This window comes from Pinus tabuliformis, chromosome 6, assembly GCF_031772625.1.
Source record: "Pinus tabuliformis cultivar Carrire ecotype Pingquan chromosome 6, CPIR1, whole genome shotgun sequence".
Taxonomy (NCBI): Eukaryota; Viridiplantae; Streptophyta; class Pinopsida; order Pinales; family Pinaceae; genus Pinus; species Pinus tabuliformis.
In genome coordinates, this window is record NC_142292.1 from 158906707 (window position 1) to 158978795 (window position 72089).

Below are 72089 nucleotides of genomic sequence, written 5' to 3' on the forward strand. Positions count from 1 at the left end.
AACATTGAACTCTTATGAGGTAATTGACAAACAAAAATAGATGAAATGACAAGTGCTCTTTCCATAGATCATGGTCAACATGAGGAAAGATTAAAATAAAAGTATATAAATGGAAACTATATAAATATTTCGGAAAAAAGTTCATGACATATAGTCAACATTAATAAAATTTGATGGATTCCATCCTAGAATAATTCTGAAGATTGTACTCATGAAAGGCAGGTCCTTGTAAGAAGTATGAGACTATGTAATTTTATTATTGTCTTTCGATTTAATATTGTTTTGTTTATTGGTACAATTACATGTAATGATGTAATTCATTTTTTATATGGTTTTTCCAATGGATGAATCATTTAATTCACCCTTAGTAGGAAAATGCTCCAAATATACACTATTGAAGGAAACTATACCTTACCACGGTATTATTCAGATGTTTTGTAACAATATGCATATTTAATTGGACATGCATAGTTTGGAACCTACACGTTTCTATGACTAAAGAAATATCTCAATAATTATAATTAAAGTAGATAAGAGGCAAAAATTACATTCCAATCTAGATGGAACCAGGGTCAGAGTTGTGAAAGAAATGCACAAATGCAATACAACAAATTGTATGCATGTTGAAGAAGACATAATACAATAATAAATTATGACTATAAAAAGAAGGTCAATGGGACTGACACCAAAAGTACATCTAGATTAAATACATAATGGGAGTGTGAAAGAAGCTCCTAGTTCTTTTCAGTTAATAGAAGAAAGAAAATATTAAGTTTAAGAGCACCTTCCCAACAGCTCATTCAAATTCCAATGGGTGAAATTTTGCAACGTAAGGTGTACCTAATGTACATATCCATCCATATATAGATGGGGTTATGTTAATACCTCACAAATAAGAACCTTTCAAATCTGCAAAAGGATTGTAGATCTTGAAAATATACTTCTTGTGGGAAGTGATAAGATTAAAATGATCTATGTGTTTCTACTATATAGAAACAAAGTACACATGCTTTATGGAATGATAAAAAGACTTTTTGTAGTGGTTTTGAATGCACTTGAAGTAGAAATAGATAAATTCAGAGCAGCCTAATGGATAACAGTAATTATACACTAGATTTGGAACATGATTTTATGAATTAATAGAAAAAATCTTGATAAACCCAAAAGCTTTTGTATTAATACAGCTTATGATGATCTAAGGATCTTATGCTAGTAATAAAATAATACATGCACTAGATAATGTGTGACATACAAAAGGTTCTAGAAGAGAGAGAATAATAAACCATGCAACAACTCGTTGTTAAATCATTAGGATGCTTTAACCATATTGGATGGCTAAGTGGTACTGGTAAACAAGAATGTGGTGTACAAAGATAATTGGTTTGATAAAATGATATCTAGCAATCTATTCAAATCAATTGACAATTGTACAATTTGAGATGCATATTTCCTATCAAGAGAAGTCTAACTGTCATATTGCATTAATAGTGTTGTTTGGTTTTGAATAAGACAACATAAAAAGTATTGCATAAACTATTTTGATAATAGATAAATAGGTTATATTCTCTTGTCTTCCAGGGGTCATTTAATGCATAAGGTGAGGTATAAACATGTAAATGACCTATGTTCACAACCTGGTACACATAATACCTAAAACCTTGGAGGGCGTGGAATGGATAACATTGTAACCTTCACTTATGATTTATGCATAGATGTGGGTACATACATGCTGATTGTTTGATTAGCTTTGGATAAAAAAGAGAAACCAGGAAAGCAGATGGCATAACTAGGTTATGTGTGGAGTACTTTTGAGTACCAAACAATTGTTTTCTTGGCTAAAGAAAAGGTTAAGATGGTTATTAAACTTTAAAAAATAACATTGGAGTCCATACTAGACTAACTATCATAGTCAATAGTTTGCTTTATGATTAAGCAGAGGTCATATTTCATTGTTATTAAAACCTTGTCTATGGGATAGATTCAATCCCAAAACTCAAAGTTATGGGTTTTGTAAAGTTGTATTATGCATCTATGTTATCATTTGTTGAAAATTCCCTGCAACCACAAGATACATGAAAAATATTAGCTAAATAAAAGAATTTGAATACTTTGACATAAAATAATTTCAGTTATGCTCTCGTTGTAGAATTCGAATAGGTCCATGAATTCCTTATTCTCCAATTGAAAAACCAAACATGGTTTGATTGGACTTACCTAAAAGTAGTGTGAATGAAAAATTTCATAAATTTTTGGCATAATACTAACATGGTTGAAAACATGTGGATGAAGTATATGTCATGCAGGTGATGCTATGGGCATTTGGTATTGGGTACATGTGTACAGGTGGTACTGTGTACAAATGGTACATATGGTACTAGTATGGATGCATGAAGTGTAGGATGATATATGACATGTATAGTGGTATGTGTGACATGCACACCATGAGTAGCTGCATGTGGTTGACGAGGAGTCACTGGATGATTGCCTAGTGTGGCAACCGATCTAGAGTGCATACAAAGGCAAGACAAAGGTGGAAACTAAGGATACGTATCAGTATCTTATTTCATTTTTAGTGTAAATATGGCATACAAACCTGATTTATGATGGTTACATATGGGTTATGTTTTTGATGGTTATGTGTGAGCTAACCTATTATGATATTTTATACATGTTGATTTGTCAAATGTGCTAGTTTTACTTGTTGTGACTAATGGAGGGAAACTGCAGGAAGCATGTGTTCTGCAAGACAATAAATGCATTGGAGGAACATGCATTTCTTCCTATTATTTAAATAAGATGGAAACTAAGGAATCATAGCTAAAGGGTGGGCAAAATTAACTCGTGGTTGCTTATGTAACAAACAAAATTGAGTTTTTGCATCTAAAAATCTCTCACCAAATTGATTGAAACAAATGTATAGGTAGCGATGGAAGGATATTGTTAGTAGAACTCCTTTGTAACTGATGTATTGGAAGATCTGATTCAGGTGGCAAGGCCATGAGAACCTGAAAATTCAGAAACAACTACTTGTGAATGAGGAAATAAATGATAAGATGGAGTAATACACCGATGATGGTGTAAATTTAAGTGGGGGCATATGTAACTCCCCTCCATTGTATGTAACACTCTATTGACCTAAGTTAAGAAAATCTAGGTCTCATATGTAACAATGGAGGTAAATAAATTATTATTAAATAAAATAGTTTAATCACTTGGAAAAGCGAGACACCTAGAGATGAGATTCTTTCTAAATCTCGATGGTGAATGGGAGTGGATAATTCTTTCATGATAAGACTTATAGATCCAAATCTAGATAAGCTTAATGGATTTGGAGATAAACATCCATTAAGATAATTAGCTGAATAAAGATGCTAAGTTAATAAAAAACATAAAAGCATTGTGGGAGATAAAGGCAAGCTTTTATGAGGAAAAGTCTCATGGGAGATAAAGGCAATCTTTTTTGGGAAAATCCTAGGAAAATGGATAAAAAAAGATCTGTAAAAGTGAGACGCTGCTAATGGAAACCATATCTTGAAAGAGGATATTAAATACCCATTGCAGAGGTCAACATGGGTATTTGATTCATGGAAACAACTCTCATCTCGGGGGTGAACTGGAAGTAGTTCTAAGTTGGGTGGTGGTGCTCGGTTTTCCAAGTGAATTTGTTCAGCTAATCTAGTTGGTTTCAATTGCTTGGGATGATCTATATGTGGTTCCTTACTCTTTATGTGTCACATTTTTAAACTTAGGAGTATAATAACATTGTTCTATCTTATGGTTCATTAAATTTGATGTTGTTTAACTTTTAAGCATATGAGTATAGTTGCATGAATAATAATTGTTCATGAAAAGGATGTAATAATTATACTCGTGATGACTATTGAATCTAACTTTAATCGAAGTGTGAATTGAGGAATGGGAGCCTAGTAGGTATTTGTAAAATTACGCCACGGGGGTAGGTGACAGCCTAGGGGCCCTCGAAACCCAAGGTTTAACTATGGAGAAAATAAAAAAATTCCCAAAAAGAGTTGTATGGTCAGATTAATAGGCTAGCATGATCAGTATATGTCACTTACGAGTTACATAATAATGAAATATATAATGTGTAAAAAAATATTGTCTAATATTGAATAAGAAAAATTATAAAATATAATGGGTATAATCATATAAATTATATATTAAATGATTGATACGTGTTGATAATAAAAAATGGTATTGTCTATAGGTTTTCACTAAGATCAATCTCGATCAAATTTATGACCTCACTCTACATACCCTCCATCTTTCTCTCTTTATAGCCATGAATTTTGTTTCCCCATCATACTTTTTGGTAGCCCAATGGCTGACATTCAAACTTGAACCTATCCCAACCCTTCCTCAAGCTTTTGGCCCATATTAGAAGGGCTAAAATAAAATTTCCCTTGAAAAAAAAATAAAATATCAAAATCACTTCTCAATCATGAAGATTAGATTAAATTTCTATATTTCAAAAGAAGGGGAATAATTTTAATATCTCGTCAATATTTTTTAAAGTTCTTTAAATTTACTCCTATTTATGTACTGATAGTAAATAATAGAGGGGCAATAAATCCATGTATTTATTTTCTATTGATCTCACACATTTGTTCTTAACACAATTCCATTGACCCAATTCCCAATCAACACAAGTAAATCCATACGAATTACAAACTTTTAGGTTCCTTATGTACTAGATTGAAAAGATATGAAATTTTTTTTATTGGTGAGGACAATGATAGTAACTCATTTCATTCATTTACGTAAGTAACAACACTAATTCATAATATAATGTTGCAGTCATCACAATGGGATGGATTGGTTCCATTTACATTTTAAAGGAAACCATTTTAAAAATAGGGGCACATACGTCTTAAAGGAAACTATTGTAAAAATAGGGGCCAGGGAATCATATCATTCAGCTAAAATAATTGTTTTCTATCAACGTATCCCACTGCACACACTCTCTAAAAATAATAACAAGTTTTGTCCATTAATTTAAATTTTCAGAAGCAGCCAAACTAATTTCTCCAATGTCGACTTTACTTTTGGAATTTGTTGAATGAAAAGATAGTGATGCTGTATTAAAATACACTCAGTTAATTTACTTATGAACCCAATCTTGATTAATTATTCACCCATATGCAATGAAACACATGGATTACTGGAAACTTTGTGATTTTCTATCCACATCTGATAAAATAATCCGGCCAACTTCCTAAATATCAAAAGATTCCTTACATTTTAAATAAATTATAAAATCAAAGATGAAATCAATTACAAAAAAAATGTATGGGTCATTTCATATCTAGATGACTGCTCCATTGACACGTGAAGTCTTTATGTCTCATTTTCTCCTTAATATTAATCTTTATCCATACTTTGTTGTTTGATAGTACATGATTTGATGGACTTATCATTCATTTGGTGTGATAGTGAGACCAATGTAGTCACTACGTATTCTACAAAGAAGTTTCAGAGAATAGAAGTTCTATGAATTATTGTAAAGCAATAAATTCAAGGCGAACCAAGACATGGGAAAGGATAGAGGATGGGTGATAGTACCCACCTACCAATGATAGTAGGGCACATGAGGAAACCACAGATAGAGACTCAAACATAAGCATGGCTGCAGGGGACTAATATTGTGCAGACGAATGACGATATGATGTGGGATTAATGAAATCATGAATGATGATATGTTAATGCTATTTTGGGTACCAAACATTAAATCTTGTATAGCTAGATGACAAAGATTGAGTCTCATACAATAAACCACGCTGGACCATACATTGGATTGCAATACACAAATATATATATATATATATATATATATATATATAGATATAGATATATATATATATATATATATATATATATATATATATATATATATATAGATATATATATATATATATATATATATATATATATATATATATATATATATATCTATATCTATATATATATATATATATATATATCAAAAACATCATTTTGAGCTTCACCATCTCAATGTGCCGCCTACATTCTTCTTTTAATAATTATTCTTTGACATAAGAATAATGTGGTTAGCAAATTAATACCCCAAGGTGGCACTATTATACCCGTCAAATGGTGGCAGAGTGCATTGAATAACCATTGACCCATTAAACAATTTCAAACATGCTCTCAAATCTCGTTCATCCCTGCTTATCCTCGAGTTATCTTTCCTCGCAGGCTACATCTATTTTTCCATTTTCATTTGAATTTCAAGTTTACAACCCATCATCCCTGGAGGGCACAACCCAACATCCATATAAGGAACTTTGATCATCCATATTTCGACACTAGAATATCGTTGGTGTTTAATCAACAACAAAAGAAAAGATAGGGTCAATTGATCCAGTTTTTGAATCCGTTGATTGAGATCGAGATGGAAATATTGCAGCATAGGAGGCGGGAGCAATACACATTTCAATATCATCACCAGTAACTTTTGTCTAGTTTATATCCGTTAAGATACATGAGGTGTCGAAACAAGAGCTCTGAATTAATCCAACGAGTTTATTAGACCTTGTGGATTCAATACCTTTTTGAAGTCTTCTCATTACTCCTCCATAATGAAGGTCTTTATTTAGATGGTGTTCTTCATTATCCTCAAGTTAAGAAAAGAAATTCTAGTTCATTTTTCATTGGTAGGTTTAGCTTGGGTTGTAAATGCGAATGTGATGAATGTTTTGATTTCTTTCAAGTGCTCAAAAATATCCACTTACTTTGATGTTAGCATTTCCTTGTCCCAAGCAACATGCATTGTGCATCTTATTTGGCTTCTAATGAATAGCCAAAATAAATGTAACTTATCTATTACTCCATGAATTATTTGGTGGGATGACAATTTTCTGGCTTTTCAAGAAATCTATGTGTCCACCACTATAGAGATCTGTAACATCCTTGGTTAAAAACTCATGTAAAAACATATAAGACCACTGTTAATGAGACATGTATTCCAAGCTGAATGGTGGGAAAAAGATCCTAGTGGGAGTTCATTTCAGTTATTATGGCTAAAGGAAATTGGCAAAGGTAATGAAAAAGGCTTTGGAAAGGAAAAATGACATTTTTGCACATTTATTTATGAAAATAATGGAAACTAGGAGAAAAGGAAGCTAAAAGGTCATAGGTTGCATGTGAAGATGGAAAACGAAGAAAATAGAGGCCTCATTGATAAAAATGCTTCTAAGGATCAGTTGGAAATATTTTCCTCAATTTTTCTTTGGAGCGAGAACGTGAAGGAAGGAAGGGGCAAGGAAGGAAGAGTAGGATCAAGCAACAACAATAGGATGCTTTGCAGGTATCAATTTGCATGTGTATTTTCCTTGCTAGATTTTGCATGCATGGTATTGCATGTGGTTCATTTTCTGTATGGAATGGGTTTTACCAGGTGTAACACTATTTTCAGCCTAGCCATGCCATTCCGGATAGCCATGGTGTGATGGGGTTCTCATGTTTTGTTTGAGCTAGATTGCTAGATGGATTCGAAACTGAGTGAGGTGGATCTACAAATGATAGAGCACATGGCCCACTGGTCCCTGAATCAGACTATGTATCATGGTAGAGCCACTAGCCTAGTAACCCTTGAGCCATACTGTGGGTTGCGATAAAGACAAGATTGTGTTGCCTTGGTGGGCCTAGGAATCCTTGCCATTGAATGGCAAGATATATGGTAAAGCCAAGAGGTGGATTTCTCTTTGTTGGGCCTGGTAATCCCAGTTTGGGATATGCAGTGAACCCTAGAGAGTGGGTCTCATTTTAGGGCCTAGTGATCCCTGGATTAGACTATGGATTGCGTAAAGCCTGAGAGACTAGGAGACAGGAAAATTCCTCACAGTGTAGGTGGAGAAATTTGGTGGCATCCATGCTTGTTTGGCCTAGTGATTTGGTGGAGATCATGGTAAATCTTGTTATCACAAGTTTATTGTGTTGGCCTAGTCATCCGGGATGGATTACGGTAAAGCCTAGTTTCTATTGATGAGGGGGAGTTGGTTTAGCCTTGGAATGCCCTGGTTGGTTCATTTGGTGTGAGTTCCACATTCATGGTTAGAATATGGCATGGGGGTGAATGGATGAAGAAAGATTTGGCTAAGCCATTCTATGGTCGAGTGGAATGTGGTAGTCCCATCCCGGGTTTGGATTTTTCATCATCAATATGAGGTTATTTCTCCTTGTATTTCTATGAGTATTATATTGGTTTATATGTGGATCATATGGTGGGGATTTTATTGGTATTTCTATTGCAATTATGTTGGTTATGTATGTGTTTTATGGTAGTGGATATGTATGGATCTCATCATGTTTTTACTTGTAAATGAATGGACAATGTACCTACGACATAATAGATGATAATGCAACAAATGATATGAGGGAACAATAGTTCCTAGCGATTCTTAGATAAGTATGAGATCTCTATGCTTAAATATGTTGTTTACACCTGTAGATTCATATTTATGATATGTTTGAAGAAATGACTATCATGTCTAGTAGGGGTATAGTTAAGGGCTTGTTCAAATATTACTTTTGTATCATTGTTTCCTTGTTATCTTACTATTATGAAGGTGTCATTCAAATTTGGGTAGTGACCTATGCTCTGGGCCTAAAAAAGTGGCTCACATCCTAGGGACGCTGGCACAACACTAAGCAAAATAGTCCCTGGACATTGGCATGCCTTGTCATGAGAGTGTCCAGAGCCTTCTAGACACTGGAAAGCCTATATCATGGGAGCGTTGAGAGGTCAAGTGGTAAAAAACTTCAGTGGGACCTAGGAGCTAGCTACTTGAGTGGTTGGGATGGTTCCTAGGAGTCCTGTAGCTGATGTGGAAGGTGTCTATGTTGTGTTTCCATCGATTCCACTTCCTTAAGGTCACATAGGAGGTTGAATCCAATCATAGTAGCATCTCGTCACATGTTTACCCCAGTTGGATGGTTACTTGGGTAGATGTGGGAGGAGGGTGTTATAGAGTGGTATTAGAGAATGGTTCACCCTTTGGACTAGATGGGTTGTATGTTGGTCATGCATTCACGTCAGTTCCATATGTGTTTCTTATGCTTGTATTCCATGTGTTTGTTGAGTTTCCATGGTGTTGATCGTGGTTGTAGTGATGTCTCTATGTGAATGGTGATGGTGTTGTTGTGGGATCTAACATCATGAGTGTATTGTTGTATATGAATTTGTTATGCATGTCGGTGTTTATATGCATGCATTGTCATGGTGAAGGTTGTTGTGCATGAGGCCATTGTATGGAACTAGGTCATCATGATGTTGTTGGTTGTTATGATGGTGATGTGTTGGATGAGATAGAGAAGGAGATGTAAATCATTAAAGTGAAGTTGTAGCATTGGACCTCGAGGGAAGGGCATGTCATCATACAAGTTTGTATGATTGGGCATGTAGGCAGGTAGGTTAAGGTTTGTTATATGTATTATGGTTATGTGTATTCCTTTCATTCTATTGATGCTATAGTTACATACATGATAGATGCTAGTTGATTAGTATAGTCATATGCACATGTGTCAAATAGTCGTGAATGATACTTACATGTGGTGGTATGAATTGTTGTTGTTGTTTTATGTTAGGATAGCTTGATGATTATTTTATATGTGGTTGATGAGCATGATATATAAATTGCTGTTGTTTTATGCTAGTAACTTGATGATTAGGGCTATTACATTAATATCTTCATGTTATATGTATCATACTAGGTTGGATTGGTCTATGAAAATGGTTAGATTTATGACATTCAGGTATGAGTTAATATGTTGTGATATTATGTCATACTAATCTAGAATGATCATACATACATGATTGCTATGCATGAAAGATAAATGTTTATGATCTTATGATGTGAACATGTTAGTAAGTTATTGTTATGGATATCATGATCTTATTTGTGCTTGAGGTGATGAATTCTAAAGTTATATCATGCTAACTATATTGGTTGTGCAGACAAGAGAACCTACCCCGAGATACATTAAGGTTTGAGCCTTCTTATGTCATCTAATTTGTGCTTGAATGTTTGATTATGTCGTCTACTAGGTGTTTCAGTGTTGGTGTCTATTATGTCATCTATATTTTGTTGAATGTTTTATTAGTCACATGATATGAGTGTATGTATATAATATTTCATCAAGAAATGATATTTTTTTAAGATGGTTTTACTTACACGTGTTGAGATAATTGACATGTACTTGAGTGTAGTAGGTGAGATTTGTAGCATTATATCTGATGTCTATGAGTTGACTATGGATTATGACATGATTATTAGTCTTGGTAAAGGTTCATTTCAAATTAGTAAATATGATGCCTTGATTTATGGAACATGTGACTGACATGTGTGAGTAGTTGCACGGCAACATGCTTGGTATTAGCATGGCAAGGTAATAGTTAATGTGTGATATAACTAATAGTTGGGTGATGTGACAGTACATAGTAAGCCTCGATTGCAATAAGGTAAAAAGTAAAAGGAAAGGAATTGGGAAAGAATTTATTGGTTATGTTTTGAAACCTTAATTCCAAACGAATAGGAAGTCTTCTTAACCTAAATTGATCCGAGTTGACTCAACTCCCGGATTTAACCAAGATCTTTTGCTTTCAGGATGTGATTAGAATTGCATTTAAAATAGCATAAAGGAACATAAACACATGCTGTAAAGAATAATGAACATGACAATCATCAGCAACATAAAATAACATGACGTTGACAATGGAATTCGTCCAGGAGGGACTATGTCTCTGGGCCTCGGTGTCAAGATGGTGTAGGCCGCTGCATTAAGTGTTGTCAATAGTGATGATGTACATAGATGGTGATGTTGCTATCATACAAGGACAATGCCCTCACACAATAGTGGCTCCACGAGATGTTCCGCTACAGGAACTCTCAGTCAAAAAAGGACTCCTATCAGTATGACATAAACTCATGCATGATGATAATGAGCATCTCGCCAACATGGCATAAAAGGGATCTCAATGCTAACATACATGGCGACACATGAGTATCCCATCAACATAACAATAAAGGGATCTTAAACAAAACATGACGAATCATGACAACAAGTACATCCGACAAATGATTCCATGGCACATCAAGCAGGAATCATGAAACAAGTAAGAAACAAGGTCCCACATCAAACATCAAACAGGGATTTGTGCATCACAATGCATCTCATAGCAAAAAGAAGTACATGAACATGTTGCATATACCTCACAACCTGGGCCATCTGAAGAAAAGGATGTCAAACTGCTGAAGCTGGATGTACCATCAATCTCGCGGCATCGAATCTCATGGAAGTGACTACTCACACGTTGAATACTGACACCTGCACTCCACCTTGAAAAGTGGCCGAACAATGAAATGATCAAATGGAAAATATGAATGCACCATCAGATTTGTGGCATCGAATAGTGGAAAATCGACTGTCAAATTTCTGAATTCTGAGAAAGTGAAAATCTGGGGCTTAAGGAATCTTTTATATTCTCCCTAGATTCCTTAAAGATTCCCTTCTCTAGGTCATTTGAAGATCTGCTTCTCAGATCAGGAAACTTACTATGCCATCAGGTTGGTGTCACTCAAAGGTGTAAGATCAACATAAAATTTGTCCAATTTGGACACTGCAAAAATTTCACCCTTCTGAGAATTTCGCCAAATCATGGTTCCGTCTGTGTTTTTCTAAGGTTCATGGTTCCACCTTGCAAATTAATTAATTAAAAAAAATCACCTCAATTCACGTACGCTCTCCTCCACTGCTCCATGCTAGTGCACTAAGCAAATGCTAGGTTTATATGGTGTTTGTGGGCAGAGATTTCCAAAGGAGGTGTCAATGGCGTTTTGGTTAAGGTTGTGGCATCAATGGTGGCAGGTTGGGGGATCAAATCCCAAACCTCCAAAAATACATATTATGCATTTTTTAGTTTTCAAAACACAGATTGTTTGTTAACCATTGTATTACCATGCGAGTTGGCACACTGTGGGTTTTTGGTGCGACCGTTTTGAGTGGGTGGTTAACGTGGCGTGCACTGTTATATAACATAAGTTTGGGTTGGTGTAATGTGCCACATGGGGTTTCCGTGTGGGCAGGGTTGGCCCTCCCACTAGCCATGGGTTCAACTCCCACTGGCCTCATTTTAATGCGATGGCATATATTGGTTAAGTGGGTTGGGGTGTGGGCTGGGTCCACCAGAGGTTGCTCGCCCACCCCTTTGTAACATTGTTTAAAGTATGCGGTGGCTAAGGGAGGGCTGGCGGGGGTCATGGCCTATCGGCCCATAAAAATTTTAATTTTATTGTAACATAGTTTGGGGTGGCAGGGGTGGTGGCTCACCACCTCATTTATATATATATATATACTATTACAAATAGGGCTATTTTTTTATTTTGTGTAACATAAGGTATTAGACAAATTAAAGAGGCAACAATTTCGCCCACTCTAGGGAGCTAGGTTTCATGCCCTGGGGTCCGTCAAATTGTAGGACACTTAAACCTGGCCCATAGTCCAACTTTGACCAAAACTTTGACTGGCTCGTTCTCCCTCATACAAGCTCAGATTTGAGTGATGTTTGCATTGTTGAAATTAGGGTGATGAGCACTTCGATTTGGTGCTAGTTCAGGAACAATTTGGCCACTTTTAATTTTTCCCCTTTCTAAGTCCTTTGGGTCTTCTGCCTGTGTTTGGAGCCACCTGGATCAATCCTCCCCACTAAGGAGCTTTTGGTCCTCCAAAAGCATGAAAAATAATCTGCAACTTCTCTATACCTTGTTTGCATCACAAGTGTCCTTGAAAAGGTCTCGCTTCCATCTCCTTCACCTTTGTTCTTCAGAGCCTTAAGCGATGAGCTGAAACCTACAACCATTGCAACCTATAGTACATTGTTTTTGCAAATGACATGCTTGCCATTCATGACCAACTAATGACCCAAGCATCCGACACTTGCCATGAGTTTATAACACATACTCGGTGGTCAAGTTTACATTGAAATGGAAACAATACCCTAGCTACGAAAACAAGGCCAACATATCATTGTTGCTTCAAAAAGTGATGGAAAACACATCATCACTGCAACACATGATTTACAAAGACAAGGCCAAACACTATTTTTTCTTTGACAAGTGATGGAAACACAACATTACTTTCAGAGTGTAAAATGCAACACAAAATAAGACGAGACATCATTGTTTCTTAATAAGTGATGGAAAACACATCATCACTTTTACATTTTGAAATGCAACAAATGATTTACAAAAGCATGACCATGACAAGCCAACATATATAGAAACCATTTTTCACTTATCACTGTGAATGGGTTGCCTCCTTGTGGTGGTTTTCCCTGTCGAACAATCGTTTCATCTAGTTCATGCACCAACACTTTGTCTTTAAAGTGCTACTCTGGATGGAGCCTCCAACAAGTGGCTCTTTGATGGCCACTTCTGTCACAATGACTGCAATAGGTCTTCTTCCTCCAGATCTTCTTAACATATTTGTTTACCTGCTGTTGAGAGGCTCTTTCACACCTCATCCTTTTGTGTGCTGCTATTCTTTTCCAACACATAAAAAATGTATCCATGTTATGTAATCCACAAAAGGTATATGTATTTCGATTCCATGATTTATGTCCATAATTAACAACATGATTTTAATTGAAATGAACATTCGAATATCGATATTGGTTATACCTTTCCTTTCCTCTCTAGTGTAAGTATGGTGATGGGAGCTTGCCTCATCTCTTTCCCTGCAATGGGCACTGGCATGGGATGATGGGGATGTGTTCCCATCATTCTCTTTCCTCAATGATTTCAACGATATCTCAGAAGAATCTGACACCTTTGAGCATTCTCCTTTGGTGTATCCCAAGCCTGCAAAATGAGGTCTCTGCAAAACCTCCAATGGTTGAGTTATGTCTTGGTTATTAATACCAAGTTTTTCTTCCTCCTCATGCCTTGTTCTTGTAAGGAGCGTCATGTTTGTCCCTGTAATTTGGATCTCCAATCTCCAACATAAATCATACTATGTGAAGATGAAACCGAAAGGAAATCAACATCTTTTACCCTCTCTGTTGATTTGGAAAGAACTGATAAGGGCATCTCATCATCTGTTTTTGGTGGTTCACTAGCTATCTTGATGCATTCCCCAACTTCCTTTTTGACATACCTAATTCCTGCGTAACGGGTAATTCTTGTACTTTTATGGGGTTGACAATGCCTTAGCCATTAATGCCCAAGCCTTTTCCTTCATAACCCATTTCCTTCAACAATTTGGAGCCAATTCCTGTGGTATGATTTTCAAAAACAGTGAAATCATCATTAGGACACATACATGAATTCATAGAATTACATTTTACCTCACATGGGTCACACTGCAGTGTTCCCAAGGCCTTGTCCTTAGCTTGCAACGGTTGTAGCAAACTTTGTTTCTCCTCTTTCTCTTCTTGTAGAAGCATCTTCAATTCAACCTTCTTTGTTTGAACATTTTGGTTGTTGTTCTTCAGTTTTTCCAAGGCCTCTTCCATGGCTCACAATTGAAGCTGCAATCACTCCTTTTCCTCTATCTCTTTGTGTAGAGCTTCATATATTATTTCCACCCTTCGGGAAATTTTGAGCATGGTCTCATACATTGCTTTTACATCCTCTGTCGCTGCACATTCCATTGTTCACGCTTGCAATTCACATCCACGCAAAGATCGCTCTGATACCAAACTTGATCTGAGTTGACTCAAATCCCAGATTTAACCAAGATCTTTTGCTTTCATGATGTGATTAGAATTGCATTTAAAATAGCATAAAGGAACATAAACACACACTGTAAAGAGGAAGGAACATGACAATCATCAACAACATAAAATAACAAGACATTGATAACGGAGTTCGTTTAGGAGGGACTACGTCTTCAGGCCCCGGTGTCAAGATGGTGTAGGCCACTGGATTAAGTGCTTTCAATAGTGATGATGTACATAGGTGGTGACATTGCTATCATACAAGGACAATGCCCTCATGCAAGAGTGGCTCCACGAGATGTTCCGCTACAGGAACTCTCAGTCAAAAAAGGAGTCCTATTAGTATGACATAAACTCATGGATGATGATAATGAGCATCCCACCAACATGGCATAAGAGGGATCTCAATGCAAACATACATGATGACATATGAGTATCCGATCAACATAACAACAAAGGGATCTCAAACAAAACATGATGAATCATGACAACAAGTACATCCCACAAATGATTCTGTGTCACATCAAGCAGGAATCATGAAACAAGTAAGAAACAAGATCCCACATCAAACATCAAACAGGGATCTGTGCAACACAATGCATCTCATAGCAAAATGAAGTACATGAACATATTGCATATACCTCACATCCTAGGCCATCTGAAGAAAAGGATGTCAAAATGCTGAAGATGGCCGTACCATCAGTCTCGCGGCGTCGAATCTCATGGAAGTGACTACTTGCACGTTGAATGCTGACATCTGCACTCCACTTTGAAAAGTGGCCAAACAATGAAATGATCAAATGGAAAATATGAATGCACCATCCGATTTGTGGCATCGAATAGTGCAAAATCGACTATCAAATTTCTGAATTTTGAGAAAGTGAAAATTTGGGGCTTAAGGAATCCTTTAGATTCCCCTTAGATTCGTTAAAGATTCCCTCCTCCAGGTCATCTGAAGATCTACTGCTCAGATCAGGAAACTGACTGCACCATCAGGTTCGTGTCACTGAGAAATGTAAGATTGACATAAAATTTGTCCAATTTGGACACTGCAAAAATTTCACCCTCTTGAGAATTTCGCCCAATCATGGTTCCACCTGTGTTTTTCTCAGGCTCATGGTTCCGCCCTGCAAATTAATTAATTTAAAAAAATCACCTCGATCCACTTGCATGCTCCTCCACTCCTCCATGTTGGCACACTAAGCAAATGCTAGGTTTATATGGTGTTTGTGGGTAGAGATTTCCAAAGGAGGCGTCAATGGCACATTGGTTAAGGCGGAGGCACCAATGGCGAGAGGTTGGGGGATCAAATCCCGACCCTTGAAAAATACACATTATGCATTTTTTAATTTTAAACACATGGTTTGTTTGTTAACCATTGTATTACCATGCGAGTTGGCATGCTGTGGGTTTTTGGTGTGATCGTTTTGAGTGGGCAGTTAACGTGGCGCACACTATTATATAACATAAGTTTGGGTTCGCGTAATGTGCCACATGGGGCCGCCGTGTGGGTGGAGCCAACCCTCCCACTGGCCGTGGGTTCAACTCCCACTGGCGTCATTTTAATGTGATGGCATATATTTGTTAAGTGGGTTGGGGTGTGGGCCGGGTCCACTGGAGGTGGCACGCCCACCCCTTTTTAACATTGTTTAAAGTATGCAGTGGTTGAGGGAGGGCTGGCGGGGGTCATGGCCTATCAGCCCATAAAATTTTTAATTTTATTGTAATATAGTTTGGGGTGGCGAGGGTGGTGGCCTGCCACCTCATATATATATATATATATATATATATATATATATATATATATAGAGAGAGAGAGAGAGAGAGAGAGAGAGAGAGAGAGAGAGAGAGAGAGAGATATATATTTATTTATTTATTTATTACAAATAGGGCCATTTTTTGATTTTGTCTAACATAAGGGTTATTAGAAAAATTAAAGAGGCAACAATTTCCCCCTCTTTTGGGAGCTAGGTTTCATGCCCTGGGGTCAGTCAAATTGTAGGACACTTAAACCTGGCCCACAGTCCAACTTTGACCAAAAATTTGACTGGCTCGTTCTCCCTCATACAAGCTTGGATTTGAGTGTCATTCGCACCGTTGGAATCAAGGAGATGAGCACTTCAATCTAGTGCTAGTTCAGGAACAATCTAGCCCCTGTGAAGTTTTCTCCTTTCTGAGTCCTTTGTGACTTCTGCCTATGTCTGGAGCCACCTGGATCATAAATCTTGTCTGAAATTATGTGGATATGTGATAGATTCATGAACATGTACTTGACAGGTATATTAGCTAGTCTCTAGTTATAGGTGGATATGTCAAAGGAATTTGAGTCCCTTGAGAGATGGCGTGGATGTGTTTAGTTGCAAGGAATCATGCTTGGCACAATAAGTTAAGGTAACCAGTGTATTGTTATGTTTTTTTATGCACTAATAGTTATGCGTTCTTGGCAATATGATACAGGGGATTGCATGGAAAAGAGACTGCCATGACATCTTGAAGAAGGCTCAAGTTCAACTTTCCTTTGGAAGCACTGGGAACCATGGGGATTTAATCATGACATCTGTTGCTAGTCTTGTGGTTTTGTTTGTGTCTTGTGTATGGCCATACCACTTTGTTTATGAGTCATTTTGTTATTTGTTTTTAGGGTTTTCTTCTTGTTTGTTTCTTGTTCTTACCCTTTATGTTTTGAATATTGGGAATTGGTTTGGGAAAGAGGAAAGTTAATGGAGCTCAGGGAGAGGTGTGTGGTACATGACATGTGATGTAAGGCCTAGGAAGCTCAGTGCATGTATAAGGGCAGCTAAAGGAAAATGTCTGACAAGTAGTGGGACTATTTGGGACCATTGGTGTAAATGGAGGATAGCAGGACACGCATGGGAAAGGTAATCCAGAAAGGTGAGGTGAATGGATTTGAGGCGTCATATGCCTTGGCTATGTTGGGAACTATTGTTCTTGATGTTGCACATGCGTTGCACACATAAAGGGAGTTCTCTTAACCTCAACCTTATGATACCTGGTTTATGTTGATGTCTATATATGTATACATGTATGTATGTATGTATGTCATTGTTTGACTATATAATTATTGTTTTATGTTGATGTTTATATGTATATATGTGTATGCATGCATATTATTATTTGATAGGATCATGATTGTTTATCATAATATTTATATATATGTATGTATCTATTTATCTATGTCTGTGTTTGACAAGGTCATCAGGCATCATTCCTATGGAAGAATGATTACTTATGTAGGTGAATGACATGAAAAGGTTCCTAGTCTTACGAGTAATCAATTAGGAAGAGTAGCCCTTACAAATCTATGAGGTCAGTAAAATGTGGTTATGAGTTGATATTATGTGATTATATTATGTCTATGTTATGGGCAGACTATACCGAGGGACACATCAGTGAAATGAAAGTAGTGTGGTATATGGCAAGCTGGGATAAGCATGGATAAGACACTGAAAGCAAGGTTGCTTGGTAGATCCAATGTGGTTTTGGATGTTTGGTACTACTATTGTGTATATGTGATATATGTTGTACATGTTTCATCTATGATGTTATGCGCATGTGGTGTTGTGTATATAGAGTGTGTGTACATGTTCTTTATGTAATGTTATGTACATGGTGGTACAAATAATGTTGTGTGAATATTTCATATGTAGTGTATAGATGGTGCTATGTACATGTTGGATATGTCCTGATGTGTATATATTATACAATGCACATGATGGATATGTGGCGTTGTGTGCATATGGTGTTGTTTGCATGTTGGATTTGCAGTGCTGTGTACAGATGATGCCATGTACATGTTGGATATACAATGTTATGGACATGTGGTGTTGTGTGCATGTTGTACATATGCTGCTATGTACATATGGTGTAACGAACCTAATTCAGACCATAAAATATATATATATATATATATATATATATATATATATATATATATATATATATATATATATATTCTTTCCCTACTTATGTGATTTTTTACTATTAACATATCTTGATAATCTTCCCTACATTTTTCTTAGTTAATGGTCATGAATCATGAGATCCTTAACATGCTTTGGGGATGCACAAGCTCACCTCTTAGATAAGGTGAAAGGGGTTTCAACATTGTTTTCTATATATATATTTATATATGCATGTTATTATATGCCACATGGTGTAAGGTTGAACTATGCTTTACCCCACACCCCTCTGCATTCATCTTTCCCCACTTAGTGGCAACTCATTTTCCACATGTCATATGGTTATGGATTTTCGTTTATGTGTAGTTGTACCCTTCCACCCCTTCTGATGCTAGCATGGACAATTCACCATTACTTTGCATTGGCAAGTGTGAACCTTTTCAATTCACCATGGTTGGAATCCATCCATCCATCCTAAGGGTATGTGTCTCCAAAGTTGAGTTTTCCGAGGTGCGTTCAAGGGCCAAGATCCTACACTGGTTGATCTACAGTCCAGATCCTCCATCCTAACCCTAGCTTCATTTTGACTACCCGCCTTTGTTGTTTTTTCCATTTTCTCTTTGCGACGAGAAGAGCTAAGTGAGGAGTAAGGGTTTCCTCTCTCCACTACAATGTTGTGACCACTTTATGCTTTCAGATTTCATATTCCCATAGTTCTACACCCTACCCTCAGCCGTTTCATCAAGGGATTCTGGTTTCCACTGCAACTATGCAGCTTGGCTACCATTACCTGCGAGATAGGGTATTTTTCATTCCTCTGTTCTATACTTCACTATCCTTAAACTTTATTTTACAATTGTAGCAATTCCTTGTTAATTTCAATTTGGGTGATTTTCTTTTTCTGACAGAAAGGACTCCAAGTTTTCATGGCTGCTAATCTCCTCAACACAATGGCGCTTCTTGTGGTCTTACGTAAGATTCTTCCTCATATTCCATGAGCAGCACCCACTTCTGGGTTTAATTTATTTTCTTCATAGTTTTATCCTATTATTTTTAACTCGTGTCATGTGGTTTCCTTGCAGGATTGGAGTATTATTCTGGGTTCTTATGGGTTGACAGGTGTTGATTCTTGAAAATGCCATTCATTTCCATTACACTTTCACTATTATGTCCATTATATCACCTCCATTTCACCTCCATTTCACTACTATGTCACCACATTCATCCCACTTTCATTATCATTGGGCCACCTTTATGTTTTTCCAATCTTTATTATTTCTAAGCCTTTTAAGTGAATTTGTGGTTAAACAATAGAAAGTAATGTGCATATTCTTATACCTAACAAATGGGTTGAGATTGTTGACATGTGTAGGTTGAAAGGAGACTTCTAGAAGACCCTTATGTGGCACTCTAAGGCCAAATTCGAATTTGAGTGGAAAGAATCATGGGATCATGAGGATATGTGTCACATATCCTAATCGTATTGTAACTCTAAGAAGACATGTGTCTTATCAGTTCCTATTTTGATTAGAACTCTAGAGGTAGAGGGAGAAATTCATGGATTCTCATTAATGAGATGGCTCTCATCTTTTTGTATAAATAGGAGATCTCTCTCCTTCATTTGTTAGTCCTTTTTAGCTTAGAGTTTGGAGTTCTTAAGTCTTCTTATCTTGTGAGTTTGTAGTTCTTCCTTGATGGCTTTTGAAAGCTTTGGAGAGCTTTGTTGTACTTTGTAATTTTGAAGAATTTGAATAAAGCTTTGATGTTCTCAACATGGAAGGAGATGTGAAGTAGATCTCATGGAGCATATTAGAATGTAAGGTAGAGTAGATTTCATTTTGTAAATTTTGCTTTGATTTCATTATGTCATTTGATTGCTTTCAAGTTGATAGATTAGATTTTTCATTCATGCAATTTTAATTCATGCAAGTGTGTTCAACCGATTGATTGTAGGTTAGTAATGCACATAGCTTTTTAATGACTAATGACATGACGGAATCATCTTGTCCTTCTGCTGATTTATTTTTTTTGAGTTCTAATTCCAGCATTGTTATTTCTTTCAGTTTTTTTTTGCTCATTTAATTTCTTGCAATTTAGATATCATATTGCTTAACTTGTTCATGATTGCTTCCCATAAGGTAGATTGAGCTGAAGGGTAAAGGATCAGAAGATTTGGAGTAGTGTGATTAGTTTCCTTTATGCAATTTAATTTCTTGCAATTTAGATATCATATTGCTTAACTTGTTCATGATTGCTTCCCATAAGGTAGATTGAGCTGAAGGGTAAAGGATCAGAAGAGTTGAAGTAGTGTGATGAATTAGTTGCTTTGCTTTCAGTCTTTGAGTTGCTTTAAGTTCAGTTTTTACCTTCTTTTTGATACAACAGCAAGGATACTGGGTTTCATAGTCACTAGCTCATTGATTGGTTGTAGCATTCCATTTTGATTGAAGTAGCTGCATATTTACACTTTTGTTCAAGTACTAATTCCACCAATAACATGTTTTGAGATCTTTTGAAGTGTTAAAGTTTTGGAAGTTACCATTAGGGACTTAGGCCTTGTCTTGAAATCTCTATCCATACTTGTCCTTTAAAAGTATTCTTAAGACCTTAGAATAGGATTTCCATTTGCATTAAACACTTTAGAAAACCAACAAAAACAAAACCCCAAAACAAAATAAAATCTATAAAACAACAAAGTAAGAAAAATGTTAACTAAGCACATATGGTGCACCACACTTCATCAGTTTACGATACCCGGATTGATAATTTATGTAGAGCAATTTAAGACGTTAAATTGACTAGACATTTTGGCGCCGTTGCCGGGGAAGTGTAATTAGGAGACCTTATTTCTTACATCTAAAAAAAAATTAACAATTCTTGAGTATGCTCTCCTCCTGCACTTTGTGTGATCTGGAGGATCAGAAAAAGGATTGTTATGTAAAAAAATAAAATAAAAAAATTAAATAATTCTTGAGTATGCTCTCCTCTTGCACTTTGTGTGATCTGGAGGATCAGAAAAAGAATTGTTATGTAAAAAAAAAGAAAAAAGAAAAAAAAGAGGAGACAAAATAAATTTCATCATTTCAATTGATTCAATAAAAAAAAAAAATGAAAAAATAAAAAAATGAAACTCAACTGCTTTGATAGGTTCAAATTGTCCAAAATTGTCTGGTTATGGTTTGTAGTGGTCTTCAAAACACTGTATCCTGTTCTAATAAGGTTTTGCAGTTTAGCTGCGGAAAGTGCCCTGATTCCGCAGCTAGTTGAGAATTTCGTAGCTGTTTCAAGGTTTAGCAGGTTACAAGCGTCCAATGGAGAAATCAACCACATGGGCATCTCCAGAATCGTCCCGACATGGATCCTATCCTAGTCACCCAGCTTAGATCAATGAAAAAGCAGCCTAAGACCTTAGTCAAAGTCCTGTTTTTAACATGTTTTTTTTGAAGTATTTGCTGCCTGAAATTGAAAATCATTAATCATTTTTATAAAAATTTACAATTTTAGAGAAAAAAAGAAGAAGAAAAACAATCTATGCCTATCTTGAATCCTAGCTTTCCATTGTGGCTTCAACAAGAAAATCTGCCTCCCTGTTCAAGCTTTGGCCTGAAATAAACCTGCAACATAAAAAATGCACTGTATATGTGAGAGGAAAAAAGAAGGGGATCGAATGTTAAAACGATTAGGTAACAATGAGGAGGTGAATGCAAATTTGAAGAATCCATGATAACTCCATCAAGGGGCCTCGGCATTTCTTTTTAGAGACTGAAATTTATTATTGTTCAGATGGATTGAGCTCCTTGTTTGAGAACCGAATCGTGCATTTTTGGAGGTTGATTCCTGTAGGAGGCATTCATCATTTAGTGGCAGATTTCTGAGTTGATTTCACCTTTGGATAGCTACATTATCAGTTAGAAACAAAGGGTTGAATTCTTGAAGGTAGCTTCTGGTGATCCATTAAATTATTGAGGGCAGAGTAGTCATTTTTCTCCAAGGGCGAGAGCATGTAAGCTGATTACATTTGCTGACAAAAGGACAAATTTGTTAGCTGAATTTTATCTTATTTCAGGGGTCAAATCCTCTTACTGTTGGAGCCAAGTTCCTCTGCCATTATATCCATCAGATTGCAGATCTACTTCAGGGGATGAGTTCAGCATTCACCATAATTATTTGGAGATTGATCTGAGTTAGAATGAATCAATAAGCTCAATACAATTATTGCTGCCACTTAGATTTCCACCACCTACAAAACCTGTGATATAAACGATCTAATCTGCAAGCTTCAACAAAATTATTTAGTCGTTGTTTTAAAAATCCAAGGTACCATTATTAAAAACAACCACTACAACAATTGTTTGGCAACCTGTGGGTTGGGCGTCATCGTTTGACATTTCTAAATATTGAATAAACATGATGATAATAGATCAACGATTGGCTCATTATTCTGTTTTCAGATAACAAACCTGTGACTATCAGTCACCCCAATTCTTCAACTCTGACATTGTACATGTGTAATACACCTGCAGAACAGTAAAACTCAGGAAAAACGCAAAATAGTAGAAAAACGTCAAATTTAAAACGCTCAATTTGCCCAAACAGAGATGAATTTGAAAAAACTAAAACATGGGTTTTTTCGCCAACTGGGTTAATTAGATAACCCAGAAACCGTTTGAAGAAATTTGTGGCGGTCTGGGAGAAATCCTCAGTTCTTTGGAGCCTCTTTTTTGCCGCCGCGTGAAGAAAAACGGAATTTGAGTTAATTAACTGATAGTTTGATGTGTGATTCAATTCCGCGTGCCTGAGGAAGAGAAATCCAAATAGGAATCAACTATGTGCTATTATTCAAGCTTAATTACATGTCTTTAATAACTAACAGTCCCATGCAACGTGTGACTGTGTTTCAGTTTCACGACCAGCAACAAAGACGTGTTTAAAACTCATACGGCTCCTCTCCACCGTACTTTGCACAACCATTTCATCAATGTGTAACGTCTCTCACGTAGCCGTTCAGTTCAAAAATTCCAACTCCACTTCACTACCCTACCATTGTGTTAAAGCTGCACCTCGTTCGCATACGTCTCCATTTCATTTTGTGAATTCATCTCGGCTGCTCATCCTCTGTTTCTGCTTACAGCTCCTGAACACTCCCGTTACCCGTATCCATCTTCCATTTTCAGCCATTATTCTTCCATAAACCTTCACCCCATTTTGTTCTCTATTCTGCCTCATTCCATGTACCTATTCTCTGATATCCACTTACAGTTGCTGGTTTCCTTCATAAACCCTGACCATTTCTGCTAATTCAAATGAGTTTTAAAGAACAAAAGGAAAGATGGGAGGACTGTTGAGGGCAGAAACTTGAGTTAAATTGAGTTACATCCTCCATATATTTTTTTCCCTCTTCCACGCACACAGCCACTCCATTTCACAGTACTTTCTACACTCTGTTTTCATTAGCTGCGAAAACAAACCACTTTCCGCAGCCGATTCAACTTTCCGCAACTGCCTCAACTTTCCGCAGCTGGCTTAACTTTCCGCAGCTGTTTTGTTAAACTCTAGGTTGCAGGTGTCATCAAGCAAAACAAGCCACATGGGTAGTTGGGGGAATGTTAGTACATGGATGGTGTCCTATTCATTCGATCAAATTTGATGAAAAAGACCCCGGTCAAAGGGAAGTCAAGTTGAGTGTTTTCACTAAGTCGCCACACTGAGTCGCTGCATGTCAAGAAAAAATAATAATTTTGAATCAATGAAATGAATAAGTTATTTGCTCACTTTTCTGAAGGTATTGATTAATTTTGGATTGATGATGAAAAATGAATGGCTAACTTTTTATTCAAGATTTTTAGCTACAGAAACTGTGCACATTCCGCAGCTAAAGTCCAATTCCGCAGCTGTTCTCCAATTCCGCAGCCAGAAAAACCTCATTGTTCAAATCAGCCTAACTTTTTCATACAAAATCAGATTTTGATGATTTAAGTACCATTGGAAAGATCTCAACAAGATATACACAATGAAAAATCCATCATTTGAGTTTGAAATGGCAAATAATGAAATAAATTGTTGAAAAGAAGAAACATCAACTTGAGGCACTAATTCTAAAGTAGGTATAAATTCTTTTGATTTTTCCTTTGAGAACTTGTTTCATTAATACAAATTCTTAGTTTTGTGTGTAAATACCATAACTAGAGAGATTGATCACTTCTCTCCTTTGATAATCTTACATTCCATTGCATAAGAAGTATTAGGTTTTTTGCAGGTTCCCGGAGGAAGGACAAATGACTACAAGAGAATGGTGTCTCTCTAAGAGACCAATTTGTTTCATAAGAGGATGATCAACAACAAAGAGGAAATATGCTGACGCAAAATCAGATCCAAACAATTGAAAAACTTTCAGATAGTATTGTCTCCATCACATCCATACTTCATAATAAACCATTCATCTCATTTTCCTCCATATTTTCCATTTACATTCACATTCACTTTCCATCTCTTTTTGTCCATTCATAATCCACAAATAAAAGCAAGAGGCTCATTCATAAGCTTATTGCCCATTACCATTTCTACTCTCCATTGCCATCTTCCATTTTCATCTTCCATTCCTTGTCATTTTCATTCTGCAAATAAGCCCTGCTTCAATGCAAATTATTGAATCCATAGTCCTTTGAGTCTAAGTTCTTTGTAAAAACACCTTGAGGCTTGCATGCCTTAATGGCAAGTCCTCATGCTGACAAACAATGGGAATACATTAATGTCCCTTATTCGTTAGATCTTCTAGGTGACTCGACATCGACAAATTCATTCGTGCAAGATGTGTTTGGGCATCTTGACTCTCATTGTCATCAATGGTGAGAGTTCTCGTGTTGACTAGTGGCATCCATTAATGGCCACTGAGCCAACAATTTCCTACCATGTTCGACATCAGAACATCTTTTCACATAGTAGGAATTGTGCCAATGAGTTTTGAAGACATGAAGACTATTATTTTTAGCATTTTGGAGCAAATTCAGCAAGTTTTAGTAGAAGCAATAAAAAGTCATCTTATCTCTCTATCCATGACTCCTCTTGTTCAGCCACTTGAAGAAGAATATGATCAGAAATTTTCAGCCACTACACATACAACTCATCCATTCCAAAGGGTAAGTGAAGGTACGACATTTTCTAACTTTTGACCATAGAATTCCATAAAAAGTTAGAATGATAATTGTTGGAAAAACATTTCTCTTCCTCATTTCATAAAATTGCCAATACCATCAGTTGGGGGGGGGAATACATTCATATTCATATCTTGCCATGTCCATATCATATTCAGGAGCTCACATACTTCCAACATATATTAAATATTACATTGCTATTATGAGCATACAATGGCTTTTGAAAAGGTGCTTAAAGGATAAATTGGATACAAACAAAATCATGGTTGTCACACAAGAACCAACCATCATGCAATCCAATAAAGATATACTTTGCAACAATAATCAAAATATCATTATGCAAATTTCAAAGATCAAAATAGAAGGCAACAAAAAAAAAAAAAATGGTTGTAACACAAGAACCAACCATGTTGCAATTCAAGTGAAACACTTTGCAGAAATATGAAGTTATCAAATGATATCATGCAAAGTTAAGCCAAAGCTCAAGGATCAAAAGAGTTAATGTAATATATATTGCATGAGGACATGCAATAGCTTTAGTTGGGGGGTATTTTGAGTCTTGAAAATGTCATTCATTTCCATTACACTTTCACTATTATGTCCATTATATCACCTCCATTTCACTACTATGTCACCACATTCATCCCACTTTCATTATCATTGGGCCACCTTTATGCTTTTCCAATATTTATTATTTCTAAGTCTTTTAAGTGAATTTGTGGTTAAACATTAGAAAATAATGTGCATATGCTTATACCTAACAAATGGGTTGAGATTGTTGACATGTGTAGGTTGAAAGGAGACTTCTAGAAGACCCTTATGTGGCACTCTAAGGCCAAATTCGAATTTGAGTGGAAAGAATCATGAGATCATGAGGATATGTGTCACATCTCCTAATTGTATTGTAACTCTAAGAAGACATGTGTCTTATCAGTTCCTATTTTGATTAGAACTCTAGAGGTAGAGAGAGAGATTCATGGATTCTCATTAATGAGATGGCTCTCATCTTTTTGTATAAATAGGAGATCTCTCTCCTTCATTTGTTAGTCCTTTTTAGCTTGGAGTATGGAGTTCTTAAGTCTTTTTATCTTGTGAGTTTGTAGTTCTTCCTTGATGGCTTTTGAAAGCTTTGGAGAGCTTTGTTGTACTTTGTAATTTTGAAGAATTTGAATAAAGCTTTGATGTTCTCAACATGGAAGGAAATGTGAAGTAGATCTCATGGAGCATATTAGAATGTAAGGTAGAGTAGATTTCATTTTGTAAATTTTTCTTTGATTTCATTATGTCATTTGATTTCTTTCAAGTTGATAGATTATATTTTTCATTCATGCAATTTTAATTCATGCAAGTGTGTTCAACCGGTTGATTGTAGGTTAGTAATGCACATAGCTTTTTAATGACTAATGACATGACGGAATCATCTTGTCCTTATGTTGATTTATTTTTTTTGAGTTCTAATTCCAGCATTGTTATTTCTTTCAGTTTTGTTTTGCTCATTTAATTTCTTGCAATTTAGATATCATATTGCTTAACTTGTTCATAATTGCTTCCCATAAGGTAGATTGAGCTAAAGGGTAAAGTACCAGAATAGTTGAAGTAGTGTGATTAGTTTCCTTTATGGAATTTAATTTCTTGCAATTTAGATATCATATTGCTTAACTTGTTCATGATTGCTTCCCATAAGGTAGATTGAGCTGAAGGGTAAAGGATCAGAAGAGTTGAAGTAGTGTGATTAGTTTCCTTTATGCAATTTAATTTCTTGCAATTTAGATATCATATTGCTTAACTTGTTCATGATTGCTTCCCATAAGGTAGATTGAGCTGAAGGGTAAAGGATCAGAAGAGTTGAAGTAGTGTGATGAATTAGTTGCTTTGCTTTCAATCTTTGAGTTTCTTTAAGTTCAGTTTTTACTTTTTTTTTTGATACAGCAGCAAGGATACTGGGTTTCATAGTCACTAGCTCATTGATTGGTTGTTGCATTCCATTTTGATTGAAGTAGCTGCATATTTACACTTTTGTTCAAGTACTAATTCCACCAATAACATATTTTGAGATCTTTTGAAGTGTTAAAGTTTTGGAAGTTACCATTAGGGACTTAGGCCTTGTCTTGAAATATCTATCCATACTTGTCCTTTAAAAGTATTCTTAAGACCTTAGAATAGGATTTCCATTTGCATTAAACACTTTAGAAAACCAACAAAAACAAAACCCCAAAACAAAATAAAATCTATAAAACAACGAAGTAAGAAAAAGGTTAACTAAGCACATATGGTGCACCACACTTCATCAGTTTACGATACCCAGATTGATAATTTATGTAGAGCAATTTAAGACGTTAAATTGACTAGACAATAGGTAACCCTTAAATCTCTTCCCTTCGGAAAGGGTTGTGCTAAGTATCATGTATATTTTTTTTCTTTTTCTTCAATGATTGGTATGTTCACTGTTGTTTCAGGTAATCACCCAAATGACTGGTTTGATTCAGCAATCCATGGAACTAAATGTGTTTTATTAATTGTTCTTGTCCACTTGATAGGTTTGTGGCCTTCAGTCCTCTTGTTGTTTTCCATGGGCCTGTCTCTTACAACTCCATCCTAATTGCTCTTGTTTCGTTGTGTGGATATTTCTCTAGTTCTAGGTCTCAGCAAAGCTGGGATATGCCCTCAGCTTTCTTGAGAATTTGGGTTTCCAACCCATGACCTTTGGTTTCCACAAGCCTTGGTTGGAATACTATGGTTATGTATAATTACACCTTCATGAAGGTTATGGGCTCATCATAACTAGTGTCACTCCCTGTGACCAAAATGGTTATTATGTTCTTTAAATCGACGTGGAGTTCCCCAAATCTTTTTATTCATAGGGGCACACATTTCTTCATGCATCCTACTAGTTTTTAATTGACAAGGGGTTCTAACAGTTGTACTTTGAATTGAGCTATACCACTCAATCAGGGTTAAATTTAGACTACCACTCTCATTCCTTCCGTTGCATGATTATAAAATTTATCCTATTGTTAAAAAAAAGCACACTTTCTCTACTGAATGAATACCATAGTCCTCCTACTTATTTAACAAAACACGGAATACAGAGTAATTTTTTATCACATGCCTACAACAACTATCTACCTCTTGCATGCTTCCATTCCCTATTTAATTTTCTTGTTTGATTTACCTTCACAACAACAAGCTAGAATTTCACCCATACAACATGATATGGAATGAAAAATCATAACTCTGTGTTGTACATCGCATATTCTTAATCTATAATTAACAAACATCTAATATAAGTAGTGTAATAATTCTATTCTAGCTACAACACCTTTTCTTAACTAATTGTTATTTACCAGCTACCTCATTAAGATTAGTATCAACACAGAATTTACACATTTTTCTAATCTGTAACAGAATTCCTTTTATACTTTATCAAAATATGGCCATCGAATTTCCTAGTAGAGTTTAGAATTTCTGACCAATGCACTCCAGAATGGGGAACAATAGATGACTGCACCAGACTTCCCAACCTTGACTCCTATGATTCCCCCCGAGATATGATAACTTGCCAAGCATGAGTAACCACTACCTAGGCTTGATAATGTTTTTTTAACATTATCATGTTCACATTTTTTCCTTGGCAGTGTCTTGCCTTCAGGGGTTCTGTTTCCCCTTAGCCTAGGCTTTTCCACTTTTTTTCCTTAAAGCCAAAAGCCTACCTTTTCCTTGCAACACTTTCATTCCCAGTCTTTATCTCTCACCGAGATGACATATATATATATATATGATGTAGGAGCATTCAGCCCAAGGAAAATCATTGTAAATAGTAGACATAGGGGGTCATGCATTTTAGGAATTAGTTTCCTAAGTAGTAATTAAGTGTGATTTAATTAAACGCTCTCAAAATAAATAAATAAGAACATGAGTAGTCCCATGATTCTAGGAGCAAGGGAGAGATTTTAGGCATAAAAGAAATAGATGTGGATAAGGAGGCTTTCTTGTTTTAAAAAAGGAAAGATGGAATAAAGCCTCAAGAGGCTTTTTGCATATATGCATGCATGTAGAAGCTTTAGGCTTTTGATATCAATGTTTATTATATATATGAATGTAAGCCTACGGGCAAGAGGAGCCACCAGAGTGGAGAATCTGGCTTGTGAGAGAGGAGGCCATTAGTGAGGGAAATCTGGCCTGTGTGTGTGTGTGCATGAGACCGAAGTCTCTCAATGTAAATTCATGCCTTCATATTAATATATGCAGTGTTTTCTGACTATGTCAGAACAGAGGAAGTGTATGTTTAGTGATTAGAGCCAGAGGAGGACCGAGTGGAAGCATTGTTCTTGAAATTTTTTCCATCTGTGTATCAGAATTAATGATGTTCTGTTAGTATATATATGCATGTATCAGACAACTTATTTTAATGTGTATTGAAAGTGTTGAATCCGCTTTGATTTCCTGTATAATGGTTGATTGAAGCCTTTATGGCGTTTCCCTCTCATGACTGCGTCCGCAGGCTCCTTAAGTCATTTTACAAAGCTCGTGGTTAAGTATGTTTACACAGAGAATTTACGATATTTTCCTTAAGCAGGAGCATTGTGGCGGACATGAAATCCTATTAAGATTGGTTCTTACCCTTATCGGGTCCAAAACCAATATCGCATCGGAGAGGAGCCTTTAATATTATAGAGTGGGAGAGCTCCGATTTCTCGGAGCCGAAACATTACAAAGTTAAGGATATAAAGGGCGTCGGGTCCGCATGGGCCTTTAGAACTGTGCGTTCCAATAGCCGAAGCTGAAATATTATAGAGAATAGCTAAAAGGGGCATCGGGTCCGCAGACCCATTATATTACAAGACTCGCCGATAAGGACCGCCGATATTACAGATCCGAAATCCATATAGGGAGGAGTTGTAAGAGGCGTCGAGTCTGCGACTATCACACATATAATATATGCGACTTTCGCATCGGAGGAAGGAAGGGCTTAAGTGTTGTTGCAATGGCCGATAGGCGGAACCGCCGATAATTATAAAGGCGGGCGTATAAGATTTGAATTCCGCGAATGTTCATTGGAGTGGGATTACATGGGTTTCCCATGTATTAATGTATATGTGACCACGGGTTCGAAAGGGGTGATTCACGGTGTTACCGTGTATTAAAATATTGTAATGCTTGCGGGCTTTTAAAGTTCTACCCTATAGTTAATACATGGGTGGTGGCTTCCGATAGTTATACATAGTTAATACATGGGTGGTGGCTTCCGATATATGCAAAGGCGCCGATAGTATATTGGGGAAGATGTAAATGTAAGTCCATGGTTAATAAAGGCTTAAAGCCTAGAATGCTTCCGATAGGGCTTTGTGGGTCTTAACCACAGGTCCAAGGTATTGAGATTTTTTTAAGAAAAGGGATTTTGGCTTATAACCAGGATCTCTTTTCATCAAGATATATATATAGGAAAAATCAAGATGAATCTAATTCCTCTCAAATTCTAGCAAGTTTCATCCTCTACTTTGGTGTTAGACAATGAAATTCCCAGAATAAAATCAATAGCTTTATTAATAAAAACTTAAACATCTAATCATACATGTTTGTGTCATCCTAGCATATTCACTAGATTATTCATTACACAACTAATTAAGTTCTTAAAATGGGGGTGTTACATCAGCCCCTCCTTCAAACTTAACACTGTCCTCAGTGTTATTATTTAGAAGAAAATAATTCAGTGTAGGTTGCCTTCACGACCTCCACTTTTTCCTAGGTTACTTCCTCAGCAGTAAAGTGCCGCCATTGCACCTTAACCTAAGAAATGACCCAATTCTGCAGTATAGTTTCTCTCTATTCTAGAATGTAGAGTGGTTCGGGTAAGAAATCTCCTTCAAGCTCCACCTATAAAAGATGCAATCAATTTTATGAGAGCTATCATGCACATATTTTTTTAATAGCGACACATGAAATATGTTATGTACTTTAATATGAGCAAGCAGAGCTAATTGATATGCTACTCGACCTATTCGATCTAGTACTTCAAACAACGCACAATATCATGGTGCCAGTTTAGCACAACTTCCAGTACTCAAATTACTCTTGCGAGGCTTGATTCTGAAATACACATGTTCCCTGATTTGAAATTCCTTAAGAGTCCTTTTCTTATTTGCATAACTTTTTTGACGATCTTGAGCGGTTTTAATATTTTGCTCAATTTTTTGCATTGTTATCCATTTCACCCAAGAGCTTGGGTCCAAGGATCAACCTATCCTCTATTTGACTCAAACTGAGAGGGGTATGGCATTTTTTGCCATAGAGAGCCTCAAATGGGCTCATTTTAATGGAAGCATGATAACTATTGTTATAGGCAAACTCGGCTAAATGCAGATAGTCTTCCCATTTTGTGGGCCTGTCCATTACATACATTCAAAGCAGGGCTTCCAAGATCTGATTCATACTTTTAGTTTTCCCATCCATCCATGGATGGTATGTTGTACTAAAGTTTAGTTTGGTACCAAATTTTCCAAACAATGATTTCCATAATTTTGAGGTAAACTTTGCATCCTGATCTGATATGATCATTTTTGGTATACGATGTAATTTGAAAATATCTTTCATGAAGATATTTGTAATTTGTGATGTTCCAAAGGTGGATTGTACAGGGATAAGGTGGGCTTCTTTCATCAGTACATCTATTACCACCATAATGGAATCGTGGTTTTATCGAGTGCTTAGTAATCAAGTTATGAAATCCATAGAAATCATTTCCCACTTCCATTCTAGAATGGGTAATAAATTCAACAGGCATGCCAGATGCTGATGCTATAATTTCACTTGTTGGCATTGCAGGCACCTTCCCAAGTAATCAACCACCTCCTTTTAAATTCCGACCTAGATAAATTGTTTTCGTAGAGAAATTATCATTTTCTAGTATCTCGGGTGGCCTGCATATGGCTTCTTATGTTGCTCATCCAAAATTATCTGTTTTAGAGAGGTACTATTGGGAATGACCCATCTACCTTGGTAGGTGATCAATCCTTGAGGATTAATGACATACTTTGTTGTTTTACCTTGTTGTATATATTTCTGTAATTCTTGGTACTATGGGTCCTATTGACTAGCTAACCTTACCTGTTCCTCAAAAACGTTCTTACACTTACTCCCATATTTTTGATTGAAGCATGAGCATGCCAACTTAATGCATCAACAATCTTGTTCTCATTTCCTTTAATATGCTTGATTTCAAATTCAAATTCACTAAGGAAGGCTAACCACCTTGCTTGTCTCACATTCAGGTCAGATTGGATAAAGAAATATTTAAGACTGATGTGCTGAGTCATCAAAAAAAAACTTTTTACTTAGTAAATAATGCCTCCACATTCTTAATGCATGAACTATTGTTGCTATTTTCAGGTCATACACAACATAATTTTGCTCGTGTCTCTTCAGTTTCCAGGATTCATAGGATACTACAACATTGTTTTGTGGCAACACCCCTCCTAAACCTTCAAGGCACACATCTGTGGATACTACAAACTCCTGATCTGGATATGATATCCATAATACAGGAGCCGTGGTCAATTTTTTTTTATGTTTATTGAAGCTTTCCTCGAATTTTTCTATCCACTCAAAATTTTCTCTTTTTCTTGTAACAAGGTTGTTGGGAGTTAAACTTGGATGTTTTTACTTACCTTCTTATCATATTTTCCTTCACATTTTCATTCCTAACTAAGTTATTTCATATTGTAAATTGCACAAGTATACCTCTAATCATGTCTTTATGAATTAATTAGTCATTGAAGCACAGTCTAGGGGATTCTTACTAAAATTAGTTGCTAAACTTTATCTTATGTGCAAATTTCCAAGTCAAATGGCTAAGTTTAATCATCAAGCTGGTAGCACTATTGTTAAACAACAGTTGTAACAGTGGAACTGATCTAGACTTACTCTTTCTATCTTTTGTATTCAGTTTTGGCTTATTACAACCATTGTGTAATCACAGGCAACAATTACCTTAATCTCAGGAACTGTTTTGTATAAGAGAGGATAGAGAGTTTGAAACATGGAGTTGGCATATGAGAGAGTTGAGCTTTGTAATAGTGACTTTGTATTAATGAAATTTATAGCTTTCTGATCTTTTTTTGAGTTTGTGAGTTTATCACAGCCTTGATTAGGGAGTTGGGCCCACTCTCCTGATTAGGTGTTGCTGAGATAGTGTGTGCTTAGTTTTCTTTTTCATGAATGTATTTCTTCTTTTCACTCTGATGGTTTGATGTAAATGCTATGAATTGAATTTCTATTACAAGTTAATTATCGTTGTCATTTCCATTTGTTGTAACAATTCTTTATTGTTTGTTAATGAATCCTTGGCCAATTGTGGGTTGTACAATTGTTCCTACATATATATTGCGCGTTAGCCTTGCAATAACCAGTAGATCCTAGATTGATATTTAATGTGGGAAAGGTTTGAATAGTATCATTCACACTTGGACACCAACAAAGGTGATGGGGTATGCCAACTTGGAAAATTCCTTCACAAATCTACGATAGTATCCTAGAATTCCCATAAAGGAATGAGCTACAGATACATCCTTTGGTACTAGCCATATCAAAATGAGTGAAATCTTCTCAGGGTCTACTCCCAACCCTTCTTTAGATATGACATGTCCCAAGTATTGTATTTTGTTTTTAAAAAAATCACACTTACTACCTTTTTCATACAATTTATGTTCTCTTAATGTCTGCAATACAAGAATGTCATCTATAAAAACTAACACAAAGTGGTCCAGGTACCAGTGTGGCATGCTATTCATGAGTCACATGAATGTTGAAGGAGCATTGGTTGGACCAAATGGTAGCACCACGAACTCAAAGTACCCGTACCGTGTTCTAAAAGTTGTCTTTTGAATATCTTCCTCTTTAATGCATAATTGATGATAGCCCATTCTCAAATCAATTTTCGAAAATACTGAGGCCCCTCTGACTTGATCAAATAGATAATCTATTCTTGGTAGGGGTTATCTATTTTTCACTGTTAATTTGTTCAATTGTCAGTAGTCTATACACATTCTGTACGTACTGTCCTTCTTTTTCACAAACAGGACCTGTGTCCCCCAAGGAGAAATGTTGGGTCTGATGTAATCTTTATGTAGTAATTCCTGTAACTGCATTTTTAACACCAATAATTCTGGAGTACTCATTCGGTATGGAGTCCTAGACACAGGAACATCCCCAGGCACTAGATTTATCGTGAAGTCTATATCTCGGGATGGGGGTAATCCTAGAATTTCCTCTTGAAAAACATCCAAGAATTCCTTGATGATTGGAATTGTTTCCAATCTCTCTCCTTTAGACAGCTGGGTGCTAGCTTGAACCTGCGCCAAATAAAATTAAAAGCCCTTTTTGGTGCTTCTTTTCAGTTGTAAGGCTAAAATTTTTCGAACTGATACTAGTTTCACTTTTCCCTTAATTACTCTAAGGACCCCATCCGTTCCTACACATGTTACTATTTTTCTCCAAACAATTTATAATAGCAACTTGTTGTTCTAACCAGTCCATTCCTACTAATATGTCATATGACCCGAGTGGAAGAATATTCAATTCTACCTTTGAGGGATATCCATTAAAATCAACAGGGCACTATTTCACATATTGAGTTATTCTCCACTTGGTTTCTATGGCTAGCTGCACTAACCATGCATTTCTGTTTTTTTTTTTTTTCAAATTGCATTTTTCTATAGTTTGGGGGCTAATATAACTTAGAGTATCCACCGGATCTATTAAAATAGACATAGACTGGTTTAATATTTTACCTTCTATTTCCAGCATAGTGGCCTGATGTTCAGCTTGTCGGTTTTCCAGGGCAGAAGCTGATCCTCGGTATGTTCCTTGCAACATCATTAACTATAGTGGCCTCACGAACTTCCTGTATGTTTTGCATAGAACAAGATTTGTGTGGGAAATCCCTTAACATATGTGGCTCCATGCATCCCCAATACCTTAATGATTCTTTAGCGGTGCCATTCTTTTTGTTGTTTTGCTCTATCACTCTTGAACCCATGCTGGACTAAGCTGGCAAGGGTACTTCTCCTCTAACCCATTTCCTTTTTTGATGATCTCTACCAAAATTCTTCAAGTAGACTGGTTTTTGCTTCTTCACTCCCCCACCAGTTCTATTGCCTTCTTTGATCCTCCACATTTGCCACCTTCATTATTAATTTTAAATTGTTGATAACATAGCCTAGCCTTTCTGACCACCTCATCGATGATCTTTGGGTTATCAAATTCAATTCTCTCCTTGTAAGAGACTATAAAGAAATTCAGAAACTGTTGAAGTTTAGCTTTCTCCTCTTTCAAATATGGTACATATCGGAACAAGTCTATGAATTTGTTTAAAAATTCATTGATAGTCATTTGCCCCAAATTCAGCTCATGGAATTCTTTAGCCTTGTCATCGTAATACCTCTCACTCGGGAATCTTGCCTTGAATTTCTTCTGAAATTCCTCCCATGAAAGTGTTTTTTCTCCAAGCGTTTGAAGACTCTTTCTCTCTTCCCACCACAGTGTGGATTTACCCTACAACTGATAAATTTCCAATCGTGCTTTTATATTTCTTTCATATTCATATACTTGAAAATATTTAGCCATATTCAATAGCCATGCCACTGCATCCTCCTCCTTCTCTCCATCAAATACTTGTGGTTTGATATTTCTAAATTCACCTTGTAATTGAGCTTCCTTCGATTCTTATAAACCTTTGGTGACTCAGGATAAGATTCCCCTCCACTTCTTGAGTTATCAAATCCTATCTTCCTCATGCCTTCCATGTATACACTTTTGTGACTAGACTTCTCTGTCCATTCTCTGATTAACTTCTCCTATTCTTCACTGGCTTTCAACAACTTTTCATTACTGCTACAGAGTTGAACCAACTCCAGTTGCAGGGTCTTTACCATTTCCACCAACTGACAAGATACGGTGGTACTGCCCTCTTCCCCTAGTTCCACGTATAATTCTTCTCCTCTCATACTAGGCGACAGTTGTCCTTCCATAGTTGTTCAAACTTCCATTTTTTCCTACATCACAATTCAGAATCGATAAGAACAACTGTAATATATATATATATATATATATATATATATATATATATATATATATATATATATATATATATATATATATATATATAGATATATATATATATTTATATATATATATATATATATATATATATATATATATATATATATATATATATAGATATATATATTCCTTTCTTTGTGCACAATCTTCTCTAGCGTAGATGCCCCTTTACAGGCTCTAGAGTAGAAACCGTGCTCTGATATCATTTGTAATGAACCTAATTCACACCATAAAAAAAATTATTTTCTTTCCCTTTACTTATGTGATTCTTCACTATACACATATCTTAATAATCTTCTGTATGTTTTTCTTAGTTAATGGTCATGAATCATGAGATCCTTGACATGTTTTGGGGATGCGCAAGCTCACCTCTTGGATAAGGTGAAAGGGGTTTCAACATTGTTATATCTATGTGTATGCATGTTATTATATGCTACATGGTGTAAGGTTGAACTATTCTTTACACCATGCCCCTCTACATTCATCTTTTCCCACTTAGTGGCAACTCACTTTCCACATGTCACATGATTATGGATTTTCATTTATGCATAGCTATACGCTTCTGCCCCTATAGACGCTGTCTCGGACAATACGCCATTACTTTGCATTGGCAGGTGTGAACCTTTTCAAGTCACCATGGCTGGAATCCATGCATCTGTCCTATGGGAATGCGTATCCAAAGTTGAGTTTTCCGAGGTGGGTTCAAGGGCCAAGATTCTTCACTGGTTGATCTATGGTCTAGATCCTCCATCCTAACCCTAGCTTCGTTTTGACTACCCACCTTCATTGTTTTTTCCATTTTCTCCTTACGGTAAGCAGATCTGAGGGAGGAGTAAGGGTTTCCTCTCTCCACTATAGTGTTGCAACCGCTTTCTTCTTTCAGAGTTTGTACTCCCACAATTTTGCAACATGCCCTCAGCCATTTGATGAAGGGATTCTGGTTTCCACTAGAACTATTCAGCTTGGTTACCATTACCTGCGAGATAGGGTATTTTTTGTTCCTCTGTTTTGTAATTCACTATCCTTGAACTTTATTTGACAATTGTAGAAATTCCTTGTTAATTTCGATTTGGGTGATTTCTTTTTTTTTTTACATAAAGGACTCCAGGGTTTCATGGTTTCTAATCTCCTCAAAGCAATGGAACCTCCCATGATCTTAGGTAAGCTTCTTCCTAAGATTCCATGAGCAGCACCCACTTCTCAGTTTAATTTATTTTCTTCATATTTTTGTCCTATTATTTTTAAATCATGTCATGTGGTTTCCTTGCAAGATTGGAGTACTATTCTGGGTTTTTATGGCTCAATAGGTAACCCTTAAATCTCTTCCCTTCAAGAGGGGTTGTGCTAAGTATCATGTATATTTTTTTTTTTTCTTCACTGATTGGTATGTTCATTTTTTTTTCAAGTAAGCACCCGGACGACTAGTTTGATGCACCAATCCATGGAACTAAATGCGTTTTATTAATCATTGTCATCTGCTTAATAGGTTGGTGGCCTTCGGTCCTCCTGTTTTTTTCCTTGGGTCTGCCGCTTATAGCTCCATACTAATCACTCTTGTTTCATTGAGTGTGGATATTTGTATAGTTCAATGTCTCGGAAAAGCTGGGATATTCCTTGAGCTTTCGTGAGCATTTGGGTTTCTTACCCGTGACCTTTGGTTTCCACAAGCCTTGGTTGATGAATAATTTCATAGCTGCCTTGCAACAGTGATGTCCTTGTTTTAAGGCTTAATATAGCTTGTAGTTCTAATCTCAGTTTAACTTATGGATTGACAGGTAACCCTTAAATCTCTTCCCTTCGACAGGGGTTGCGCTAAGTATGATGTATATTTTTTTCTTTTTCTTCACTAATTGGTATGTTCGCTGTTGTTTCAGGTAAGAAACCAGATGACTGGTTTGATGCACCAATCCGTGGAACTAAATGCGTTTTATTAATCATTGTCATCTGCTTGACATGTTGGTGGCCTTTAGCCCTCCTGTTGTTTTCCTTGGGTATGTTGCTTAAAGCTTGATCCTAATCGCTCTCATTTCACTGAGTGTGGATATTTGTATAGTTCAAGGTCTCGGAAAAGCTGGGATATGTCCTCATCTTGCTTGAGCATTTGGGTTTCTGACCCATGACCTCTGGTTTCCACAAGCCTTGGTTGATGAAGAATTTCATAGCTGCCTTACAGTAGTGATGTCCTTGTTTTAAGGCTTAAGAGAACTTGTAGTTCTAATCTTAGTTTAATTTATGGCTCAATAATTTTCATCCATGATGGTTATGTTTTGAGCTAACCTAATTTTATATATTTTTGATGATTTGGTCAAGGATACTAGTTTGACTTGTTGCGACAGGAAGTGAACAGGATTGCAAAAAGTTATGATATGAATTTATTTCAATTGATTTTGAGTCTAAAGGAGATTATGTCCTTCACATAGGAAGCATGGAAATTCCCAGTTGGATTAGAACTACAAGTTGTCTTAAGCCTTAAACAAGGACATCACTGCCGCACGGTAGCTATGAAATTCTTCATCAACCAAGGCTTGTGGAAACCATAGGTCACGAGTTAGAAACCCAAATGCTCAAGCAAGCTGAGGGCATATCCCGGCTTTTTTGAGACCTCGAACTATACAAATATCCACACTTAGCAAAACAAGTGTGATTAGGATGGAGCTGTAAGAGGCATACCCAAGGAAAACCAAGTAGATGACAATGATTAATAAAAAACATTTAGTTCCATGGATTGATCCATCAATCCAATCGTCTGGGTGCTTACCTGAAAAACACAACGAACATACCAATCAGTGAAGCAAAAGAAAACTATACATGATACTTAGCACAACCCTTATCAAAGGGAAGAGATTTAAGGGTTACCTATCAAGCCATAAGAACCCAGAACAATACTCCAATCCTGCAAGGAAACCACATTGCACAAGTTAAAAATAATAGGACAAGAATATGAAGAAAATAAATTAAACACAGAAGTGGGTGCTACTCATGGAATCTCAGGAAGAAGCTTACCTAAGACCACAGGAGGCACCATTGCACTGAGGAGATTAGAAACCACGAAACCCTAGAGTCCTTTCTATAAAAAAAAGAAATCATGCAAATCGAAATTAACAAGGAATTGCTACAGTTGTCAAATAAAGTTTAAGGATAGTGAAGTATAGAACAGAGGAACTAGAAATGCCCTATCTCATAGGTAATGGCAGCCAAGCTGAATGATTGTAGGGGAAACCAAAATCCCTTCATTAAATGGCTAAGGGCAAGGTGTAGAACTGTGGGAATACGAACTCTAAAAGTAGAAAGTAGTTGGAGAACTACAATGGAGAGAGGAAACCCTTACTCCTCCCTCGGCTCTACTCGCCGCAAGGAGAAAATGGAAAAAAAATGAAGGCAGGTAGTCAAAATGAAGATAGGGTTAGGATGGAGGATTTGGACTGTAGATCAACCAATGAAGGATCTTGGCCCTTGAGCCTACCTTGGAAAACTAAAATCTGGAAACGTGTGCCCATAGGATGGATACATGGATTCCATCCATGGTGAATTGAAAAGGTTCACACCTCCCAACGCAAAGTAATGGCATATTGTGTGGGTCGCCATCACAGGGGGCAGAAGGGTACAACCACACATAAATGAAAATCCATAACCATGTGACATGTGGAAAGTGTGTTTCCACTAAGTGGGAAAAGACGAATGCAGAGGGGCATGGGGTAAAGCATAGTTTAACCTTACACCATGTACCATATAATAACATGCATATACAAATAGATATAAAAATGTTGAAACCCATTTCACCTTGTCCAAGAGGTGAGCTTGCACATCCCCAAAACATGTCAAGGATCTCATGGTTCATGACCATTAACTAAGAAAAATGTAAGGAAGATTATCAAGATATGTGTATAGTGAAGAATCACATAAGTAAAGGGAAATTTATTTATTTATTTATTTTATGTTTTATGGTGTGAATTAGGTTTGTTACATTTTAATACTTGGTTTGTAGCTTTTGATTTTCTGATTATTAGACAACCATATTCAACTTTTGGAATTGTAGGCAATACATTTCTTTTGTTTGAATTTATCATTGTATACAAAGTTTTCATTGTAAAGTAAGTTTAATGAGGATTTTATTTTAAAAAGTATTCATTTTGTTATTGTCTAGCTTTTTTACATGTAAAATCTAATCCTTGGCTGAAGAGGGACCATGCTAGTTAGGCTAAGTAGTTATCTAGTTGTCGAGTTCAAATTTTGTAGTAGTCATAATGAGGAATTCTATTCCTCATGTAATGAGATGGACATCGAGGAAACATATTTATTGGTTAATTTGAACTTCAATTTGTAATTCATTGAAAGCTACAAGCATATATCTAAAGACTAATATGGATATTTCGAATAATACATAACATTTGGATAGATTCATAATAATAGTACTAACATTGACATATTAACCCTATTTGTGATTGAGACAACATGAGTTATATATTTTCAGGACCACTTTCTCACATTTCACCCGTTTCATTGTTTTCTAGAAAAAAATGTAAATCAAATTTTGAAAGAAACCCCCCTAAAACAAGAGGTAATTTTTTTTTTAAGTCATCTTTCCTGCAATTTGCAAATGCTAAGGAAACAGAGCACACTCCAATGTGTAAATTGAGACTAAACCTGGATTGTGAGGCTCAACGTGTACTTCATACATAAAATTTATAGATTTAAAACTTGAATGTGAGACTATCCCTATACTCTATGGATAAAATTTTAGATTGTCAACTTGAAGGTGCTTATAATCTTGTACTTGATAGATAAAATTATGGTTTGAAGAATGTGAAAGTTGTGCACAATTTAAATACAAGATTTAAATGTATAGCATAATTCTTACATTCTGTTCAATTTTATGGATCTGAAAGTCATTAGATTTAATGCTTTTAATACTATTTTCTTGATTATAATTTAAGTGTAATTTTCCAATTCCAATAAAAAACATGAAAGAGGGTGATGGAGGTTGCCATTTGTTGTGTTTTAACTCACAAAATAGAACATTTTCACATTAATGTTGTTAACATTTTTAGGCCCCTTGACTAATTTAAAATTTAAATTTGGACATAATTGCCTCAATCCATTAGAAATTTCAAATCACTAACATGGTAGAATAACACAAAAGAAAATATTTTAACCTCAACAATATTCAATTATTTATTCACAAACCATGCAAATATTACATTTCTCCATATACATGGAATATATCACAATTGTCCATATACTTGTAACCCATACAAGAGAACCCAGTCTTTTCAAGTTAGGGAAAATTGTACATTAATGGTTTCTTCTTTAATGAAAGAACCATGCCATGAGCGCCCCAAAAAAATGACAACAAACACACATTCTCATAATAGTGACCTATCTTGCTGCTACTCAATGACTTGTGGTGTAACAAATGATGATCCTATGTCATCATTGACAACTTCACATAGTAGATGAGTGGCCATTCTTTGTATATCTACAAGGTAATCTATGTTAAAATATTGAAATTCATAACTCCAAATTTTGGCTTCCTTGTATAGGGGTTTCAGATTGTTCTTTAGAACTTGATACGTGTCATTAATATCGTTGAAGATTAACTCTGAATTTGTGTGTATGGTGATATCATTAACACCAATATATTTTGCCTCTTTCAGCCCTTCGACAAGGGCAATATAGTATGCCTCATCATTTGAAGTTCTTCCTTGCACTTCTCTCTTTCTACGCAACACTTATTTTTTTGCACGATTGTAAAGCACAAATTGAATGATTGCTCGTCCCAGATTAGGATAATAGGAGAACTCAATGCACATGATCACTTTTGCACCATTTTTATGCTTACAATAGATGGAAAATAAGATAACAATAAAATGATATTAGAATTATGCATTAAATTTTAACATTAAGCAACTAGTATTGCCAATAATAAATGAGGATATAGAAGAGAAAAACATACAAAAAGATTGCTAGTCATTTAGAAGTGGCACTAAGGCTAAGGTAATAACATAAGAGAATTATTTTGAAAAGCATACAAATTCAAGAGACTCTACTACATAAGCATAGAAAACTGCCATTAAAGGATCAAGAAGACACATTACTATACATGCTTTCCAATACAAACCAAACAGATTCTAGAGAGAAAATGGTTTGGTTCATTAAATTTTCCCAACAAGTTCTTTGGATCCTTTTTAAGAAAACAATATACAACACAATCTTCTTCTTTCTATGGTTAAATTAATGCAAATGACGAAATAATAAGGAAGATAGATAGAATATCTATGATTTACATTTTGTTCTTTACATTTGTGATGATATAGTTGGATGAACCTTTGGCACCTAGATTCTTTAAATACATGCACACATTCCAATAGAAAATACCCCGACTCTTTTCTATTTGCTACTAGCTACTGGAAAGGTAGTGATTAATGTTTTGACAATGGAGGTCATGGCTTTAGATTAAACATCGAGCTGAGCAAAATCAACAGCCAGAGGCATGTTCTCTTTATTAGGGCTACGTTTAGAATGATTGCTACTATACATTATAGGTCTCAATGCTACAAAAACTGTTGGAATGTATGAGGTTTTGTTCTTGCCGATTAACCAAGTGAGACCCATAATTTCACAATCCCTAATGTACATCTTTCTAGTTCTCTGTGTCACATCGGTTTCTTCCATTTTCATCATGTTAAGCTACAATAACAGAGGAAAACTTTAAATATCCATAGTTATTTAACAAACCTAGATATTTTTGTAATATTAATCATTTTGAAGATATCAATGACAAGATTCCAAGTACCTAAATTGGATACCGAAATGCAATTTTAAATTATGAGATTCAAGGTTCAAATTTCTTGGTTAAATTGGTTATCCTTATCTAGATTACAATTTTTTTTTCAAAATTATGTGAGAATATGATGAACATCAGTGAGATCAATGATTTGACCTCGCCACTGTCCATAAAATTCTGGGATATTCTCTATAATACTGATAAGTTCAACCGGTTAAACTATCATATAAACTATGAGATTCAAAAGGCAAACCTCCTAATTCAAAACTATCACTCACAAAATTTTGAATTAAGATTGCTGAAAATTTAACTTCTATTTTCTTTTTCAAATAATCACCTTATGAAGAGCATTCAAACACACTGATAAGTTCAACTAGTTAAACTATCATATAAACTATGAGATTCAAAAGTCTAACCTCCTAATTCAAAACTATCACTCACAAAATTTTAAATTAAAATTGCTGAAAATTTAACCCCTATTTTCTTTCAAATAATCCACTTATGAAGAGCATTCAAACACATTGAGCACCCTGCATAAGAACGATTCTTACAACTTCTCTCCAAAGTCCTGAAACCAGACACTCTGAAAGAGTTGTTATGCATTTTGAGCTGCTAAAGTCACTCTATGGACAATTCAAATTGCTCATCTTATGCAACCTAATACCACAGACACACAATATAGGATCGGAGGAAGCATTCGGCTAAGGAATATTGATTCCCGTGTTCTTGAAATCATTCTGTAAAGTGTTTGCACACATCAGAGATATCAAATAGCGGAGGCGCACAACTTATGAACACAACACACAGTTTAGAACTTCACACAACATGCTTTCATTAATCAATTGAATGGGTATTTATACAAGATGGAGAAACTTCTGGATATCAATTCAGGCGGTGGCTTCCTGAAGAAGCTTGCCCCTTTGTCAACCGTTTCTAGAAACCGCATTTAAATCTCTGTTGAAAATTAGTTCTGGGTAGTTGGAATTACTTCTGGTTCCTTCTAACACTCCCCCTTAATTCCAACTATATAACAAACATCTGATATGCCTGCTGGTCTAAGTCTCAGCTAGGCTTACAACATAATTTGGATTTTCTACAATGCACAACTTACTTCTACACATTTCAAATTTAGCCTTTCCAAGAGGCTTGGTGAATATGTCAGCCACATTTTCATTTGTATTACAATATGATAAGTCAATTTCTTTTGATTGCAATTTTTCTCTTACAAAATGATGTTGTGTCTCAATGTGTTTTGTCCTTGCATGATATATAGGATTGTTTGCCAATTTGATAGTGCTTTGATTGTCACATCTGATTATTGTAGGTGCTTGTTGTGTTTCTCCAACATCTTCAAGTATCCTCCTAAGCCATATTGCTTCACAGGTAGCACTGCATAATGCTTTATACTCAGCTTCAGTGGATGACAATAAAACAATTGGTTGTTTCTTACTGCTCCATGATATTGGTCCTGAACCAATATTGAACATGTATCCAGTAGTAGATTTCTTATCATCTGAATTTCCTGCCCAGTCAGAATTAGAATAACCTGCCAATTCAACATCAAATTCATCAGTATACATAATACCAAAATTAAGTGTTCCTTTCAGATATCAAAGGACTTTCTTTGCTAATTTCCAATGGCTTTCACAGGGCTTAGCCATCAACTGACTAAGTATGCTGACAGAATATGCTATATCTGGCCTGGTAGTGGTGAGATAGTTCAGACTTCCCACCGATTGACGGTACATAGTTCCATTCACCTCTTTGGTTCTATCATCACTACACAATTTGACATTTTGTTCTAAAGGAATAGATGTTGCCTTGCATTCAATCATATTGTATCTTTTAAGGATTTCCCTTGTATATTTTCTTTGTGTGATTAGTGTCTTACCAGGTTCCCTCCAAACTTCAAGACCTAAACAATAATGTAATTCACCAAGATCCTTCATCTCAAATACATGTGACAACTGATTTTTAACTTCTTCAATCACCTTGCATGCATTTCCTGTTATGATAAGATCATCAACATATACAGATATTAAAGCAACATTCTTGTCTTCATCTTCCTTGATGTATAAGTTAGGATCTTTCTTGCTTCTCATAAAACCTTTCTCATAAAAGAAAGAATCAATTTTCACATACCATGATCTTGGTGCTTGTTTCAAGCCATATAAAGCTTTCTTGAACCTGCAAACCAGATGCTCCTGTCCCTGTTTTACAAATCCTTTAGGCTGAACTAACTAAACTTCTTTTAACTCATCATTCAAAAATGCAGATTTGACATCTAACTGATGCATTTTCCAATTATATTTTGTAGCTAATGCAATCATAATTCTAATTGTGTTCAACTTAGCTATAGGTGCAAAAGTATCTTCATAATCAATTCCCTCGTTTTGTGAATATCCTTTAGCAACCAATCTAGCTTTATGTTTATCAATACTTCCATCAGCATTAAATTTAGATTTATAAAGCCATTTGCATCCTATGGGAACTTTATTTTTAGGCAATTTTGTTAATTCCCATGTGTCATTCTTCATTATAGAGTTATATTCTTCATTCATTGCATTTCTCCATTCTTCATATTCTTTAGCTTCATCATAGCTTGAAGGTTCTACAACATTCATAACATAAGACATTAATGCATAATCTTTATACCTTACAGGTACCTGACTATGATGTGATGACCTTCTTGGAGTTTCACTGCTTTCATCTTTCTTTTGGCTTTGAAGAGTCTCCTCTCCTCTCTTTGGAGTGTCATGGCTGCTTGATGCTACTTGCTCTTGTACTTGTACCTATTTCTGTGCTTGTTCCTTTTCTTGTTCAACACTTGGATCTAATTTGACATAATCATCAATATCATGCCATACACTAGTTTTATTTATTTTATCACCTTCATTTGCATTCTCATGAAACACCACATCTCTACTTGCAAGCAGTCTATGAGTACTAGGATCAAACAACCTGTATGCTTTCTGATCATCACAATAACCAATAAATATGCACTTAATTGACTTTGCATCAAGTTTTCTTCTTTCGTCTTTTGGAGTATGAGCAAATGCCTTGCAACCAAAAACTCTTAAATGACTCACTTTTGGTTTCTATACATAAAATTCGTCAAAAGGTGTTTTAAGCTCTAAACTTTTGGTTGGACTCCTATTTTTCAAATAAACAGCAGTATTAATGGCTTCAGCCCAAAAAACATTAGAGATATTTTTACCTTGAAGCATACTACGTGCACATTCAACTAGTGTTCCGTTTTTCCTCTTAGCAACTCCATTTTGCTGAGGTGTATGTTGCACTATAAATTGTTGTTGAATCCCATTGCTTTTACAATATTGAATAAATTCTCTTGATTTGAATTCTCCCCCTTGATCAGATCTCAAAATTTTGATGTAATTACCAGTTTGTTTTTCTACCATATTCTTAAATTCTTTAAAGTACTCAAAAACATCACTCTTCTTTCTTATGAAATAAACCCATGTATACCTAGATATATCATCCACAAAAATAAGAAAATACCATGCTCCACCAATAGATCTAGTTTGCATAGGTCCACATACATCAGTATGAATTAATTCAAGTATTTCCCTTTGCCTTTTTTCTTTATGTATAGGAAATTCCTCCCTATGTTGCTTGCCAAGTACACATGCTTCACATTCAACATGATCATTCTTCAAGACATGAAGCCCTTCAACCATAGTGTTCTTTTGAATTAGCATTAAATCTTTGTGATTTAGATGTCCATACCTTTGATGCCATAAATCTACTGTTGATATTGTTGTAGATGCCAACGCCTGATGACTTTTCCTAGTCACATCCAACTTATACAAGCCTCCAACTCTCGTTCCTGTAGCAATAACCTTGTACTTATCTTGAATGTCTTCCACTACACACTGTGATTTAACAAATTCCACCTTCAAATCTTGGTCAGTAATAGTGGAAATAGAAATTAAATTCTTTTTGATATCAGGAACATACATCACATTATGGATCTATTTCTCTTGTCCATTAGGCAAATTCACACCTATTACTCCATAACCTTGAACTTTAAGTGATCTGTTATCTCCTAAACAAACATATGTTCCATCAATGTTTTCATGATATTCATCAAACCACTCCTTATTACAAGATATATGGAGTGGTGCACCAGAATCAATGAACCAAGCATTCTTATCATCATTTTCCATAGACAATGCAGCATCAGAAACAAACAATTTAATATCTTTAAATCCGTCATTGATTGAGGTATCTTTGTCCACAAAATTTCCATTATGCCTTCTGTTTCTTTGCCTAGACTCATTATATTTCCTTTTATAACAATCTTTAGAATGATGCCCAAGTTTTCCACAATAATAACACTCATCATTTCTCTTATGGATTGGAAATTTAGACTGTGTCATACCTTTTTGCTTTGCTTGAAACTTGCCTCCTTTGTTCTTGTCCCATGGCTTGCCTCTGTATGGATATTTGCCTTTGGCCACCAATGCCAAATCTGAACTGCTAGAGCCCAAATTAAAGCTCTTCATCCTCTCCTCCTCTTGTAGAAGAATTCCTGTCAATTCATCAAATGAAGGGGGTTTCTCTCTAGCTGCAAGACTTGAAACAAAAATTTGATAATCTTGCACTAAGCCATTTAATGTGATGGTGACCAAGTCAGTACTAGACACCTTTTCACCAATATCTCCTAACTTATCACTTAAATCTTTGACACGAGATATGAAATTGCTTATACTTTCATTTGCTTCCATTTTTAGAGATAAAAGCTTAGTCTTCAAAAGCAAGATTCAATTTGTATTTGTTGTTTCATACAAACCCTTCAGCGTATCCCATGTTTCTTTTGATGTCTTGCAATCTCTGATGTGAGGAATAATGTTTTCCTTTATGGACATACACAACAACACCTTTTCTTTTGTCTCCTTTCTCTCCCAATCTGGAATAGAACCTACAACAATGGGTTTGGGCTCATCCCCACTCACAATGGACCACAAATTATTTCCTTCTAAAATAGTCATTAACTTGAATTTCCAATTCACATAATTTTCTCCATCAAGTTTGGTGGATTTATTCATATAATTATCAAGCAATAAATTTTCCATGATGGAAAAAAAACTTTCTCCAATCACCAAAATGCAATTTTTTTTTCACAACTTCAATATTTCCTTACTCAATAATAACAACCCTGTTTTTTTAATATCTCCAATAATAACACTTTCCCCCTCCTTTTTTTTTAATGCTCTTGTTCCAATGAGAGAGGTTCACAATTTAATTTTCCCAAGAGCCTACAATGGATATATCAATTCTAAAATTTTCACTAACGTGCAAGAAGATGAGAGTAAAATTTTCTAACACAATTGATTGCCGTAAATGAGATTAAAATTTTCTAACACAATTGATTGCCTTGGTGCATTCTGCCCCAGGAACCCCTGTATAGCTGATCCATGTCGAAAACCAATGAGGCAAACCAATGCCATTGCCAAAAACAGTATCTCATTACCTCAAAAATCGGAGCTTTGCTTTCATATCTTAAAAACCTTTAACACTATCAACTTGTGTGTGAACTGAACACAATACACAATCTGGTCAGTCATATTTTCAATTTTAAAACAGATCGTGCACCAACAGAGCCAGAGAAAACTCAGCCAACCTCCTCATTAGATTAAATTGTACATTATATAAAAGGAGTAGCTTACAGGATATAAGCAGACAAAACCATATATGCCACTCTTTTTCTAGCAGTAAGGGCATTACAGTAAGCAAACAAAAAAAAACAGATGGATTACTAGTTCTAGCAGTAAGCGGAGGAGAGAATTAAACATAAGTTACTGTTATCTCACACGCCCTTCGACCCCACAGCCAACACCAGTATCAGTAGCTCTCTATTAATGGCACAACGAACTCAAAATAGCCATAACGGGCACAATAATCCGCTCGGCTTCGCAACTCTCCAGCACAGAACAACGCCAAACAGTATGCTCACGTTCTGGTCGGCTCCACGGGTGGCTCAACGCTCACTGTTCACAGCTCCTCTGCAACACACAGCTCACAGCTCACACAGCTCTAGACCACACACCTGCTTTGATACCATATCAGAGAGCAGAGGCGCACAACTTATGAACACAACACATAGTTTAGAACTTCACACAACATGCTTTCATTAATCAATTGAATGGGTATTTATACAGGTTGGAGAAACTTCTGGATATCAATTCAGGCGGTGGCTTCCTGAAGAAGCTTGCCCCTTTGTCAACCGTTTCTAGAAACCGCATTTAAATCTCTGTTGAAAATTTAACCTCTATTTTTTTTTTCAAATAATCACCTTATGAAGAGCCTTCAAACACACTGATAAGTTCAACTGGTTAAACTATCATATAAACTATGAGATTCAAAAGTCAAACCTCCTAATTCAAAACTATCACTCACAAAATTTTAAATTAAAATTGCTGAAAATTTAACCACTATTTTCTTTCAAATAATCCCCTTATGAAGAGCATTCAAACACATTGAGGACCTTGCATAAGAAGGATTCTTACAAATTCTCTCCAAAGTCCTGAAACCAGACACTCTGGAAGAGTTGTTATGCATTTTGAGCTACCAAAGTCACTCTATGGACAATTGAAACTGGTCATCTTGTGCAACCTAATACCACAGACACACAATATAGGATCGGAGGAAGCATTCGGCTAAGGGATATTGATTCCCGTGTTCTTGAAATCATTCTGTAGGGTGTTTGCACACATCAGAGAATCGTCCGACAGCATAGGCATATAAACCAAAGACGAAGAAGTCGAAGACACCAAATAAGGGGTAATAGCAAATACCCTACCTCTTTTCTTTAGCAAAATTTCATTGTAAAATTATATTCAAGTCACCAATTCAAGGATAAGCCAAGCCAATTCTTTTCCACCATCAATTTATATAAGTAGTAGTTCAAGTTGGTTAGGATCAAAATCAAGGATGTACCAGTGTCCTCTCGCTCACTCAGGTCCGGTTTATTATATATATATATGTATATATTATAGTGCACTTTGAGGGTGACTGCAAGTTTCTTCTTGATTGAATGTGAGTGGCCGCAAGCTACTTCCATGCAATTTGAGGGTTTCTGCAGATTAATGCAAATTGAGTAGTGGGCGAGTCTTCCTCCAAGACAAGAAAGAAGAAGATGAAGTTATGTGAGACATGCACTTTCTATGGAAAATATAGGCATGTCGAAAGAGAGTGTTGGGAAAAATCAGGAGTCTTGACTAAAGCTATGAAACAACACATCATTTCAATAGGTAAAGGGAATACTTATAAAATTATGGCTTTATAAATATCACACCTTTTCTCGGTAGAAGTAGTTAATTGTGCCAATTATATTTAGAGGCGTAGTCCAGTAGGAAGTCACAGTTCAGAGGTGCAGTCCCACAGTAGTCCCAGTTTAGAGGTGCAGTCTCGCAGTAGTCCCACTTTATAGGCGCAGTCGAGCAGTAGCCAAGTTCAGGAGTTCAAGTTTTGATCGGGTCATAGGGACCTCTGGAATTGGCATGGCGCTTATCTCAATCACAGGGGAGAACAAAAATGAGCAAAACACGGCTATTTGAATGTCAAGCACTCCGTTTTGGGCACGACAGAGCCTTTATCACCTAAAAAAATTGAATTTTGAATTCAGGTTTTGGGCGCAATGGAGGCTATGAAGGAGATGATGCAGTTAATGCAAGGGAGAAAGAGATGATGGGACAAGGAGTGTGATGACCTGCGGTCATTGGGCGACCGGGCGCACGCGCCTACCTCCGCGAAAACGAACTAAGGCAGAAAATATGCGATGGCGACCAAGGCATGACATATGTTATGAGAGCGCTTGGGCGACCATCGTTTATAGGCGAGTTGGGCATGGCAAATGACGGGTAGCACGACTTAAGAGGAGGGCGTTTACATCATCATTTGAGCGCATCGGCTGGGCACTTTGGTGGGTCGGCCGTGGGTGAGGTCGCCACACCATGAAGGCGTATAAACTTGTGGAGAGTTGGTCATTCAAACCAACGATCATCGCATTCACTCATCGCTCTATGAGGAAGTGTGAAGTCGCACTTAACCGCAGTTGGAGGTGCATTGGAGATGCACCCGCCAAGTCAGGCAAGGTGACGCGGTACTTCGTATAGGAGGTTGGAGGAGCAGATGGAGGGTGTAGTGAGGCGCCCATCCGCTGGGTGTGAGTTCGGTTGAGCGCAAGTCGTTTGCGGGTCGTGCGGGTGTGCACGGGCGCGCCCGCCCATTCGGGGAAAGTCTTGTGTGCGCGTTATTGTATATTGTATTGTTGGGTAGGTGAGGTGTGACCGTCGTGTGCTCTTGCATAGGCGGGTGCCCGCCTTGGTTATAAACGCCAGTGGAGCATCGCCCCCAGCCATTGTAATATTTCTTCATATATAATAAAAGAAGATTTCCTCTTGCATATTGTTGGGTTATTATTGTTGTTCATGTATTATTAATGGATTCCGCACATTAATAATGTTAATTCATGGTTATTATGAATTGTTGAAGGCGTAGTTCATAAAGTTAATCTAACTATGGAAAGAGTTGGTAACTTAGGCGGTGCCGCACCCGGCTAATTTAAAGAAAAAAGAATTGGGGGCGTGACAGTTGGTATTAGAGCAGGTTCACAGGTGGTGAAGCCGTTGCTTGATGATGAACGCAGAGAACAAACATGTATGCAGGGAAAAGTTATGGAGAAATCGTGGATGAACAGTCTGGGTTTCATGGACTTGATGGTTCATGGCAAGACCATTCAAGCTCTGGTGGACACGGGGGCCACTCATAACTTCATGACGATACGGTTGGCCAAAGAAGTTGGACTGATGATCTTCCCATCGAATTTGGAAGTCAAGGCAGTGAACTCTAGAGCTAAAGTGGCGGGTTTGGTACACGAAGTACCTTTGCAGATAAAAGACTAGAAGGGTCAGTTGGAATTCATAGTGATGGAGATGAATGACTTTGATATGATACTCGGACAGGATTTCTTGAAGGGAAACAAGGCTATTGTTGTCCCCTTCTGTGATGAGGTGGTGCTGGTTGGACAGTCACAAACTTGGACTTTGCCCACTCATAGGCAAAGGAAGGAAGTCAAGGTGCAGCATGTTTCCGCACTGAGTTTGGAGAAGGCTATGAAGGAGTCATATATGGAGACATATGCGGTGATGTTCAAGGATGTCGAAGGTGATGGAGTGGGGACACCTGTTCCAACTGAGATTTCTGAGGTACTGACCAAATATGCGGATTTCATGCCCGATGAGCTGCCAAAGAAACTACTACCAAGGCATGTAGTAGACCATAGCATTGAGATTGATCCAGGAAAGCAACCCCCGGCTAAAGCACCTTATCGATTGTCAGGACTTGAGTTGGAGGAGTTGAAATGACAGTTAAAGGAGTTAACTGATGCAAGTTTCATCAAACCTTCAAGGTCCCCTTATGGAGCTCCGATATTGTTCCAGCAGAAGAAGGATTCGAATGAGCTACGGATGTGCTGTGATTACCGTGCATTGAACAAGCAGACAGTAAGGAACAGGTATCCTTTGCCATTGGCTGCTGATTGCTTTAATAAGCTTGCGAAAGCCCGAGTGTTTTCCAAGTTGGACTTGAGGCATGGGTATTATCAGGTGCAGATAGCTGAAGGAGACGAGAAGAAGACCGCGATAGTAACAAGGTATGGTAGCTTTGAGTTCCTTGTTATGCCATTCGGGTTGTGTAACGCTCCTGCTACATTTTGCACTTTGATGAATGATATCCTACGACCATACTTGGATTCGTTCGTAGTAGTGTACTTGGACGATATAGTGGTGTTCAGTGACAACATGGAGGATCATAAGAAGCACTTGGCGATGGTGTTTGAGGCACTGAGGGAAAATCAGTTATTCTTGAAAAAGTCTAAGTGTGTGTTCGCTCAGATCGAGATTTCGTTCCTTGGGCATATTGTTGGTCAAGGGTACATACGGATGGAGCCGAGCAGAGCGAAGGCGATCGAGGGCTGGATTGAACCGAAGAATGTCCATGAGATGAGGGTGTTCTTGGGCATGACCAACTACCAACGCAAGTTTGTAGAGGGGTACTCCAAGGTGACATTGGCACTGACAGACCTATTAAAGAAAGACAAGAGGTGGAGTTGGACGAGCAAATGTCAAGAGGCATTTGATGACTTGAAGAAGAGGATGGTTACAACATCGATATTGAAGTTTCTGGACTTCAAGAGACCGTTTGAGGTACACACAAATGCTTTAGATTTTGCCATAGGAGGGGTTCTTATGGAGGATGGGCATCCGGTGGCGTACGAGAGTCGGAAGTTGCAGGATAGAGAATGAAGGTATCCAGTCCATGAGAAGGAGATGACTGCGATCATTCACTGTCTTCATGTGTGGAGGTATTACCTGATTGGGAAACCGTTTGTTGTCAAGACTGACAACGTTGCAGCAAGTTATTTTGCATCACAACCGAAGCTTTCTGCGAAGCAAGCTCGTTGGCAGGACTTCTTGGCAGAATTCAACATGACTATCGAGTATAGACCGGGAAGGCACAATGTGGTAGCAGATGACCTTAGCAGGAAGGGACAACTTGCAGCATTAGAGGGAGAAGACCAGGCAGCTAGGAGTAGGAGTCGAGTTCAGATGTCAGAAGAGATGCAGAATAAGATCAAGGAAAGTGTTGAAACCAATACTTTGGCGCAGAATATAGTGAAGCAGATAAAGGAGGGGAAGACACGAAAGTTCTTTCTACGAGACGGGTTCTTTTTCTTTGGAAACCGGCTCTATGTTCCAAAGTCATCTGGACTCAGGAGGCACCTTTTGAAGGAGTGCCATGACTCGCCATGGGCTGGCCACCCAAGGATGCGTCGTTCTTTGGCATTGTTGGAGAGAGGATTCTTTTGGGAGAAGATGCGGGAGGATGTGGAGGAGTATGTACATACGTGCATCATTTGTCAGCAGGACAAATCGAATACTCAGAGGCAAGGAGGACTGTTGTAGCCTTTACCAATTCCTGAGAGACCATGGATGAGTGTCTCGATGGACTTCATCACTTAGTTGCCACATGTTCAGGGGTATAATGGGATTATGGTCGTGGTTGATCGTTTTTCCAAGTATGCTGTCTTTGTTCCTACAAAGATGCCTTATGGAGCGGAGCGGACTGCAGAGTTGTTCTTTAAGAACATAGTGAAGTATTGGGGGATGCCATTGAGCATTGTGTCGAATAGAGATCCGCATTTTACAGGCAGATTTTGGACCACATTGTTCAAGCTAGTCGGGACAGAGTTGTTGATGAGTTCGAGTTACCATCCATAGACAGATGGGCAGACTGAGAGGATCAACGCATTGCTGGAGGACTACTTGAGACATTATGTGGCAGCTGATCAGAAGAATTGGCCTGAACTCTTGGATATTGCTCAGTTTAGCTACAATATTCAAAAGAGTTCTGTGATGGGGTATAGTCCATTTGAGTTGGTGAATGGATAGATGCCGGTTGCACCACATACCGTAGTGACGGGAGGCTTCTTGAGAAGTCCTCATGCGAAGAAGTTCATGAAGGCTTGGGAGGAGACCTTGGAGTTAGCACGGTTGCGCTTGCACGATGGTGCAAGGAGGATGAAAAAGTATGCTGATCGTGGGAGACAGGAGGCACACTTCAGTGTGGGAGATATGGTGTTTCTTAGGATTACTAGGGAGTAGTCTCAGCTAGCCAAAGGGACTGCAAGCAAACTAACACGGAAGTATGAGGGACCATTCCGAGTGAAGAAGAGAGTGGGGAAAGTTGCTTATGAGCTAGAGCTTCCGCACCATATGCACATGAAGCATCCAGTTTTTCATGTGAGTCAGTTGAAGAGATGCAGACTTGATTCAGACCATCCAGAGAGAGCTGAACCGCCAAGAGGACCAGCCGGGATTGTGGACAAGCCAGGATTGGAGTTGGAGAAGATTTTGAGCTTCAGAACTACAGGGATTGGTTGCCACATGAAGCGGGAATTTCTTGTTAGATGGAAGAATGCACCGGAGGAAGAAAGCTGGGAATCGAAGGACTCACTTTGGAGATGGAAGAAGAAGATTGAGAAGTACGACAGGAAGTTGTTGAGGCAGTCGGGATTGTCGAGGGCGACAATGATTTCCAGTGGGGGAGGATGTGACGACCTGCGGTCATTGGGCGACCGGGTGCGCGCGCCTACCTCCGCGAAAACGAACTAAGGCAGAAAATATGCGATGGCAACCAAGGCGCGACATATGTTATGAGAGCGCTTGGGTGACCATCGTTTATAGGCGAGTTGGGCGTGGCAGATGATGGGTAAGACGACTTTAGAGGAGGGCGTTTACACATCGTTTGAGCGCGTCGGCTAGGCGCTTTGGTGGGTCGGCCGTGGGTGAGGTCGCCACACCATGAAGGCATATAAACTTGTGGAGAGTTGGTCATTCAAACCAACGATCATCGCATTCACTCATCGCTCTATGAGGAAGTGCGAAGTCGCACTTAACCGTAGTTGGAGGTGCGTTGGAGATGTGCTCGCCAAGTCGGGCAAGGTGACACGGTACTTCGTATAGGCAGTTGGAGGAGCGGGTGGAGGGCGTAGTGAGGCGCCCGTCCGCCAGGTGTGAGTTCAGTTGAGCGCAAGTCGTTTGTGGGTCGTGCGGGTGTGCACGGGCGCGCCCACCCATTCGGGCAAAGTCTTGTGTGCGCGTTATTGTATATTGTATTGTTGGGTAGGCGAGGTGTGACCGCCGTGTGCTCTTGCACGGGCGGGCGCCCGCCTTGGTTATAAACGCCGGTGGAGCGTTGCTCCCGGCCATTGTAATATTTCTTCATATATAATAAAAGAAGATTTCCTCTTGCATATTGTTGGGTTATTATTGCTGTTCATGTTATTATTAATGGATTCCGCACATTAATAATGTTAACTCATGGTTATTATGAATTGTTGAAGGCGTAGTTCATAAAGTTAATTTAACTATGGAAAGAGTTGGTAACTTAGGCGGTGCCGCACACAGCCAATTTAAGGAAAAAAGAATTGGGGGCGTGACAGGGAGGGTGTGGGCAGGGAAGGGTGCGGATGGTGTGGGTAGGGGGGAGGCTAGCAGAGGAGGAGGGGCTATGGGGAGGCGGCGGACGGTTGGGTCCGACTAAGGTGACGGGTGGAGGAGGGTAGAGTGGCAAGAGTAAGTGTCAAAACTGTCCCTCCAAGTGTCTTGTCTTAATCTAGTTTCCATTAGTCGAGTTTAAATCAAATTTCACTCAAATCGTTTATCAGCAACGTTTCCATTGTAATCTTATTTAATTGATTTTTAATACTAACCATAACAATCATGTGCTCCACTTCATTTTATTCCTTCAATTTTTGTCACAATCAAGCTATTCTTTCGCATGAACAGTCTATTGCTTCCTCTATAGTGTTTGAAATTGTTAATAACAAAACTTTACCGTTCATTGTACCTAACCAAAGCACTCTTCAAAATTTGACGTGTGAATTGCAGTATCGCTGTTTTCCTATATCAAAATAAAATATGTTGCAGAAAGAGAAGACGCAACTGATGCATTAATCACGTTTGTCGAATATATTGACACTAATCACATGTATTGAAGACGGAACTGATGGATTAATCACGTTTGTCGAATACATTGACACTAATCACATATATCAATAGATTGACACTAATCACATATGTCTGTGTCTTTTCAAAACTTCAAATTTTGTACCCGTCTGATGGATTAATCACGTTTGTCGAATACATTAACACTTATCAGGTATATCTGTGTCTTTTCAAAACTACAAAGTTTGTACCACTGTGACGACGCACGAGAAATAGTCGAAGACAGATAGCTTAGCCAGGATTAGTGTTGCCGGTTGAAACTCAAAATCTGCAAATGTTATTTTATTCAATATTATATAATTTAAAATATATAATAATATACTCTATTTTGATCCTCCTCCACCACTGGCCGCCGCCTGAGCAAGTTTGAATTTGAAGATGATTGAGACCAAGATGGACATTCAGGGTTGACAATCGATCACGGCAATCACATGGAGTCGATTTTCCACCATTTGCTGGTAGTTGACAACAACATATAGATTTGTTATAAATCCATCCCCCTCCTCTTCATCTTCATCGTTCTCCATCACAAGTAGCGGCAGAGAAAGACTGCTACTTCAAGCCGTACCAGTAGGGAGAGACAACCATGGAAGTTGAAGGGGCAACAACCAACATGTTGGAGTTCATTCGCCACCATTTGCTGGGAGTGGAAGACGATATTGATACCATAAATCCATTTCCCACCTCCTCGCCTACCACCACCGGCAGCTGGAATTATCTTCCCAACACCACCACTACTGGAGGCTTGGATTATCTTCCCAACACCACCACCGCCAGCAGGTGCATGTGTCAAAATAGCAGCAGCAGATCAACGGCAGAAGGCGATGAGAATAAAGTTACAAAACGACAACACCACCTTTCCTCCTCTTCTTCATTTGTAATGCCACAGGCACAAGAAGAAGAGCAGAATGGGGAGATGAATGAGAGCAAGGAGATGCACTACAGAGGCGTGAGGAATCGGCCGTGGGGAAAATTCACAGCAGAAATAAGAGATCCGGCCAAGAAGGGGGCTAGGGTTTGGCTGGGCACTTTCAACACCGCCGAAAAGGCCGCTCTCGCGTACGACCGTGCTGCCTTCAGAATCCGCGGAAGCAGGGCTCTAGTTAACTTTCCCGATGCCCTTGCTTCCAATTCAGAGATTGGATCGGGTGTAGCTCAGAAGAGTAAGAGAAGATGCGGTGGCGGCGGTGGGACATCGGAGTGAGGGAGTCGAGGGCTTGGAATTGAGAGCACTGGATTCGGGAGCGCTTATTTGCTGGGGTTCCGATAATTTTACAAACAAAATCACACACCGGATATCATCCTCCATTTACCGGGTACTTCGACTTTTCTCGTCGCAATATAGGTAGGGATTTCTGATGTTCGTTCCTTAACCAGATCTAGAATTTTTAACCATGGGTCCTAGTCATGATTCGTTTCTTTCACAATATAACTATTGTCATCATTAATTGCAGATGACCAGATCTAGAATTGTTATCCATGGTCCTAGCCGTTACTCGTATCTTTCACAATATAACTATTGTCGTTATTAATTGCACATGACCAGATCTAGAATTTCTATCCATGGTCCTAGCCATGACTCGTATCTTTTACAATATAAGCATTGTCATTATTAATTGCAGTGGTAACCACGGAGTATAGATAATCATTATTTATTTGGCAATTTAGGGCGTTCCATATTTCACGGTCACTCATGATGAGTTCTAAATCAAACACAATAAATTATTTGTTACTATGAACTTCATTGCTAAGTCCGAAGAGATCATCAATTAATTTGATAGTTTAGTGTTTTTCCAAACAAGTAATTATTAATTTGATTATAGGTTTTACAATTAAAACATTTTAGGGTTGAGCTGGTTTCTGATTATAGCTGTTACAATTAAAGCTTTAGATACAATTTGGGATTTTTTATTTACTGGTTTCTAAGTGTAGCTGTTTTCCATATTTAGTGATTTTATTAAAAAAATTATATCATTATCATTCACGGTGAGTTTTATAATTTAGGGTTTTATATTGATTAATTTGTAATGGTAACAGTTTTCTATATTTATTAATTTTATTGTAATTTTTTTTATAAGATATAATTTTGATTTTTTATTATATTTAATAATTTTAAATAACTATATTTATTAAGTTATATTATTTAACAAAAATGAATTTTATGTTACTTTTAATAATAATTATTGATAAGCCATAAATAGTTTCAATAGTTCAAATTTTGAATTTGAATAGTTTTTGAATTTTTAGTTACATTTTCGAGAAACATTGATATTATTTAGTTTTCTAATTATCAAATGTAATTATTATTATCAAATGGTTATTCATTATTAAAAAAAATTAATAAAGTAGATTTTATTTTTAAGTGTGTGTGTGGGGGATTAGGTAAATGGACTAAAATATTGAATTCTTATATATGGTGGTTAGGTAAACGGACTAAAATCTGAAGAATTCGACTCCAATTGATGCTTTATATAGATTCTTAGTCCAATGAGTTGGTATTTCCTTCACATTTTTTTTATGTCATTCTTCTACAAGGGAAATCAATTATGGTTCATCAAGATTCATATCTTCTAGCTTCTTCTTCAACTTCTTCGAAAGGGGAGCTAATCATTTCCTTTGGTAAGATACTTTATTGATTCTCTTCAAGAGACTTTTGCAGGGCCTCTGTAGGTTTACAAGATTTACCTTTTGTTGATTGCATGCTTAATTGAATGTTGACTTATTCTGGAGACCCCTTCCAATAGGAGAAAGACTTGGACTTGTTTTCAAATGTAAGGATCTCTTCAGAATTTGAGGTATCTTGGGGACTCAAATTTCAGCCTCTTTGTGCGATTTTCACGAATCAAAGAACTACTTCTAAAAGAAGGGGTAGAGCTCGTGGAAGTGGAACTAGGCAAAAATGGCTATACAGAAGAAACTCTAAAATTTAGAGAACAAATATATAATTATATTTGAAAAAAGCTATTAAAATTATTATTACCTAAAAATTAATATTTAAAATATCTAAAATAATAATAATAAAATATATAAAAAATGAGAGAGAGAAAAAAGTATAAAGAATAATAATATAATCTCCAAAAAAATGTTTTTTTGGGAATAAAAAAATTTAAAATTTTGGTTGCATTTTCTCATCTTGCAAGCTAGCCATTATAAGAGGTATGAATTTTGTAACTTTATTTTACATGTAGTTTTTGCAAATATATCTAAATATTTTAAAAGGTTGAGTTGAAGGGCTTTAGTTCATGAAATAGAAGATATTTAAAAATGATATAAAGATATCAAGCTATGATGAGAGATTTCATAGACTTGATTTATTTTTAAAGACTCTATAGAATCCCATATTTATAGTAGTGAGATAGGTACAATAAATAACTATAATTATAAATAGAATGATAATGACAAGTATATGGTTACAAATGACCCTATTTGGAAAAATAACATTTTTTAGAAGAATGCATTGAAACAATAACTTTATATATTAAACACAAGACAAGTAGGAATTAATATCTCCAATACCCTCCTTTAATGAGTACTTGTATTGATCTTTGATCTCTATCTCGTACATCAACATATTTATCCACTTTAGAAATCTCATATCTTGAGTTCCATGCAACTATTCATACTCAACAAAAACTAGTGATGCCTATTGGCTAGCCCCACAAGAAATTGATAACCGAGGATGGACACTTCTAAGAAAACATGAACATAAAACACTCTAGACACCTATATCAATATAATATTCACTTACACTAAATTAATCTCACATATTTTTTTTCCCTTCCATAAGATAGTTACACTTAGAGCTACTAGCTTTGATACCAAAATAGAAGACACTCAAGAATGCGATAAAGATGTTGGGAATTTTTGATAATTCCAAACAAAACTACTAAACCGAGAAAAATGCTCTGTTTTAACCCAGGAAATAAAAAATTTGTTTTCTGGAGACAGAGTTTTACACATGCACAAAGAACACTTGGATTCATTAATAAAATTGTTGTTACATAATTTTCTTCCTCTCTCAGAGGTATTACAACCAGACACTGCTTCAGATGCAGTTCCAAAACAAAAAAATTCACTCTGTCTCTCCAGAAAATTACTTTGTCTCTCACAAAATAAAATCAACACTGATGTGTAATTTTTTCATTTACTCACGCTGCTACATTTTTACATTTCATAAAAAAGAAACATTACATTTTCTCTATGCATATTACACACAGCTGTGCGTGTAAAAACCCTTTTTTTTACTTCTTCATACGCTCTGTTGCGTATTACAAAAAATCTAGAACCAAAAAAATTTACATTACATATGTTAAAACAAAAAACAAAAACATGTGACTTTTACCTTTTCTTGTCCCGTAAGACAATTACACCCGTGCATTAAAAAAACATTAAAATTAAAGACTTTACCAATCATTCTACAACCATAATAATTTTCATTTATTGTTTTACTGGAAAAATCGGCGGTCAAAATGAAACTTTTACTTCACGTTATGTCCATATGGTTCAAGCTTGTACACAGTCGTTGATTCAATCGAATGGTTGACGACAATCCCCCGGAGGTCCCATATTTCTAAACTTTACCTACCGGGGAAGTGGTTTTTCCAAAAACTACTGTGTGCATGTGGTAGTTAATGATTGTGATCACTGCCTCCTCTAGAAATATCGATGTTCAGCAAAAGTGGTGTGGGGGATACGTTGGTGCTTTTCTGCAATAAATGCCACAGTACAGCAGTTGAAAATAATATTTCAACACTCCCCTTTAATTTCAATTGCTGGGTTATCAGTCATACCCAGACTTTTCCTCAAAAATTCAAAACTTTTCTACCCCAATGGTTTGGTTAGAATGTCTGCAACCTGCTCCTAAGTTCTGCAATGGACTAAAACAATTTCACCCTTGTTTATCAATTCCCTGATGTAATGAAACTTTGTGTCAATGTGTTTCGTTCTCTTATGAAACACAACATTCTTGGATAATGCAATAGTTGAGCTATTGTCACAAAAAATCACAGTTCCTTTTGCTTGTTCTTGGCATAAGCTCCTTAACATCCTTCTCATCCAAACTGCTTGACATGCTGCTACTGTAGCTGCCAGATATTTTGCTTCTGCTGTAGACAATGCTACAATAGGCTGTTTTTTAGAAGCCCATGAAATGGCTCCAGAACCCATGTGAAAAACATAACCAGATGTGCTTTTCCGATCATCCACACTTCCAACCCAATCATTATCAGTGTATCCAATTAAATCTAAACATTCTGAAGTATTATATAAAATGTCAAACCTTTTAGTACCTTTAACATACCTCAAAATTCTTTTTGTTGCCTGCTAATGTGCTTCTTTTGGCCTCTCCATGAATTTGGAAATTAAACTAATAGCATACATTATATCCGGCCTAGTTGCAGTCAAATACATCAGGCTGCCAACTATGCTCTTGTACAAACCAGGATCAAAATCCTTGTTGCTGTCCTCTTTGCTGAGTTTTAATCCCATCACTGTGGGAGTGATTGTTGCCTTGCTCTCTTGCATATTAAATCTTTCCAACACTTCATTAACATATTTTGCTTGTGAGATAAAAATCCCATTTCCATTTTTTTCTACTTCTATTCCTAAGAAGTATCTCAGCAAACCCATGTCAGTTATTTCAAATTCTTCTTTCATGACTGTTTTGAAATTTTCAATAAGATAATCATCATTACCTGTGAAAATAACATCATCAACATATAACACAACAATTAGTATTTTAACATTCTTTTCTTTGATGTAGAGGGTGGGCTCTCCCTCACACTTTTCAAATCCATTTTCCAGTAGATAGAAATCTATCCTACTGTACCACTCTCTTGGTGCATGCTTCAGCCCATAAAGAGCTTTCTTCAATCTGCACACTTTGTGTTCTTGGCCTTTCTTTTCATAGCCTAGAGGTTGCTCAATGTAAACCTCTTCCATTAACACTCCATTTAGGAATGCTGACTTCACGTCCATTTGGTAAACTTTCCACTTGTTTTGTGTTGCTATGGACATCACTACTCTCACTGTTTCCATTCTAGCAACCGGTGGAAAAGTTTCCTCATAGTCTCTCCCATACTGCTGCTTATATCCTTTGACAACCAGTCTTGCTTTGTGTCTTTATATTTTGCCTTCAGCATTACTCTTAGTCTTGTAGACCCATTTAACTCCAATGACTTCCTTTCCTTTTGGTAATTCAACTAAATTCCATGTCTTGTTTCTTTCTATGGCATTGATTTCCTCATCCATAGCTTCTGTCCATTTCCTATCCTTAATTGCTTCTTCGAAATGAATAGGGTCATCAACATGACAATATAAAGTAAACAAAGAGTTCATACCTTCATATGCTACCTCTTGTTCATAAGTATCACTTAAATTTCTGAACTTCTAACCTCTTTCATTTGGCGTACAAGTGCTTGAAGAAGCACTTGAATTTCCTCCTTGTGGTGTGCTTGAAGAAGCACTTTCATTTCTCCTCAAGGGTGTCCCTTGTTGTCCTTGTGTTGGTGCTACTGTTTGGGGATGTATTTCAGCCATCTCCTCATCATCTTCATCATGTGACAAAGAGGTTTTAACATTCACTGTTTCCTCTATGCTTCCATCCCAAGCTTCCTCCTCAATGAACTGAACATCTCTACTCATAATAATCTTCTTGGTGGATGGGTTATACAACCTGTAAGCTTTGGATTCCTCACTGTATCCAATGAAAATACATTTCTCCCCTTTGCTGTCCAACTTTTTCCTTAGCTGATCTGGAATGTGTGCATAAGCCACACATCCAAAAACTTTCATGTGGGTGACTCCTTGCTTACTCCATGCTTCTTCTAGCACTCTATTCATGACTGCTTTTGTAGGGAATCTATTCAAAATGTACGCTGCACAGTGTACAGCTTCAGCCCAATAATCATTTGGCAAATGCTTTGCCTTTAACATGCTCCTCGCCATATCCATGATTGTCCTATTCTTCCTTTCGGCAACACCATTTTGCTGCGGAGTGTACCTAGTGGTAAACTGCTTATGAATTCCATTTTCTCTACAAAAACGTAGAAATTCCTTGGAGATATACTCACCTCCTCTATTAGTTCTTAGAACTTTGATATGCATCCCACTTTGGTTTTCTACAAGTGCTTTGAAATTGCAAAATCTTTCAAACACTTCACTTTTGTTCTTTAGGAAATAAACCCAAGTTTTTCTAGTAAAATCATCAATGAATGTTAGTATGTAGTGGCTGCCTACAAGTGATGGAGTTTGCATCGGTCCACATAAATCTGAGTGGACAATCTCTAAGGGTGCTTTTGCCCTTATGCTTTTCCTAGATGGAAAACTTTCTCTATGTTGTTTTCCCAAGATACAACCTTCACAAAGGCTGTCTAGTTTCTCTATCAATGGTAATCCTCTTACCATTCCTTTTCTATTTAACAAGTTAAGACCTCTAAAGTTGAGATGTCCAAATCTCAAGTGCCACAACCAATTTTCATCCTTTGGCTCGCTTTGGAAAGCCTCTTGTGTCACTGCTGCTATTACTTCTTTATTTTTCAAATCTGCCTTCATTTTGAGAGGGAACATCCTGTTCCTTGTCATCTTCACTTCAACAGTACATTGTTTGCTGGGTAATTTACCCATGATGGTGCATACATCATTCACAAAGAAAACATTGTACCCCTTTTGAGTAAGCTGTCTAATATTTAAGAGGTTACATTTCATCACAGGAACATAATAAACATCTGCTATGGTTTTCTTTTCACCTTTCCTTGTTAAGACATTTACTTCTCCTTTTCCCATAACAAAAACTTTATTATCAATCCCCATTGTGACTTGTGACTTCACACTCTGATCTAACATAGAAAACAGGGCTATGTTTCCTGCCATATGGTTGCTGCAACCAGAGTCTAAGAACCATACATCTTTACTCTTTTCTTTAGCCATATTACAAGCTAAAAACAAATTATTTTGGCTAATATTTTCTCTAGTGAAATTTGTATTAGTTCTATTACTCATATCATGCTGCGTCTTCCTACATCCATTTGCATAATGCCCATATTTTTTACAATAGTGACATTAGACATTGGATTTATCATACCTTTGTCCTTGAGCATGATGTTGTCCACTTTGTTGGCTGCTGCCTTGGCCTTGGTTCTGATTTGGATTGCTGCCTCTTCCTTGAGCATTTGCTGGACTGTTTCTTCCACCTATGTTTTGGCTTCTGCCTCTTTCTCTCTTGTTTTCTCTGCCTTGACCTCTTCCTCTTCCAAAGAACATCTGGGTCTTAAAGGCATGTTCTAGAGATGAGTTTTCATTCCTGCTCAATCTCTGCTCGTGTTATCAGCGATGCATGTAGTTCATCAATTGATAAATTTGTGAGATCCTTTGTATCTTCTATGGTGGTGACAATCACATCGAACTTTAAGGGTAGGATCCTCAATAGTTTCTCCACAATCCTCTTTTCTTCAAGAATCTCTCCATGAGACCTTATTTGTGTGACCAGACCAATCACATGTGTGAAGAATGAGTCAATATTATCTGACTCCTTCATGCAAAGGTTCTCAAAATCTCTCCTCAGCAACTGTAGTTTTACTATTTTCACTTTCTCCATACCTTGATAGGCTATCTTGAGAGTTTCCCATGCTTCTTTGGATCTCTTGGATGCTACTATCCTTGGAAACACACTCTCATGCAATGCTTGATACAAGAAGTAGAGGGATTTTGAATCCTTCTTCTTATTGCTCTTCAACAGATCTTTCTCTTCCTGAGTTAACCTATTAAACTCATTTTCATCTGTTGGTTCTTCAAAACCATCCTCAACAAATTCCCATAAGTCTTGGGAAGCCAGCAGAGCTTTCATAGTTATTGCCCAATAGTCATAGTTTTTTCCATTAAATTGTGGGAGCTGGGTATTACAGATACCCATGCTAGTGCTGGCTCCAACCATTATTGCACTCTTAACTCTGCTTTAAAATACTTGACTGCGTATTTAAACTAGCTCACTGTCCTCAATAGTAATACAAAAACTGACTTGAAGAATACCTTGAATTTTTTTACTGTCTTTACTTTGCTGGAGAAGCTGCTGCAACAAGAAATCCTTCCTTCATCTTCTTTGACACCTTCAAAGAGCTTGGACAAGCTCTGTTACCATGCTGGAAATTTTTTATAATTCCAAACAAAACTACTGAACAGAGAAAAATGCTCTATTTTAACCCAGGAAATCAAAAATTTGTTTGCTGGAGACAAAGTTTTACACATGCACAAAGAACACTTGGATTCATTAATAAAATTGCTGTTACATAAATTTCTTCCTCTCTCAGAGGTATTATAACCAGACACTGCTTCAGATGCAGTTCCAAAACAAAAAAAATTCACTCTGTCTCTCCAGAAAATTACTCTCTCTCTCACAAAATAAAATCGACACTGATGTATAATTTTTTCATTCATTCACGTTGCTGCATTTCATTCACGTTGCTGCATTTCATAAAAAAACCATTACATTTACTCTATTCATATTACACACAGCGAACCCCTTTTTTTTACTTCTTCATAAGCTCTGAAAACTCCAAAACCAAAAAAAAATTACATTGCATATGATAAAAAAAAACCAAAAACATATGACTTTTACCCGTAAAACAAGAATTACACCCGTGCATAAAAAAACATTAAAATTAAAGACTTTACCAATCATTCTACGACCATAATAAATTTCATTAATTGTTTTACTGGCAAAATCGGCGGTCAAAATGAAACTTTTACTTCACGTTATGTCCATATGGTGCAGGCCTGTACACAGCCGTTGATTCAATTGAACGGTTGACGGCAATACCCGGAGCTCCCATCTTTCTGAACTTTACCTGCCGAGGAAGTGGTTTTTCCAAAACTACTGTGTGCATGTGGCAGCCGATGATTGTGATCCCTGCCTCCTCCAGAAATACCGGCGTTTAGCAAAAGCGGTGCGGGGGATAAGTTGGTGGTTTTCTGCAATAAATGCCACAATACAGCAGTTGAAAATAATATTTCAACAAAAGAAACCAAAAACTCTGAAGGAAAAAATTATTGGATCTGATCTGTTTCAAAACACTTATATAATCTCATATTTATAATAATACTATAGCTACAACAACTAACTATAATAACCAATTACAATTAGAATGATTATGAAAATCAACATTCTCTATAAAAATATTGTAACATTAATTGTACATAGAGTTCTCTCAAATCCAAACAACTCACAATCTCCAAACAATACAAACAAATCATGTAAAAATTACATATGATAAGAAATATCAAATACTAACACAGCCAGATTAATAAATGTAATTTTGCCTATCTAAAACATTTTCTGTCTAAGCTAATCTGAGCTAATCTAAACCTCTGCGGCTTAGATATCAACCTATTCAGTTACTTGAACGTCGACCAAAGCCTTTCCAGTGCAGTGGCCTTCCACTTTTTGCATACAGGTAAGTAAAGGAAACCGGTTTGAATACTTTCAAGCATTTTTAGGGTTGCAGTGGACACTTCAAGTGGGAACTATTTCCAGATTTTTAAGGTCGAAGTGGAATTGTACAGGGTGTGAAGCGGGATTATTTCAAGCTTTTTAATGTTGAAGCGAAACCGTAGAGGGTTGGAAGCGGTACTATTTCGAGCATTTTCGCTTCGAATGCAAAGATGGTCGAGGGTTTCCGCCCATGTGCAGATATATTTCGGTGCGAACATTTACCTAATTATTGGAATGGAATTATTTAAAGCGGAAATCAAACTTGATAGCAGTTTTTAGCAAAGGATTCTTAGTACAAGGATGATCTACAAATATGAAATGTGCCAGCTGTATATATTGAGTTGATTTTAGGGCGGTCTATTTCGTTATTTTAGGGTTGTTTTTTAAACTATAGATGTAAGTAGATCTTGAGTTTAATTTCTCTTTTAAACCTGCTATATTTTATTTGAATATTATGAATTAATATAATGGATTTTCATTACAATAATCAATAACATTTATTTTTATAATCTCTACCATTACTTGACTAGAAAAACCTTTTAAATATAATAACCTAAAAAATAAAACTTAATATAAATTTTAAATTATAAAACATATATATATATATACAATTTCTTGCATTATGCATCGACGGTGTATTATATGATATTATGATTACTCACATCACAATCATCCAGTTCATCATGGGTGGATAATTCGCAGTTTGATTTGTAGTTATTAATATTCTGCTGAGTCAATGGCCTAAAGTTTAATTTGGAGTATGTAATAATTAGAGTAAAATTTTTTAATTATTTTTTATAAATTTTATTAATAATTAGTTTTAATTTTAGTAATTAATTTTACTAATAATAATTTGTTAAGGTTTTAATAATAACTTGTCAAGGTTTTCATCATTTTAATTTTATTTAGGTGTTATTTTCTTTTTTAAACATGCTATATTTTATATGAATATTATAGTTTAATATTATGGATTTTCATTACCATGATCAATATCATAGATATTTTTATTTTTATAGGGTTATTTTTATTTTTATAATCGTTACCATATTTGGTCAAAAAAACTTTTGGATATAATAATATAAAAGATAAAACCATTATTTTGGTGTTATTTCCCTTTTTAAATATGCTATATTTGATACGAATACCATAGTTCAATATCATGGATCCTCATTATCATAATCAATATTATGGTCAATTTTATTTTTATAAAATTACTTTTATTTTTTTAGTCTCTGCCATACTTAGCTAGAAAGACCATTAGATATAATAATATAAAAGATAAAACCTAACATAAATTTTATATTCCAAACATTATAAACTTTATATATATATATATATAAAATCTATTTTCAAGGCCACGATCAATGATACATTTTTATTTGTAAAAAAAAAAACCTACTCACTTCAAATGTATCACGACTAAATCTAATTTCTTACATTATGCCTCCATAATATATTATATGATATTATCATTACTCACGTCACCATTATCGAATTTATGATGGGTGAATAATTTGCAGTTTGATTTTTAGTTATTAATATTCTGCTAAGTCAATGGCTTAAAGTTTAATTTGGAGCGTATGATAATTAGAGTAAAAAATTCTAATTACTTTTTACAAATTTCAGTAACAATTAACTTTAACAATTAATTTTACTAATAACCACTTGTGAAGGTTTTAATAATAACTTCTCAACGTTGCCATCATCTGAATTTTATTGAGGTGTTATTACTTTTTAATTATCAAATCAATTTAACTGAAATGGCTTTGTCCATTCCTCAAAAACCAACCTTTCATTTCCTTCTTCCATTTATTTCCCTGGTTTCAATTAAATATTAAAATGATATATGTTACTTACATGAAAAACAGTAATGATGAAAGCATTACCCATTGTGAAAGATCCAAACAAAATCCATGGCCAGTGTTTGATCTCTACATGACGGTCAATGTTGCAATATAAGATATCTCGGAGAGCTATGAATGTAAAACCGAAATAATGTTGAGCTATCGTCGAAGTAAACTGAAGAAAGTCTGTGAAGTGATCCTGGGGTGACCTAAGGACACTAGAGGATTAAAGCATCTAAGGAATAAACGAACTCACAAGAACGCAACGGATGGAGATTTTTTTGTTGGATATTGTACCATCTAGTCAAATGTGCGTATTTCAAAATTGGGTCTCTCCCACGATTGATGAAGCAAACTCTATTTATTAAAATAGTACTGATTAAGAATCATAAACCCAACATATCAATATGGCAGTGTAGCCGCTATTCACTACTGCGTGTTAGTTGAACCCATTCAAGATTTTGACTTTAAAATGGAATGAGAAACCATAACTAAGTCTTTAAAAACTTAAATCTTCCTGATATGATTTATCATATAAGCAGGAAGAGTTATTATGTGTCTTAATTATGTTGATACAATCAAACAAAAGAAACACAGCAGTACTAATCAATTATTTTGTAAACAATTTGCTCGTGTGTGGCAAGATGTGATGAGTTTTGTGCTCGTCTTCCTCTACTACTTCTCTTTCGTGAATCGAAAAGGAGATCTTGTATGCAATCATGTCAGGAACTAATAATGTCCAACTAGAATGCAAATTAAGTTGCTCCCTCAACGCATCCGGTTAAGATTGTATTAAAGAATCAATTAGTTTATAGATAAAGATAATCAAACTTTGAATTAACAGAAGGAGTTGCAGCTCACAGGTGTGTACATCACCTGGAGACTGCACTCAAACAAGGAGGAGACTCTCTCTCTCTCGTTCACTCTACATTACATGAATGAATATTACATATTAAATACATGACTGGAAAATAGGTAGCTGAAAACAACCTCCTAAATTCTAGGAACAACTCCTAAACTAAGAAGGTACGTTACAACCACATAACCATTTCTCCATTATTTCTAACTCCCCCCCTTAATGGAGAAAGGGTTATTTTGCACACCTAACATCCCTCTAAATAACTCAAACTTTACTCGCCCTAGAGGCTTAGTAAAAATATCAGCTAAATTATCACAAGTATTACAATAATCCACACAAATTTCCTTAGACTGTATCTTTTCTCGTACAAAGTGAAACTGAGTATCTATGTGTTTAGTATTCTTATGGAAAACTGGATTGTATGCGAGCTTTATTGTGCTTTGGTTGTCAGTTTTGATGCTGGTTGCTTCTTTTTGTCCTTCGCCTGCATCACTGAGCAATCTCCTCAACCAGATGGCTTCGCATGTAGCTGCACACAACGCCTGGTACTCTGCTTCACATGATGATAATGCTACAGTGCTTTTCTTTTTGCTACTCCATGAAATAACCCTGGATCCAATACTAAATGCATAACCTGTGATGGATCTACGATCATCCAGGTTGCCTGCCCAATCAGAATCTGAATAACCTGCTAAAGTAACATCAGAAATGTCAGTGTATAAAATACCATAATTACAAGTACCACTAAGGTACCTCAACACACATTTTGCTGCATTCCAGTGACTGTCAAGTGGTCTGGACATAAACTGGCTCAGCACACTAACAAAGTATGCCAGATCAGGCCTAGTTGTCGTAAGATATATCAGACTTCCCACTAGCTGTCTATACAAAGTGGCATCCACCTGTTTTGTGCCATCGTCACTGCTTAACTTGAGATTCTGCTGCAATGGTGTTGCTGTTGTTTTGCACTGTTCCATTCTGAATCTTTCCAACAGGGTTCTGGCATACTTTCCTTGAGTTAGAAAAGTTTGACCAGAATCTTTCCACACTTCCAGTCCTAGGCAATAATGAAGATCACCAAGGTCTTTCATTTCAAATACCTGTGACATTTGCTGCTTGATTTCTTTGATCAAATTATTTGCATTCCCTGTTATTATCATGTCATCCACATACAAAGAAATCAAAATGATTTGCCTCTGTTTATTTATCTTGGTATACAGGTTTGGATCGTTGAGGCTCCTATGAAAGCTATGCTGAATAAAAAATGAATCAATTTTGTCATACCATGACCTGGGTGCTTGTTTCAATCCATAAAGTGCCTTATGCAGTTTACACACTAAATGCTCCTGCCCCTTTTTCACAAAACCAGGAGGCTGTACCAAATATATTTCTTCCTTTAATTCTCCATTCAGAAATGCAGATTTAACATCTAACTGGTGTAGCTTCCATTTATGTTTTGTTGCTAAAGAGATTAGCATTCTAATTGTATTAAGTTTAGCTACAGGGGCAAAGGTGTCATCGAAATCAATTCCTTCTTGCTGTGAATAACCCTTTGCTACCAGTCTAGCTTTGAATTTTTCTACACTCCC

General features: G+C 36.6%; 1 protein-coding gene and 1 pseudogene across 1 annotated transcript; one reads left to right on the forward strand and one right to left on the reverse strand.

The window, feature by feature from the left end:
* Positions 1–43391: 43391 nt before the first annotated feature.
* On the reverse strand, positions 43392–50486 carry LOC149257869 (putative GPI-anchored protein At4g28100; annotated as a pseudogene).
* Positions 50487–57900: 7414 nt separating this feature from the next.
* Positions 57901–58518, forward strand: LOC149257870 (uncharacterized). Its single transcript, XM_089389802.1, has one exon. It carries the CDS (start codon positions 57901–57903, stop codon positions 58516–58518), a length of 618 nt encoding a protein of 205 aa, XP_089245928.1.
* Positions 58519–72089: the final 13571 nt, after the last annotated feature.

What these genes read in the sequence shown, in the direction of transcription:
- LOC149257870 (XM_089389802.1), top strand. Translation starts at nt 57,901, where the DNA reads ATGGAAGTTGAAGGGGCAACAACCAACATGTTGGAGTTCATTCGCCAC.